Raw genomic sequence first — 72,089 nt, 5'->3', positions numbered from 1 at the left:
ATTTAATTTATAGGTCCCTTGGAGTATTTAGAAATCCACGTGTCATGTAAATGGTGCCAATTCCAAAGTTTTTACGGTAGAAATTCTGTGTAGTTGATGCTATTTAGCTGTGTGCTTGGAAGCATTGTTTACAATACTGTGTTTATTGTTTTCAGCGTGTTCTTAACCCTGCTGCCCTTCATACCATTAATGCAAACCCAAGAAACACAGGCCTTCTATAAGCATCCAATAAGTCATCCAGCAGGCCTTACCACACCTGCACCTATGTACAGCAACTAAGGAACAACAAGATGGTGGCCTGATGCATTCAAAAATGGAGTTATCCCAAGGTATATAATATTCCAAAGTACATTGTTACATTCCAATAGTAGAACATTGTGTCTGGGGTGGCTGTTGTACTGTGTTTTTCGCAGAATAAAATCTTGGCACCACCCTGATTGTACACTTGATAAAGGGTATTGACCCGAAATATGTTGTGTTACCACTACCCACAATAAATGTTTTGCAGTAAACCTGCTGAAGCTTTTTTCCTATTTTTTGGAGTTCAGAAGGGAGCTGTAATGTTTAAAAATTGCTACGGTATATGGGGCAGTGTATGGTCCCTCTCTATTGTGCATGCATTAAAAGCGATTTACCCATCTTAAAGCCTCTGAAATATTCCAGACATATTTTAGTTAACAATGTTTCCTTGGAGATATCGGATACTTTTTCAGTGTTCTCTTCAGATTTATTAAAGTGATGTCGCTAATATCAGAATCATTGCAGACTCAAAAATGTCTTAATGCCAAAATAGAGAGAGAATAAGAAACTAAACAGATAAAACAATATCTTTTTTGATGGAACCAATGTTTTCTACTGGTATTCTAGATATGGGAGTGCAAATCTAGATATGGGGTCTGAATGCAGGGTGCATTCTGTTTATTTAGTTAGATCAAACAAAATCTATAGATGGATCTGTGGTTTTAAACTGAAAATTATATACATGAGTATATACACAGCATAAGGGCTTAAACCTCACAAGTTCCGATGGGAGATTACACAGAAGGTTGTGGAAAATAACAGGGCTAAGATCCTGTGGGACTTCCAGATCAGGTATTGGCCAGTCAACCGGACTTCATAGTAGACAAGGACCATAAGACAGCTGTGGTGATAGATGTAGCAGAGCCAAAAAGAAGGAATATGAGAAGCTGGAGACATACCAAGACTTGAAAAATTAACTAGATAGGATGTGGAAAGTGTGGAAGTGTTCCCAGTGGTGATAGTAGCACTTGGGGCTGTGACTCCTAAGCTGAGAGAACTGCTCCAACAGATCCCAGAGACAACATCAAAGAACTCTGTCCAGAAGAGTATAGTGCTAGGAACAGCCAAGATACTGCAGAGAACCCTTAAAACTCCCAGGCCTCTGGTAGGGACCTAAGGACAGTTAGAAAGGTCCTCTAAAACTAACTGTAAAATGTATAGCTTAGAACTGTAAAAGTGACTAAGTTATTTATTAGAGCTCCAATATGGCTAACTATGTACAGACATTTGCAAGCAGGAAGTGTAACTAACCACAGAGAGCAAGCAGAAAATGTGTAGAAAAACACATTCTGTAACAGAGAAAATACATATTTGGTGAAACAACAATTAGGCATGCAGTTACCTCTAGTCTAGTGGTACACAACAGGTGGTCACACACACTCCTATTTATTACACAAAATGAGGTTTCCTGTATATCGATAAAACCTTTGGATGTTGGTTGTATTGGAAATCGGACAGGATGGAACATTTTTAACAGTTGCCTGAACATCAGCAAAACCTTAATGCTGAATTATCAGACAATTTTGTTTCTCTCTCAATATCTGATGATTTAGCTTTTAACATTATTAGAGAAATAAACAATCCTTAATTGTAATGTGTATGGCCATCTTAAAAATTGTTTAATACTGTTGAAAACTCCTGTCACCCCTTCCCACACCAACGCTTGTAGTGCAACAAAAAATTTTTGACTACATTCATTTTTGTGCCCACACCCCTAATTTCCACTCCCATTTTACAAAGTTTCGCAGGGTTTTGTAAACTTTGAACACATTTATGGGGGTTTTGGGGTTTTTATGTATTACAGTTTTGCAAATGAAGGTGAAATTGTCCATTTGCAAATGGTCTCAATTTCCCCATGAGACCGTTTATCTTATTATTTATAATTGTATCTAAGTGCAGGTGTTGAAAATTCTGGGTTCTCTGCCAAAAGCCTCCTCATCTAATTAAGTTTTAGAATTTTTCAGTTTTTCAGTAAGAATCTGCTAATGTGGGCTGAGCTGTTAAAATCGGGACTGTCCCTCGAAAATTGGCACAGTTGGGTGGTATGCCTTAGCATATACTATCCCAGTTATCCATAACTATATAGAGAGAAAGAAAAGAAGGAAAGAGAGTGTAATCCAATATTGCTAACCTTAACATAACCTTAACTGATACTTGAAGATCCACGGTTTATTTGATTCTTGATCCTTTTATCGATGTGCATAGACATACTGGGTTTTTCCCTTTCTTTTCAATCCATATTATTCCTTGCAAAAATATAGATATATTTTGAAGAACAAATGGATTAGCAGGAGTCAAGTGTGCTAAATGAATACCTGATGTTCTCCATGTTAAGGATTCATTGTGGAAGTAGGAGATATATTTTTCTTAGTGTCTAATTAACATATGTATATAATTCCAGGTCGGGCTCTGCAAATTGGTTCTGCTGATAACTAAGTCCTTTCTCTCAAAAATCGTTTGACTGTTGAATTAATTTCGCAGTTTTATTTGTTATAAATTAGAAAGAGGCAGACTAGGATGACTGATAACATGTTTTTTTTTTCTATTAATTTCCTGGAAAAAGCAGTTTGGTATCCTATGTATTCTGTCCTTTCATACAGGCCTACATATTTATGTTAACATCAGAAATGAAAGGCAAAATTAACAAATCTTTTTAACAAATCTTATTTTGATTTTTGGACCCAACATGATCATGAGGTAATCATTTCTTTATAAAGTTCTCTATGAGTATGCTTGACAACTGCCATGAGTTATATCTTTTATCACTTCTCTGTCAGTTGTGACTACTTACTTTTACACCTCTGATCTCTCTTGGGACCTTTATCAGGACAAGCAATGGTACTTTACAAGCACAACTTTTAAAAAAAGTGTAACCAAATATTATCAAGTCCCTCATCCCACTGGAACAGATACAAAAAGTAATCATAACAGTGGTACTACTACCACTAGGAATCATCTTTGGGAACCAGTTTGATCAGAGAAGGAAGATTTATTGCAATAACCTCCAAATACAAATGTATTCAGCAGCAAAGAATGCATGACTTTTTATAGGATAAAACAGCATTATTATCATACAAGATTGTCACCCACAAGAACCTCACACTAGTAGTGGAGAAAGACTGGAAGGCCAAATAACGCAGTACCGTTAGAATCGTCAAAGGGGTCTGGGTTGTGGCAGGCAGCAAGGTTCACGGGTGAGTGTCAGGCAAAAGGAGATTCAAGGAGAATCAGAACGCAAAGAACATCTAAATGAAAACTCTGAGATACAAAGATTTTATCCTTAAAAAAAAAGGCCATCTTTGGGAGTTAGATCCAAACCAAAACAATATAGTTGAAAATTTTGTAACTATATTGTTGTTGTTTAACTATATTGCTTTATGCAAAAAGCGGGGCCTATGGACAGTACATAAAAAAAGTATTTACTTATTTGGAAGTGACTTAGATATAATATAAATGATACAGATCCCTGTTAATATTGTTTTAGTGTAGCTTTAACCCCGTTAATGTGTTTGTAAAATGTTTTGAATGGAGGGGAGTGGTGTCTCTCCCAGACTAATTATGTTTTTAATGATGGGTGGGGTAATCATGTGTTTAAAAGCGTGTCTTGGAACTTACGGGGATACAACTGCCTATGACTAAGCACCGGAAGGGTACAAAACTCATAAAGCGGCATATTGTGGGGTCTGTATGTTTTTAATATGTCTAAATAAAATTCTTTAAACTAGAATTTTGTATGAAGTTTGGGATACTTTTTTGATATGGAAGTTTGAACTACCATTTAATCTGGGGGCTGTGTCCCATAAACGTTGGCCCTTTTTGACTGGCCATTTTGGATCCGTATTATTAATATAACTGTGAGCTGTTTTATAATTACAAAGAAAAGGGAAATATATTTAAACATTTTGAATTATTTGATTCAAATCGAGTCTATGGAAGATAATCTGAAATTTCTGGATAAGGAATTTACAGATAACAGTTCCCATACCTGTACTTTTTTGCTAAATTCTTGCTAAATTACTTACTACACATCAAGTTAAGATTCTGGAGGTGATTTTGTTTAAAATACAAACTGGTAACACAGGGGGGCTCAGAGACAGATCTGCAGCACTGGCTCTTTTATGAACCATACAATTACTCAGCAAAACTATATACAAGAACTTAAATATAATTCAAAACTGTTTTAATATAACTTGAAAACATGGTCTCAGTGAAAAGTGAAATTCTTATATATAATAAAACAGCCTTCCTCCAATGCACTAGCTGTGTTTTCACGACTAAAAATATGATTTTCTTAGTTGTAGGTCATTTGCAGAGCACACCATGAAAAAGGCTTTGTCTTTTAGTGATATGGGTATAGTGGAGCTTTAGAAAGCACATTTGTTGCTGGGTCCCTATTATGGTAACTTTTTTACCACCACCACCTTTTTAAGAAGTCCTCCACTATTACATATGAAAAAGACTCTAATTTCATAACATAGGGTTCTGTTTCTGCCTTACAAGGTCAATAAAGGGTGATCACAACTATTGGTCACTTGGCACATATTTTTTGATTGCACATTTAGAGCAAAGGGAGATTTAATCATGAGCAAATAGTAGTAAGAAATGGCATAATTTATTAACTGTGGAGTAGCATTGGATACAAAAAGTGTATGCTGGTTTGAATATATATCCATGGCATAACTACCATACAGCAGACCCTGCAACTGCATGGAAGTCCTGAGGGCAGTGGGGGTTGGGGTGTTTGCAGGGTTAGCTGTATGTGTCAGGTACTGGATGGTACTGAACTCTAGACTGTGTCTTGAACTGTACCTGCATTAACCTACTGAGTCACTTGGAGTTTTTTGATTTAGTGCTGGCCATTTTCCTTAATAGGTCTTAATATCTTTATCGTCTGCAAAATTTACTCCTCCTACCTTGTCTGCTACATGTGGCCTCAATTAATCAATTAAGGAACTATTTAAGCCTGCCTCACATCACATTGGGTTGCTTTATCATTGAGTTTCCTAGCCTGATCTTGCTAGTTTTACTGATTTTTATTTTGATCCCTTTTCCTGTTCCCTGCCTGCTTTTTGGATCTACTGGTATTGACCTCGGCCAATTCTTCGGATGTCTCCTTATCTTCAGCCTGCCCAGAACTTGGCCTGCTTATTGGACTTTCCTTGGTTACTGCCGGCCCAGATCCTTTGCCTGTATCATGTACCTAATCATTGTTTGCTGCCTGCCTCTGGCCTGGTATTTGGACTTGTGTTTTATTTTTTTACCTTGTTATGTATCAGCTAAGTTGTTCCTTATTATTCTTATTAAATCATTCTTGTTTTTATACATCATGTCTACTGCCTGCTATTAAGTCAACTTTATTTATTACCCAGGTTATATACCACATAGGCTTCTACCCATTAGCCACCCACCAGTGGTCCAACTTGACAGTACGGTTCCTGTTCCACAGGCCACTGCCTTTTGTCTGATCCTGCTCCACTCTGAGGGCAAATAAAAAAGAGGAGATGGGAAAAAGTTGCATAGGTTACTCAATGTATGGCCACCTTAAGACTGGATCTTTGTGGTTTTATACATTATATTCTTAATAATAATCTTGACTTCAAGAGTCCAAGAGATATTCCAGCTCTTCTGATTTGTTACATATGCACATTGTTGAATCTTTAGGATAATGGTCTATTTGCTGTTTAGATCTCACTGCAGTCGATCATGATGACATGTTAATTCCCAGTAGACTTAGTAGCATCAATAAAATGGCATGTGTGCCTCAGTCCTTAATGTTGAAGTACACTAGCCTGATATATAAAAAGTGAACCTCATTCTAGAGGCTATTCTCATTAACTATAATCTATAGAATTTTGCCAGCTTTTACTTGAATTTTTTTCTGACAACTTTTAGTTTTTTTTCTTTAATAAATCCTGACCAATCGAAGTTTCAGAAAATACTCTCGCTAGTATTCACATTATCTGCATTCCCTTTAGGGCTCTGGCACACGAGGAGATTTGTCGCCAGCGATTTTTAAAAGAGCGATTTGGCGACAAGACGAGTGACAAGACTCCAATGCTAAATCAATGGAAATCGCCAGCGTCAAAACATACGAGGCTACTTCAAATCGCCTGCTGTTTCAAATCGCACACAGACCCTTTTCTGAGCGACTTGAGTAAACGTGAGGGGGGGTTAACTGTTGAGTGTACCATGGGTAGCAGATCGCCTGGAGCTCAACTCGCATGAAATCTCTTCGTGGGTATTGTCGTGGGGGGAAAAAACGCAGGCTACAATCTCCTCGTGTGCCTGAGCCCTTATGCCTCCCGCTGTATGCTCTATGTGCTGAGAGTTCTGGACTTTCCAGTCTTGTCTGTGGTGTGCTAATATATTGTCTTTTATACTTCAAAACATAAAGTTTTAGATACATTATTGGGTGGGGGGACTGCAAAACTTTTATCAAAACTGCATTTTTCCTTTCAGTAAATGCCAAGGTAATATGCATAGAGGAGAGAACAAAAAAATGCTATCAGCAGGGAGTGACAAGGCTCCAAACAAGTAATGAGAAAACAGCTATTTTTTCTGAGCCTCCTGACACCAAAAAGTTACCTTGAAAAAAAAATCCACCTTGCAATTCTATTTAAGTCATCAGCAAGGCCCTTATGATGTTATAAAGGGAAAGAAGATAACATCTCAGAAATGGAAATCAGTTTAACTGCATATTTCAAATTGCTATTACAATATGACACAAACAGCATGCTTCACTGCTGCGGGTTTCTATCAAGACCACATTCTGAAGAGATGCCTGCACTTTAATTCTGCTACAGATATAATGGCACCACTCCAGTTTGAGCAGGTTGACCGGGATGATAACTTTGTCAGCTTTATATAGCTCCAGTGTCAAGGGATTTATGCATGGATGTAACTGGCGTCATATGTGGCCATTAAATGCAATTTGACATGGACTTTGCCCAACTACGAAGTGTAAAATGGTAAATAGATAAATAGCTGGTTAATGGAAAGTGAAATGCTGTGAATGGAACACAAATAAAAAAATAATGTTTAATGCAGGTGTTGGCACCTGAATTATAAATCTGTGTCAGGCAAATATCAACGATATTGTAATTTCTCATCTGTGCAAATTAATGTGGTGTCTGACATACAGCTAAAACATTAAACGTAATCCAAAGTGAAAGCCCTGATGGCCTGAAGCAGACAAATGTATTTGCTGAAGAGATTTAATGAAGGACAGGGAAGTAAACAGTTCAGGCCCCACAGCTGCCTGCAGATGAATTGACAAATCCCCAGTAAAGGCTATTATTTAACGCTTTGGAAGAGTGGATTAAGAGAAGCTGTTTGTTAACACTTCAGCAATCTGGCTCTGCATTTTCCACAATCTAAGCAATGATTATGAAAGATCACAAGGATAAGAGACAGAGCTGAACACTAAGATTTTGTATAAAAACAGCTCATGCATATGAATGGCCTAGACAAAGTCTGCGTTAGATATAATTTAGATATAATATGGTATGATTCATCTGAATGCTGACTGGTGTGTTCCCCTCTCTTTTGCAAGTTATAAACATAAACAGTTTAGCATAATGCTTTTTTTGTCTTTTTTATTTGCTTTTTTGTCTGTGGGGGATGAAATTAAATCCAGTAAGATGTTATAAAGGCCCCATGCATGCCAAAGGATGGCCTGCTTGATGAGATTCCATTTTTCAGTATAAAAAAACAGAAATACTGTAAGATTCACAACAAGCCTGGGGATCCTTAAGTATCCTTAAATATACATTGACACATTCATCTATACAGGCACACCCAACCTCACCCAAGTCACCACATCCGTACTGCTTTTTGCAGCTGCTTCAGTCATGACACCTGTTGTCAAGCTGTAGCACCAAATGAAATCCGACCTAATATGTATGAAACATAATAACTTTGATAGGTGTCTTATCACACACCAACTCTAAAGAGTTTTACAGGCAACTAAAACGGGTCGTTTACCTTTAGATTAACTTTTAACATGATGTAGTCAGTGATAGTGTGAGACAATTTGCAATTAGTATTAATTTTGTGTGTTTTATTTTAATTATTTTGATCAACAACTCTCCAGTTTGGAATTTCAACATCTATCTGTTGCTAGGAAGAAACATACCCTAGCAACCAGGCAGTGGGTTGAATGACAGACTAAAATACATTCTATAACATAATAAGATTTGACATAAAGGCGAACTACCCCTTTAACAAGCATTCCCATATTCCCTCCACACTATAAATGTCACCTGACAAAATGTAGGAATATGGTAAGCTTCAACAATAAGCTGGTCACTATAGATTTATAAATTAAAGAAGTATTAAACCCTCCCTAGTTTTTTTTCTAAATTTATCCCAGTTGGCTCCCAGGCTCTATTCAAAACCAAGGTGAAAATCCTTATTGTGACCCTATATAAAAAAAAAATAAGTTCCCTTGTTCATGGCTATCATTACGTTAGGTTGCTTGCCTTGATCATTGTGATCAATGACCCAAATTTGTAAATGGTAGCTGACTCAATGTGCAACTCTTAACTCCAGCAATTGCAACACAAATTAGGCATTTCACGCTTGGGCACTGCAATAATTCTGGCACTAAAAACACTTGCAGCATTAAAGTGATACTGACACATCCCTATAATTAGAAGAACTGTGTCAGTATTACTAATATTTCAGCATTGTCCTATTTGTTTTTATTCAAATGTGCCTCTAAGCCAGAGCCAGCTCAGCTGCACTTACCCCTTACTCCAACCAGGTTAATGTTCAACAGAGAGCTGTCTTTCAGTCATGCTGGGCTGGAGGCTTTGCAATGTTTCCCATTGGTTTAAGGACTGTTTATCTTTGTATTCCAGCCTACAGAAAGATCGTATCAGCCCCAGCCTAGTGTAACTGCAGGAAGCCTTGGTCCCTCCACTTAGTCTACTCACATCTGGGGTGGGTAAATATGGATGAGCTGAGGGCAGCTTTGGGGCACTTTTGAACTAAAAGAATGGCTCAGTGCCGCATCATTATTCATACTAAAATATTCCTTGTAGTTATAGGAACATCTCATTATCACTTTCATGGAAAATGATTTAATTGAATGTAGAGGTTATATAAAAGAAATAGTAGGTCCAAAAAGGAAATGGTTGACGTGGGCAAGGCCTCAAGTGACAAAATCCTACCTATTCCTAAGATCCAGATCCAATTCTTTTTCTTGTAGCAGTTAAGATGTGTACCATATTTACTTCTCAAAAGGCATCTTCTTTTGAGTGGATGAATGTTGTCTGTTCCTAGTAATATTTTCAGAAACTACTCATGCACACTTTGAAAGAGCTAGTTCTACAGAGTACTTGACTTAGGAATCTCATTCTATGTAAGCTTGAGCCATTCAAGCAGCTAAAGTATGCTCTCAAGACATTATTCATGGCCAAAATAACATGGTTTCTGTATTACATATTGTGGTTTAAGTATTAATAGTGGCAAAGCTGGTCACCATACAGCAATCAATTACGTTAAACTCATCATTCAAGTTTCCCCAGTTAATACATGACCCTGTGGTCTCCACTTCCAGATGACCAGAATCATATTCTATCGCTATCTCAAGGTAAAAGGCTTTCAAAAAATGAAAAACACAAGTAAAAGAGTATAATAAAGATACAAACATTTTCATTGAAAGAAGGAAAAACAAACCTTTTGAGAAAATTAACTACCTACAAGTATAGCCTTTTAGACCTTCTTCCTTTTAGAACACAATTCTGAAAATATACATTATGTCCTTGGAGGGGCTTGTTTACTAAGAACAACTAACTATTTTTTTTCTGGTTTTTTTACTTTTTTACTTTTTTTTAAGTGCAAAGGCTTATTCTGGCTAGAAATTCTAATGCTAGTAGCTGTGTAGGACGGTTGGTATAAATACAAGTAGCGCAATTAAACTCTCACGGTCCTGAGACACCCAAAATGGGTTTGACAGGGGGGGTATAATCTATTTAACTGATAATTGTATACTAATCACAATCAAAAAAAGATTTCAACAAAATGTGCAGCACTGGATCATTGCTTTTTTCCTTGTCCTTAATAAATAAGAATAAATCTGTAGCGAGGTGATGCTCACATTCATGTTTTCATATCACCTTCTTTCAGAATGGAGGGGTAATAAAGAAGTAGGAGAGACAGCATCTATACATTTCATATACTTAATATAAATATTCATATTATTCTACATATACCATTAGATACTTTATCATTGTCTATTTTTGACACCCTAAGGGGCACATTTACTAATCCACCAACTTCCGAAAAGCGCCAGAATGTGTTTTTTCGTAAATTGTCGCAACTTTTTTGTAACCGTTACGATTTGCTCGTATATTGTCGCAACTTTTTCGTAGCCGTTACGATGAGTACGAAAGTTTCGGATTCATTCAAGCTTCAGTATTGTGACTTTCCTTGGGCCAGGTTGGAGCTGCAGGGTGCCATTGAGTCCTATGGGAGGCTTCCAAAATCATGCAAAGTGTGAAAGGTTTGCCCGCCGTTTACGAGTGCTCAATACGAAAAAGTCGCGACAATATAAGAGCAAATCGTAACGGGTACGAAAAAGTCGCGACAATTCGCGCAAGTCGTAACGGCTACGAAAGAGTCGCGACAATTTACAAAAGAGTTGTAACGGCGACGAAAAAATCGCAAACAATACGAAAAAGTCACAAAATGTTCGTTTCCAATCCGAATTTTTCCCATTTGGATTCGGATTCGTGGATTAGTAAATGTGCCCCTAAATGTAAGCAGTTAATGACAGAAAAGTTCATTTAGATTTGCTCAATACATTTTATAATTTATTAATGTCTTTAAGTGCTGTGTTAGGAGCCAAAAATCATCATAAAACAGGCAATTAAGAAAAACCATTGTGGGCTTTACAAAAGTGGCACTAGGCAGAAAATCAAATTCAAGTGTAAAATATTTGTTTACACCAGGAAATAGTCTAACACCAAATGTATTCGTTATAATTTTAACCTTGCACTAAATGTTTGCCTCTTTTCAGGCTACAAATCAATGCCTGGTGAATTTTTTTGCCCATCACTACAAAACACTCATCATGTGCCAGGAGCCTAATTTGTCCTATTTATTTATTTTTATTGCTTATCTTTCCACAGGCTTTCATCTCATGTTCTGATTTGCAACCTTAAATCACCAGACAGAACCAAAGAGTAGTTTAAATTACCTGCCTGTGCAGCACAAATCATAATTTACGAACTACAACTTAAAAAATTGGGGGGGGGGGGGTATTTGCCAAATTCCTTATTTTTTTCAAGTTTTTTGTGCTAACAACCATGAATTTAAATTTTGATTTAAGAAACATGAAACTGTAATATAAAAAATGGCCATGTGATTCTTTATTAAATAAGCAATCTTCCAGTATTTCAAAGATTTTAAGGTTATGCAAAGCACAAAAAAATACACAAATAAGAGTTTTAAAAAATAGGCCTTTCATTTTCTAACTACTATTCTGCACAAAGTTATTTTTAATGCACCCTTTTAAATAGTCACAATCTAAGCGTAGACATTGAGGCACAGAAAGGACAATGTACAGAAAGCATTATATATGCACAGTTCATCGAGATGCAAATCATAAAAATTAAGCCATAGAAAATAAAGATGAGAGTGCAAATTGCTTTAAAGCTATAAAAACATTAGTTATATAATAAAACCCTCTTACCTTTATTCAGGGGAGATAATGGAGAGTCGTGACATAAAGTAATGACTTCTAGTAGGCTACTAGGCTTACATTGTCTCTTGACAAAAAAAAAAAACAATGTCCATTATTGCACTATTAAGTGATTACCAGATGAAATTACATATTGTACATCCCCCTAAGCAGATTCAGAAGTGCAACAAAGTAACAATAATTGGCATTTGCTTCTATCATTACAAATTAGATTATGTTTCCATAGGTTTCCTGCAATAAAAGTAAAATATGATTTTGTGAAAGTTCTTGTTCATGCAGTGTATAGTTGAATATTACAACCATTTTAAAAAAAATGACCTTGTTTTTTTGCTACATTAGGGTAGAAATTACATTTCAAATGATAGATATATATATGAATCTCTAGCTATATCAAATCCACATGCAATTTTCGCCTCTTTTCAGCTTTCAAGTGCGGGTCACTGACCCAGCAGCCAAAAAACCATTGCCCTGTGGGGCTGTAGTTTTATTGTTATTGTTAACTTATTTATATTTATTTTCAAGACCTCTCCTATTCATCTTCCACTGTCTCATTAAAACCTCTGCTTGGTTTCTAGGGTTCATTGGGCTCTAGCAATGAGATAGCTGCTGAAATTCCAAACTGGAGAGCTGCTGAACAATAGATAAATTAAAATAAATAAACAAGATGACCAATTGCAAATTGTCTCAGAATATCACTGTTTGTATAGTGACTGAAGATGCTGGTTCCTGTCTAAAGTATCATAGCAAATGTGATCATACCTTATAGTCTCACTATAGATGATAGAGTTTCTTTTTATGTTTGGGATGAAAGCTCCCAAGGATTGATGAAATATCTGTTTGCATCTGCTTTATATGATGTCTGCATTACTTCATCCATACAAAAACTTGATCTCTGCCATTAAATAACATAAATGCAGCTCAGAGGCAGTTCTGATCACCTGATCTGATACTAATTTCTTCATTTAGGATTTATCTTTGAAATGTAATTTCTACCCCAATGATTCAGAAATACAAGTGCAGTAATTGCAGTAATATTGACAGATATTTATATCCTTTATATCTGCAAAACTATACTACTCTGATCCTGCTTTGGCCTTGAACATGCCACTTAAATAGATGCATTATACCTACTTATACAGATACAAGTACAGATAGAGATAGTTAAGGAAGACTAGTTAAATAAAGAAGCTCTGATGGGACCTGAATCTGTAAGGATTTAAAACTAAAATGACTATTAACCCTATTGGCCCCTACACTAAACTTTCATGTTTTAAATTACTAGACGTGCCAAAAGTGCTCAATTTATTTGCAGATAAATGTGTCAGTGGTTAAAGTGTAGGGACTCCGTTGGAGTCTGAGCGTTTTTTTGTGGCGAACCCCGTGAAAAATGTTGGTCATCACTATGCTTTTACCAGTCTAGTAACCTTAAATCAGAATCTTCTCCTAAGCAGTTCAACATACTCTGAACTGAATATGTCTAAGCTAGTGAAAGGACACAAATATTCTTAAAGGAGAAGAATACAGGCTAATACAGAGTTAATCTCAAGCTGCAAGCATACCTTCAGTTGTCTCTATAGTGCCCTTAAGTCTCCCCATATTTTACCTGTTCAGAAGATCTGAAGCCAAACAGGAAGAAAAAACGCTGAGCTGTGTAAAGAAAGTTCCCATAATGCCTCACTCCTGCACAGACACCGAGACCAAGTGAACATGCTCAGTTAGTTAGACTATGGGGCTGATTTACTAATCCACGAATCCGAATCCCGAAAGGGAAAAAATCGGATTGGAAACAAACATTTTGCGATTTTTTTCGTAAATTGTCGCGACTTTTTCGTAGCCATTACGACTTGCTTGTAAATTGTTGTGACTTTTCCTAGCCATTACGACTTGCTCGTAAATTGTTGCGACTTTTTCGTAGCCATTACGACTTGCTCGTAAATTGTCACGACTTTTTCATAGCCATTATGACTTGCTCGTATATTGTCACGACTTTTTTGTATTGAGCGCTCGTAAACGGCGGGCAAACCTTTGCGACTTTGCATGATTTTGGAAGCCTCCCATAGGACTCAATGGCACTCTGCAGCTCCAACCTGGCCCAAGGAAAGTCACGATACTGAAGCTTGAATGAATCTGAAACTTTCGTACTTGGCATGACGGCTACGAAAAAGTCGCGACAATTTACGAGCAAGTCGTAATGGCTACGAAAAAGTCACGACAATTTACGAGCAAGTCGTAATGGCTACGAAAAAGTCGCGACAATTTACGAAAAAATCGCAAAATACCGATCATTACGAAAAAAACGCATTCGGATGCTTTTCGGACGTTCGTGTATTAGTAAATGTGCCCCTATGAGTCAGCTTCCTGCTGATTGGCTCAGATCCACATTCCTAAGGGGGGGGAGTGAGTTCTTAGCATTCTTGAGGGAGGGGGGAGCAGGAGAGAGCAGGAAGCAGAAAGCTGTGTGTTTCTGGCACAGGAATTACAGACACAACTAATCTTTTTTCAGAGAAGTCAGTGCAGCGTTTCTGTGAGTGCTTATGGCTGTATTTACATAGACCTTTCTGATAAAGCTTACTTAGTTTTTACCTTTCTTTCTCCTTTAAATGTGTTTCAAGAGCTAACACACATTTGGTCTATGGGGTGCTGAGCAGTTACTGGCAATAAAGGGCATGGAAAGATTAAATACTCTCTGGGGGGGGGGGGGGGGGGGGAGGTTAAACAATTCAAGAAAAATCACCATCAACTATTTCTTTAGTTTCCTTTTAAAATAAATGAAGGTCCTTCAATAAAACTAAGTGAGACCACAAGAGAAGTCAAGCATTTTTTTATTTACATCATGGTCTTGTTTCTCTTTCCCATTAATTCAAACAAATGCACTGTATCAATAAATGTTCCATTTTATTTCTGGTAGACACCATGCTTTTAATGTTTACCCAAGCAAAACTTGTCATGCTACAGTGAACCCAATTTAACATGAGAATTGCAGCTCTGAAGCCATCAGTCTGAGCCTAGTAAAAAAATCCTTCAATCATTGGCAATTCAAATAGATACTGCCTTAGGGAACTAGCCACAAATGACATGCTGACCCATGAGTATCATCTTTATATATGTAAAAAAAAGAACATCTAAACTTTCTTCCATGCTGTAATGTAATACATAAATATATATATATAACACATATATATATATATATATATATATATATATATATATATATTTATATTTTTCCCCATAATTTGTATAAGTCTGCTTAAAAACATTCAATGATTAAATAAACCCAAAGTACAAGGTACTTATTGTTATTATAAGTGAGGAAGGAGGTTTCCAGATAGGGGATAGGATAATATACCTATAGAGATGATAGATAGATAGATAGATAGATAGATAGATAGATAGATAGATAGATAGATAGATAGATAGATAGATAGATAGATAGATAGATAGATAGATAGATAGAGATAGATGAAATTATAGATAGATCCAAATTATGGGAAGGGCATCTCCCAAAGAGTCTATTATAAGCAAATATTTCTAATAAAAAAATGATTTCCTTTATCTCTGTAACAATAAAACAGTACTTTACTTGGTAACTAAACTGCATGAATCCATATTAAAGGAAAATCAATCCTATGTGGGTTATTTAATGTTTAAATATAATTATTTATGTATTTATTTATTTAGATAGAGATTGAAAGAAAAAAGCACATCAAGAAAAACACTGTAAAATCCTTTAAAGCAATAGCTTTTGGACTGTATAACATAGTGACATAGAAATGTAGGTTGAAAATATACACACCTTCATTGAGTTCAAAATTTTGCTCTAAATGAAACATGCCTAACAATTATTTAATTCAGATGAATGTATGATATTTGTTTATACTGATGTCATCTGTCATTTCTTTAGTCTATAAAGCAGAACTCCAATGGTTAATCCCGTGTGTAAAAGGACAGGCAGAGGGATGCAGTTGTGGGAATTGTGGGATTAAAAAGATTAAATTATGTTGCGTGGGCTCATAGAGAGGGGCAGCTGTGAAGCTGAATAGATAACAGTGCTGCAGAGGCTCATAACGTGTTACAGCTTTGGTAATGAATAGTGCAATCTTACTTTCTAGATGTGGTTGATAATAGTGCAGGCCAAGTATTGGGATAGCGAATGGTAATTCTACAGTAGGGGGCTAGCAGGCCAGCTGCAGGATTGACAGATTAATGTGCTGTAATGGGCTGATGGGAACATCTGCTGGAAGCCTGTATAGAAGAGAATTGTCAATGCTGATGGTTAATCCTGTTACACAGACCAGATTGTATCAAATGTGTTACTGGATATAATGCTAATCATACATAAAAATAGAGAAGTTTCATTTAGCAATAAATAGAGTCAATGTAGGGCTGACAGGGCAGATGAAAAAACTGGGGGTGTCACACTGTTGCTGCAGTGGGAATTACAGCAAAACGTGCATAAATAGCAGCCATTGGTTTAAAGGGGTCAATCCTGCTATATTTGACTGAAAGTGAATTATCCAGGGGGGACAACTTAGTCAGTATTGGGGCTACAGGTCACAAAGAATGCTGCTGATGCAATTTAAGGCTTTAAAGGGTGATAGAAAGGGAAGGTTGTATTTCTGTGGCAAATTTGTTTGCATGTCAGTTACAGTCTACTGCAGTGATCCCCAACCGGTGGCTTAGGAGTTACAAGTTGATCACCAACCCCTTGGATGTTGCTCTCAGTGCCTCCAAACCAGGTATTTATTTTTGAATATTTTTGACTTGGTGGCAAGTTTTGGTTGAATAAAAACAAGATTTACTCCCAAATAAAGCCCCTGTAAGCTGATAGTGTGCATAGAGGCTGCCTAATAGCCAATCTTAGCCCTTATTTGGCACCTCCATGAACTTTTATGATGCTTGTGTTGCTCTCCAAGTCTTTTTTTCATTTGACTGTGGCTAATGAGTAAGAAAGGTTGGGGACCCCTGGTCTACTGTCTTGCAACTTTCTATAACCACATTTTCCAAGATCATTCAACAAGCAAGATCATTCAATTCATAAGACAGTAAGAGATCAGATTCAGTTTGGCCTAAACAAAAGATTCAGAGGTATGATGATCCAACTTAAGGAAAAACTTCTTATCCGGAAAACCCCAGGTCCCAAGCATTCTGGATAACAGGTCCCATACTTGTACTGTTCACTTTGTTGTATGTTGAGAGCATACATTTTCTCCTGTTTAGAATTTGATTTGTCTTTAAAAAGGTTTGAAGGGGCTAAAATGTCAACATCTAAACTGACAATTGCTTAATTAACCCAAAATATATACAAACACATACAATATTCCATAGGGTGCACACCATTTGCAGCAACAAAACCTGGGAACACTGTCAACATCTAAACTGACAATTGCTTAATTAACCCAAAATATATACAAACACATACAATATTCCATAGGGTGCACAACATTTGCAGCAACAAAACCTGGGAACACCGGATACACACTCATATATAGAATTATTTTTTCAAGTAATAAGCAATCTTATTTATATACACTAATAATCAGGAAGACGTTAGCAAATTCAGCTGGAATTTTCCTCCAGTAATATCTATACAGCTGCAAATCAAACTGCAATGTTCATACTAACAATAGATGCCTTATGTTTTTTCATATGACAAACACATTCCTGATGGCTCAGACTATGAACAGCAGTACCTTCATTTACTTCGTATTTGAATGCTTGCATTTCCTGCTGAGTTTATATCTGTAGAAAGCACACTGATTTCAAGCATCTGTAAATGTTTTTTCATGAATGTGTTTTTCTGATTATTGTTAATACTTCCTACAGAAAAATATGATTATTGGATTGCTAGACAGAAAGTAATTGCAAAATCATTAATATAACTGTAACCCTATCTCGGCCAGGAAAATGCCTGTCCTGCTAGATCTTAGATAGAGCATTTGACTCTAACATACAAGGATAGGCCTTCACTATGTGGAAGGAGCAAAGGGGAGGTGTAGTGGAACTACAACTCACTTATGTTGTTGTGTAAAATAAAGGACACCAGAAGGTTCTTGCAGCAAAAAAAGAACTGATATTATTTGTCCAAGACAAATCCACAAGCTTAACAATACTCATAGGTCCAGGCTGTATATAAGTGCAGTACTCATACACAGACAGCACAATATGACACCAGTTAGGGAAGTTTAAGTTTCACCTTTTTGGGTTTCAATGCCTAACATGGTTTGAATTTCATGCAGCAGATATGGATCAAGGAGAGGACTATGCAGCCCCTTCACTTAGCCAAGCAGAGCCTAGGGGAGAGCTCCGCCCTGCTATCAATCCTTGTTGGAGCACAGGCTGCTGTTACAAGCTAGATCTCTCTATCTTACTTTCTTGCTATAACAATTAACCTGTCATGGACTAAAGCTTCATTCACAGGGGTCCAGCTCCCTGAGAGGTAGGGTACCTCTAGGGCAGCACAGCTTTACTGGGGTCTTGTGGATCCCATCTGTTTCAATAGATGCAGGCCAAAGAGAAAGCTCAACATCTTACTAAACACTATAGTAAAGTGTGGCAGGAAGTGATCATAAGCATGAAGTGCAGGGATTTCAAGCCTTAGGGACTATTAATCCTATGGGTCCCTACATAATATATTTGAAAGAGCCTACGTGCCTGCCACACCTGCCACTCTTGGATACTGCTTACTAATGCAGTTAGCACTGGATCCAAAGGCCATGCAGCAGGGACACATTAGGGACTTGCGGAATAAATAATTATTTGGAAAAACATGTGGAGAAATAATATGTGCAAAGTCTAATAATAGGATGAGCTTTTGTTTTTAGCGCTCCCAATGAAAAGTGTAAGACTTCCAAATCAAGGGCAACACGGATCTAAATTTTTTTATAAGGACATTTTTTGGGCAACCAAATTAAGCACCAGATTCTGGCAAAAAAAAAAAACATAAGGTTTAATACAATTCTTTCAAATATGCGGTAGTATTGTAGTCTAATTGGCTACAAACGGACACAACACACAGCCTATAACCTTATCTTGTTTATTTTAACCTAAATATAACACGGCATTGCTTAAAAACTGGGAGTAGCTCAACAAACATATTAAAAAAATGCACAGTGCAGTTTCTTGTTTTATGCAGTTAATATATTTTCCATGTGTTTTTACAGCCGGAAAGTGCAAGTTGTCTGTGCATTAAACTGTGCTTTCTTGCATGTTTTATTATGTGTCTAGAAAACTGCTCTTTTCTCCTATCAATCAACTTTATTCTATTGCGACGACTGATGTGGCTGCACATTACCTGAACTGATCCTCTCATTAGAGACCATTATTTCATCCAAACATCCCATTATGTGAAGTGTACATCGGTCTGTACCCCCTATGTTAGCTTAACTGACTGTAATAATTTGAGTGTGTTGACACAGTCAGAATTACAGGTGAAAAGCCAAAATGACTAGTAGCTTGGAAACAATATAGGGTACTTAATTCTAATCACCAATTCATTTTCTTCCATCATGAAGACAAGCAGATAAGCTAGATGCCGAAAAGAGTTTGATGTGTGCATCCAGATTGTCAGTTTTGAACTAATTATTGAGTCTTGGCCTTGAAGGCTTTGAATGTCATTTCTGCATGCATGGGCTTGACACTAGAAGAGATTTTTACAGGATGGAGCTAACAGATACCAGAGAGAAAAAGAAGGGAGGGGATCCTTCCTCCAGGTTATGAAAAGGCACTTTTCTTTGATTTAACTCAGTTGCTTTGAGAAGTGCTAAATAAACAGTGAGTACCTAAGATTGGTTCAAACCAATTTTACAAACACCTTCGTTCACCTTCATTCACAGCAGTTATACACAATACATTGCATTACAACATAATAATTATTCCAGTAGAAAGCATTCCTTTTAAGGGACCATATTATTACTTTCCTGCAAGTCCTGACAGAAAAACATATCAACCTTACTCTTACCTGAGTTTCTCCTGCAGTCACCTCTATAAGCAACCCTATCTGCTCTCCACTGAGTGGCGGTAGCCTTATATGAGTATTCCATTAGTGCTTGCCAGAATATAATCATGGAAAATGCTGTCTTATTATAATTTGAAATGACAAAAGAGACAATAGGGTTAAATGGTTCCAGGCCTTAGGTGACTTTGTTTTTAAAAATGATTTAATGACTTCCCATGCTGTACTTTTAAACAATTTATAAACTGTTGTAGGTATATGCTAGTTTAAAAGGGTGGTTCACCCTAAAGTTAACTTTTAGTATGCTATAGAAAGGCCAGTTTTTTCACAACTTTTCAATTAGCCTTCATTATTTGTTTTTCATATTTTTTGCAGTTTTTTGCCTTCTTCTTTGCAGCTTTCACTGACCCCTTATCCAAAAAACTATTGCTCTGTGAGGCTACAATGTTATTGTTACTTTATATTACTATATATTAGTATATATTATATTTCTATTCATGTCCTATCCATATATCAGTCTCTCATTCAAACCACACCCTGGTTGCAAAGGTAATTTGGATCCTAGCAACCACATAGCTGCTGAAACTCCAAGCTGGAGAGGCACTGAACAAAACTGGAAATAATGAAAAAACTACAAATAACACAAAATGACGACAAATTGCAAATTGTCTCAGAATATTACTCTCTACACCACACTAAAAGTTAACTCAAAAGATGGACAACCCATTTAAAGGGAACCTGTCACCTACACATAAAAAGCCATATAATAAAAGTCCAAATTAAACATGATACCCAAATTATTTTTTTTTTAATTGAAATATCCATAACTGTACTTTATGCCTCAGACATACAGGTGGGGCAGGCAATTTCACTTTACAGTCAGCATTTCTCTAGATGCCACTGCACTCCTCTTCTTCCCCTTCTCTCTTTGTGGTCTATAATTGTGTAACTTGTACATGGTCTTGGGCATTAATTCCCCCATTGTGGTGCCAAATGGTCCTGTCTGCTCGCTGTGATTGTGACTTTCAAGGCTGAAGGAAACAAAATGTGAATAATTAAGATAGTGTAAATTATGTTTATTTTTCTCAACTAAACTCACAGAGGATTTGGAATTGTTTCTTAGGGTAACAGATACCATTTTGGAACTTTATATGTTGAATAGTGAGATCACTGACATCACATAGAGCAGTGCTGTCCAACTTCTGTGGTACCGAGGGCCAGAATTTTTCCGGCCTACATGGTGGAGGGCCGATAATGAAAGCCAGTTTTGACCACTCTTTTTAAACCACTCTTTTTAAACCACACCCACTTGAAAGCACACCCATGTTATCGCAAGACCATATCAATAATAATGGTGGTAGTGTAAGAAAATCCTGCCATACCTTGCCTGTGTGTGCCATACTATGCCTGCCCTATGCTGCCTGTGTGTACCCTACCCTGCCTGTGTGTGCCATACAGTGACACAATGCTGCCACTGATCCTACAGTCTGCACAATAACAATATATTAAAAAACTGCAGTACCACCTCAGTATATTTTCCTTTTATAGTGTGCAGGGTTTATTTGTGGGTTTCTACTGCTCCTACACTCTAAGGTGTGAACAGGTGAACAATGTGGGTGCTTACAGCCTGAGCCTGGCATATTTATCAAGGCGTACACACAAACGCCATCATTATTTTAAGTCACTTCAGACATTGCGAAATATGTTAAAGTTAATGGGAGACATTCAAGTGTCCTGTAAGTTCTGGTAGAAGTCCCTCTGGGAAAAAAAACATTATAAATGAATGCCTTATTGTCCCATAGCATTTTCAGATGGTTGCTTATATTTACCCCAGATACTTACACGGAGGCAAGCCGTCCTTGAAAATCAATGCACAACTTGAAAATACACTTTTTTTACTTAACGATGCGTGGTAATGTGTGATTTTCTTTACACTGTGTGAGAAATACACTACACTACAGTAGAGTGTACAGTATTCATTTAAAAAGGGGAAAAGTTATGGCTAGTTGCTTAAAAAAGACTAGCTTATCTTTTACTGTATATCGTTATATGTAAGGAGCAAATTATATACTCATAATATAGTAGTTTATGTATGTGTTTTGTAAGGAACCCTTATCCTCTGCCATTAGTTCCACACTAATGGCAGATGATAAGGTTTGATGATAAGTTTGAAATTACGAGTCCAAAAATTTCCAAATAGTTTACCTTAATCACTCTTAATTCCCCCTTTGTATGGTGTGCACTGAAATCTGACCTGGACATCCTCAGTTGGATGGCGCTTTGTTTTATCATGCCTCTGACAATGACCTTGGATTCAAGGGAAAAGTAAATATGCCTTTACAGTTTGCAGCTTTTTTAGTGAACTGCAAAAGCAACCATCTGAAAATCATTTTTACACTTCTAATATCCATTTGAAAACACTTTTATGTAGGAATCAGCGAGCCAGAAAAGTCGAGGGATTTGTAAGAGGTGTAAAAAACAAAAATCCAAGTTCAGTGTTTATATACAACACTTCTTTCCTTTTAAAAACCATACAAACCAAACAGCAGCTCAACTGCACACAGCACTTTGGTCAAATGTCAACCAAAGTTTGTGTGCATACTGTAAATGAAAAGCTCAAAAATACTCTTCTCACAAAAGATCACATGCTGAATAACTGACATACCGTATATACTCGAGTATAAGCCGAGTTTTCCAGCACTCAAAATGTGCTAAAAAAGGAACCCTCGGCTTATACTCGAGGCAAGTAAAAAAAGCAGGGCCATATTACCTCTCCAGCCATTGGGCGCGCACCGGACTGTTGTGGGCATATACATACAGGACCCTCGAATCCATCACTGTCTGCCATCTGATCCTTGCTATTAAACTAATGTGCGCTGCCCGACCTCTTAACTGCCGGATCAGCAAGGATCAGATGGCAGACAGTGATGGATTCGAGGGTCCTGTATGTATATGTTGTATTTCTATAAATCGCTCAAGAGTTCATTTATTACCAAACACCCGGTATTAATACCTCAAAAATCGTATATACAAAAGGAAAAAGATTTCATTTGGTGCTTATTTGGTTTTAAAATATAACTTTTAATTTCATATTATTAAAATATATCTAAAATAGGATCCACCAAAAAACAAGAGAATCAATGATTCATTAAAAACAATTCATTTGTAGTGAGTGCGGATAGTTACAGTATTCTTAATTACACTATTTAACCCAGTCACTGGACTAATATCCACAGTTCAACCAAAAGATTGAGCAACGTTAAATTAATAACCTCGCTTTTAATGTTACCGCTACTCAGGAACGTTAAAAATTAGTAAGGGTATCAAAGTTCATCTATTTACAACTGATCAACAGTGTATGTATATGCCCACAACAGTCTCCAGTGCAACTATAACTCACGCACGTCAATTCTGGAACACACTTAAGCAGGAACTGAGTGTGTTTTCCTACTAGTAGCATCATTCAGTCGCAATTGCAGGGTATTATTGGTGGATAATAAAGACCCACATGTTGAACCCAAGTAAGTGTTCATGTGTAGCATAAGTGTACTGAACCAGCTATAGTGATAATAATGGCATCATAGGCTCCCACTCCTATCAGACCCCTGTATTAGCAGATTCTCGCCCATACGTACACGCTCACAACTTTCATGTGCAGGTGTGTTAAAAGAAATGGATGCCTAGGCTTATACACGAGTCAATAAGTTTTTCCAGTTTTCTTAGGTAAAATTAAGTACCTCGGCTTATATTCGGAACGGCTTAAACTCGAGTATATACGGTACATTGTATAGTCATGTTTACTTTTCTCTAGTTCACTAGTCTGGAATGATACTTTGATACCACACAGATTGTGCCACTTACCAGCTAATGTTGGTTGTTGTCTGTAGCAGACCTGAACAGTGGAGACCACATGCAGCCCTCCATTTTTACTACCCAAGACTGCCAAAAAGGGCTTCACAGTCTTGTTTGAAGCCCTTGTATGACTTCATCAATGTAAGATAGCTGGTTTAGTCAATGTGTAATATAGCAGTTAATTACCCCATCACATTGAAGACGTTGGACTAGGACTGCCTGATGCCTATGATTAAGTGCGCCCAGGCACGAAACACGTTAGGCCTTGTTCTTTTGAATGAACAAATAAAATTGGATTTTTAACTGACTCTGGATGGTCCTGGTGTACGATTATAGCTGTTTCTTTCTGCATTCATGTGGAGCACTACCTAGTTTCAATGCAATGTTGTTGCTCTGACAAGGATCTTTGATTTGTGCAAAGAAAATCAAAGAAAATCAAAGAAAATCCTTGCAAGCTAGTGTACATTTTTCTTGGTGTTTTCATTTACACTTTCGACCTACATGAATTCCTCCTGTGTATCTTTTTTTCTAAAATAAAGTAATCCATTTTTATTCTTCTCAGCTGTCTTTAAACCGCTATTCTATCTGTTTGTCTGTATCTGTATGTAAAAGCTCATGCAATTAACTACTTTTAATCATGTGGACTCATTGAAAGCACAATCTTCAAAACTTTCTGTATACTGTTAAAGAAAAAGTTCTGCATTATTGCAGGATTAAGATAATTCATTATGTAAGAGTTTTGTATAAAAAAGGGGTTTGGAACAAAAATCAAATGAATTAATAAACAACTTGACAAATGGGCTGGTCATTCTGAAACAGTGCTGGTGTTGCAGTCAGTAAGGAGCTGACCTATTTAAATACTTCAGTGCTATGTTGCTGATAGCGTGCTGCGGCTTTGTGGAGGACTCATCTCTTTAGAGGATAAATGGCTTCTGTACAGTCCAATTTTCAATTGCTCTATAAAAATCATTACTATGGTTAATACTGGTCATTGGAAAAGATATTTCTCTTTCTGCATGAGTGTCCTATCAGCTCTTAATTCGTTAGCTCATTACTACATAATGAGCAAATCCAAGACAATGTGATTTATGCTTCACTGAACTATGACATTAAAGATTTGTCTTGGGTTAAGGAAGAATGCAGTTTAACATTATTTTAATATATATTGTAGAAAATCTAAAAGAGAAAGGTTTAGTTTATCAAATATTAATGGACAATGAAAGTGAAAGGAGAGGGAGACATGGATAAACAGAGGGAAAGAAGATAAGGGACAGTTTTTTGGAGGCTGCATTTTTGGCTAAGTACCTGTTGTACAATACTGTATAGCTTCCTATATAGGCCTAGGTGGCAGTTTGTTAGATTTTATCAGTTGCTGAGAGCTGAGAAGGACTCATTTACAAATGTAGGTCAGGGTGCAAAGCTTTTTTGACATGGGCATATCTCATGGGCATCTATGCAAGATGTATCCACTTTCTGCACCTTGCACTGGAACGACAACCGGTGCATGTATGGCATGTATGCCAATATCGGTAATAGTCTTGGATATAGGTCGCCATGTTGTTCAGTCAGGAATAAAAATTTGGATCGGGCACCTCTGAAAATGCCAGAGACACTTCAACTCTTAACGTTAGTAAAGTGGACAAACAATCTTTAGTATGACCAATAGTTGTGGCAAAGATTGTAATTGTAGTGTGTATGGCCACCTTAAGGGGGCCCGGTCACATTGCGAAAGTTACACATAAAGTTACACCAAACCTTATGCAATTTACATAACTTAACAAAAACTGCTTAGAAAACTATGTAACTTACCTAGAAACTTAAGTAACTGCATCAAACAAAGGACAATGCAGAGAAGTTTTGCAGGGACAAACTTCACTTACCCCTAATACATTCAAAAACTTAAGGTAAATTCCACTGCCCCAATGAACTGATGGACTTCTTAGGACATTAATTCATCATTGTAACTATTTATTCATCATTGTAACTATTTATATGAACTGCTTATTATTTAGAGGACTTCCTAAACTGTAGAGAACCTTAACTACTTCACATTCCTACATTTTATAGAAAGTTAAACAGGAAAACTGATGGGTTTGTTCTAGTTTAAATGAAAAATGATCTAATGGCATAGGCTACTAGAGTCGCACCAAATCCAAGATTCTGTTTGGGATTTGGCCTTTTTCAGCAGGATTCTGCTGAATATATGTGCCTGGCTGAACCAGATCAGACTTTTTATCACATACACATTCAACAGTTGAAAAATGTCAGCCACACACTGAGCATGTGGTTCTCTTTAGTACTCCTGTAGCCTAATTTGCATATGCAAATTAGGATTCAGGTCAGTATTTGTCTGGATTCGTGCATCCCTATAAGGTTACAAATAATATTTTAGAGAAAATTTCTCTAAGGGCCACAATGTCTAGGCCAGACATAAGTGACTTTCAAAAGACATACCAATGTTTATAAAATTGTATGTAATTATGACACTGTTTAACTATGCTAGGTCATTGTTAGGAAGCTTCCAAACACAAAGGGCCCGATTCACTAAAGTCCGAAATATGGAGTGCTATTTATAGCATGCGTTAAAAATCTTATCACTTCTTATTTTTCACTCGATTCACTAAAAGGACACTTGTCATAATTAAGAAGCGATGTTCTTGGCGTTATTTATCTTACGATGACATATTTTCAAGCAATATATTACGCAGCGCACAAGATATTACGCACGTAACCATTACTTTCTGAAAACCACCATTTCCCTGAAAGCTGGAGGATGCTTCACTCTAGGGCCAACATATACTTGAAAAAATACGACTGCAAACTCCATGTTGTGTTGCCAATAGCTCACGAACCGCAATTTTCTTTAGTACCGCCTGCCCCAAGTAGGGTTAATATTCACACAGATTAACACGATATTTTGCACGTTTAACGCTTCATATGTGTTTGTGAATCATGCGTTAGTGCTTTTTCTATTCGCTAAATAACGCAATGCGTTTTTTTGTGCATGCGATATGCGGATTAACACATGCAAAATGACTTTGATGAATCGGTACTTAATTATCGCATGCTTTTTAATGAAAAAAACTATGCGATAAGCGTTATTGACCTTTAGTGAATCGGCCCCTATAACGCTTATCGCATAGTTTTTTTCATTAAAATATGTCATCGTAAGATAAATAACGCAAAGAATATCGCTTCTTAATTATGACAAGTCTCCTTTTAGTGAATCGAGCAAAAAATAAGAAGTGATAAGATTTTTAACGCATGCTATAAATAGCACTCCTTATTTCGGACTTTAGTGAATCGGGCCCAAAGAGTCAGTAAACAAACACAAGACAAGACTGAAAGAGTACAGGTGTGTAGAGAAAGAGTTGGCAAAGCTATGGCTAAAGGGTTAAGCTTTCTGCTTGGTTGGCTTAGTAATTGAAGCTTATTTTACTTATTATAACTGCTGTGTTTTATTTCCCCATCTATTGTGCAGGTTGTCCTGTCTGACAGTGTGTTAATCTCTCTATGCAATCTTTATGCAACTAAATAATCTCCATGTGTTCCTTTACAAGAGAGCTGGAAATCAATCAAACTACACGTTAGTATTGATCAAACTGTCCAGTGTGGCATAGTGCCTCTATGATATAACCTTGTTTGCTGAACGCACTTTTGCTACAATACAGCAACAGCATAAACAATTAAAATTGACATCCCACTAACACACAATGAAACAAGTGAAAAGAAACAAGATTTAATTATAGCTCTGTTTTGCCTTGCCGGGCTATTTCTCCGGAGATATACGGATGTCTGAAAAATGTGAAGAATAAATATCGATACAATGTCTGATTGTTAGACTAATGGTGATTCCCCAGCACCAATGGAACTCAGAGTAAACGCGCAAAGTTTGGCTATGAGTCAAGGCACAAGAACAAGTGTCAGAAAAAACATATAGCGAATTGCACTGGATAAATCTTTTCTGTGCTACCTGTGCTGTAAGCATTAATATATCTCTGACAGCAAGCCTTTGTGCACACTGAAGAATTGCACACACTGGCCACCAGCTGCTTATTAAGCAACAAGTCAGTACAAGTCTGCTGGCAAGAGGGGTTTATCCTTTTGGTGCCCATAGGCCACTGTGCTCTGATTCCCCTCCCTTCCCCTACCGGATGAAAATACCACTGCTTCCAAAGGAGATTCCATGATTGGTGATACATGTCCTCTTACTCTCTCTTTATGGAGCAGCAGGCCTGCTATGTCTAATATCTTGCCACCCTAATCCCTGCATTATCTAATATCTTGCCACCCTAAGACCAGGAGGTGACTTACCAACAAATCTGGGGCATTTTGTCCCCATAGCAATTTACAGGGGACAATATGTTCAAACCAATTCTAATTTATTTGTACACCATACAGTTACATAGTTACATAGGGTTCAAAAAGACCAGAGTCCATCAAGTTCAACCCTTCCAAGTAAATCCAGCACACACAACCTACCAATCTATACACTTACATACATAAACTATATATACAAACATTAATACCAACGGTAGATATTAGTATCACAATACCAATAAGCACAAGAGCACTTGCTTGTCAGGTGATTGTTTTTTGGATATGAGTCAGCATGTTCTAGCTACTACAATCAAGTATGATTATCATGTAAATGAGTGGTGGATTTAAAGCCATGGTTGGTTGTAACTGGTCAACACATTACTCTATTACACACTCTATATTACACATTTTAATGAAAGATCCACAGCATATTTCCCTTGAGAGCATATCTTCCCTATCAGGGAAAGTACTTCAACATGCTCCCCCAAGCTCTCCCCCCCCCCCAAAATATTTTTAGGCTAAGATTATTTTAAATTATGCTCTTATACTAATTAAAGGAACACTAACACCAGAAATTAAATTATAATTAAGTAATATATTACATACTATTGCCCTGCACTAGTTAAAGTTGTGTTTTTACTTCACAAACCCTACTATAATTTATATAAACAAAGCTGCTATGTCTCATGCAGGCAACTTCACATGACTTTGGAAAGCCAAACTGATGCATCGCCCTTTTCCTTGGTGACTCCGGTGGAAAGGCATTTCCAAGTAGTTAGTTGCCCGCTCCGTGGGTCCTTAGCCTTAGCCTGTTTTTCCAAAATGCCTTCCATCTTGCATCTAGCATAAAGCAGTTTTTGATACAGTGCTGTTAAACCTGAAATTGCTATTTGCCGGTCTTAATCATGTGATAGAGTACCTGTAGAGAGATAGAGAGCCCTAGATCAGCCTATGTACAGTCACATTACAATAGTGAATGAACTGGGAATGCTGTTTGGCTGTTTAGAGAAAGCGTTGGAACAGAGGTGCCAGTAAGCACAGAGACAAAACTGTCATAGAACAGCAAGAAAAAGAAACAATTAATGACAAAAGGTCTTTACATTTTACTTACTGGACAAAAACTGTATGTATGCAGGCAGCAGCAATCCAGGACATATATAAAGGCTGCCTCTTCTCACTCTATAACTGTGCTGAAACTTCCATCCATTCAAAATGGGAAAGGTAAGGAAAGTGTGTACATTATCCCCATCCCTAAGGATGTGAAAGAATTTTGATTTAAACTTTTGCTTTCTACTTACATCACACCACAGGCGGAGTAATCATGGGTGTACAACTAGGGTTAAAGATTTGATTTTTGTGAAAGGTTTAAGATGAAAGGGTGTAAATCATACTTTAAATGAAAGTCAAAATGCATACGCAAGTAATCAGATTTAAATAGTGATAAATAGTGTCAATTTTACTTACATATACTGTATATTTCATAGATTTCAAAGGGAAAGCAGTTTAATTCCCAGATATAATATATCTTGCTTATATTTTATATTTAGATTCTTACTTACAGTAGCTTCTTTTCTTTTGTCTCTGGTCTGCCTTTTCCATTTTACCTCACACTAGAAGTACAAAACAGAATCTCACTGAAATATAATTTAAATTAAGCTGAGTCAAATAAAAAATCAGGACACTTCAGTTTTATCTTGTAAACTTTTTCAACTAAGAACCTTAATCTACAGAAAGTTTGTATTTTTCCCTATAAGTAAGTATTTCTGTCATTCACTCAATTATCCCAGCCTCATTGGTATTATTTTACATCAACAATTCTATTAGTTATTAAATACTTTACCCTTAATGAGTTGAATTGTATTGTGTTACCACATTGCGCTGTGGTTGTTCTATGTGTAGTTCTATATACTATATAGTTGTATCATTATCTTATCTGTAATGTAGATTTTAATAAGCAATATTGTCCTTCAGATCTTCTTCTACGAGGACCGGAACTTCCAAGGCCGCTGCTATGAGTGCAGCTCAGAGTGTTCTGACCTGTCCTCTTACTTCAGTCGCTGCAACTCTATCAGGGTGGACAGTGGGAACTGGATCCTGTATGAGCACCCCAGTTACAGGGGACACCAGTATTATCTCTGGAAAGGAGAATACCCAGACTTTCAGAGATGGATGGGCTTCAATGACTACATCAGGTCCTGCCGCTTTATTCCCCATGTAAGTGTTTCAAATTTTTTCTCAAATCACCCTTCATTGCAATAGGTAGAATACATATTGCCTTTGTACTGTCTCTGTTGCAATGTTAATATCAGAAGTAATAATTAAAAACAATCATATTAATACATGTATTAATATCATAGTAAATAACTATTAACAACATGGTATCTTGGAATGTTTCATACCAAACCATGCAAAAGCACAGTGTAATAAAAACCATACAGATGTTAAAAATATACAATAAATATTGTTCTGGCTCAGTGGGTACTTATCCCACAACAAATATATTTGTCATTACACTTATTTTAACTTTTTAATTTTTTTTAAAGTACCAGGGTCAATATAAAATGAGAATCTATGAAAGAGGAGACTTCCAAGGACAGATGATGGAGTTCTTTGATGACTGCCCCAATACTTATGATCGATTCCGTTTCCGTGACATTCACTCCTGCAATGTGTTTGATGGCCACTGGATGTTCTACGAGGAACCCAACTACAGGGGGCGTCAGTACTACCTGAGACCTGGAGAATACAGGAAATTCAGTGACTGGGGAGCCTCAAGCGCCAGAATTGGATCTTTTAGAAGAGTTCATCATATGTTTTAACTAATTTGAGACATATAACACTGAAACTACAAAGTTTGATTTTCAATAAATATACCTTTTAAATTAAAACCTTTCTGCTTTTTTTCTTTAACTGCTATTTTATGGAGTTCTTATAGAGTCTTTCTTCAGCATTCTTCCAAACTGCTACAAAATACATTTTCCTGTCTCCCATAATGATAATTCTTTTAGTGCATATATAGCCAGTTATGCTCAAGGGAAAGACTCACAACTATATAGGGAAATCAATAAGGGGTGGCTATAAGCCCAAGTTAGAAATCTCATGGGGGCAAGATGCAAAATACACTTTGTGCCTGTATTTTGCACTTTACACCTTGCTACAGTATGTAATAATACATTCTCACTGGAATATAACTTGGAATAATATAGTTAGAATAAGCTGTTTAACATCAGAGAGAGATTTTTAGAAAATAAAAGTAATAATAAAGCCCAAACATAATAATAAATAATATAAGCTTGGCATATGTGTGAATCACTACACTTTATAACAAGTTATTTTGCTTTGCCTAGTTTTCATTGTACAGGTATGGGGCCTGTGATCCAAAATGCTCAGAACCAGGGGTTTTCCAGATAATGGGTCTTTCCATAATTTGGCTTCACATACTGTAAGGGGCCCATTTACTAAGGTGATCCCAGTAAAACACATTATTGTTTTCCAAGAATGAGCACCAATGCTCCTAAAATGGCTGCTGGAGCAATTCCTGTTTTTGAAAAATAAAGAGGATTCATGAAAATAAGCGTGCATTTAAATTTCACAAATTTCTCTAATTTTTCAGCTCAAAAAAAAAATGTCATTTTTGGACAAACTCAATATTTTTGTTTGACCCTGCCAACATTATTGTGACATTTAAAAAATGCAAGAATGATCTTGTTTTATTCGAAAAAATACCAAGTTGAGTTTATACAAGTTTCAAGGACAGAAAAATTCTAGTTTTGTTAAATCTGTCCGTAAGTCTACAAAAAAATCACTTAAACATTGAATAAATCCAATTTGGTTGTTTTGCCTCCAATAAGGATTATGGGATCAGGTACAAGGTAGTGTTTTATTATTAATGAGGAAATTAAAATAATTTTAAAAAATTTAAATCATTTGATTGAAATGGAGTCTAAGGGGCACATTTACTAAGATACGAATCTGAACCGAATTGGAAAAATTCCGATTTGAAAAGGAACATTTTGCGACTTTTTCGTTACCAATACGGTTTGCGTGAAAAAACGCGAGTTTTTCGTAGCCATTCCGAAAGTTGCGCAAAATCTGGTGATTTTTTCGTAGCGTTAAAACTTAAAAGGTGCGACGTTTCGCGCAAGTTTTAACGCTACGAAAAATTCGCAACTTTTTGCGCAAGTTTTAACGCTATGAAAAATCGCCAGATTTTGCGCAACTTTCGGAATGGCTATGAAAAACTCGCGTTTTTTCGCACACATCGTATTAGTAACGAAAAAGTCGCGACAATTTTCCGAAAAAATCGCAAAATACCGATCATTATGAAAAAAACGCAATCGGACGCATTCGGCCCGTTCGTGGGTTAGTAAATGTGCCCCTAAGGGAAATGTCCTTCCCATAATTCAGACCTTTCTGGATAACAGGTTTCCGGATAACAGTTCCCATGAGTGGAACAGGTGGAAACTGTTGGGCGATGGTGTTTGCCGACCAAAAGGGAGAGGTACATTATGTTGATTACAGCTTTAAGTCTGCAATATAGTCAGATTACAGGTACTATTCATAAATATTTGACAAATATTTGACAGTTTTATTTGGTGCTGGAAAATTAAAAGAAATGTTGTGCTATGGATGTTGATATGCTGCCTGGCGAGTGCCTACTTTGGCAAGTACTCTCCCGCCTAGTGTTGTGGCAGGGCCATTAGGGGTGTAAAATGTGTCCATTTGCGGGCGAGCACAGGAAGGACATAGGAAGGACATATAAGATGCATTACTATTAACTGTAATACAAGTTATGTATTGTACCTACTTGCCTGTTTGAGTTGTGTTATTCCTGTTTGAGTTGTAATGTACAATATGTTGTTTCCACTTCAAGACCTTTGAAGAATTGAATAAGGGAACATTTGAATCACATCACATCAGGTTTTGAGCTAGCTATGGTCTTCAAACACTACAGGGAATGTAATGGGGGTGACACTGCATGCCTTCATTTACAGGGAATTGAGAGAATCTGACCATCATATAGAGGGAGTGATTTTGTTTCAGGTTGTTATGCAGGGAGGTGTACTGGGTCTTTAACTTTGAGATGTGTTATCCAAAGGGGCTACATAAGACCTTTGCTGTTTTATTTAATCTCAGTATGGGTATAATGGGACCCTGTAGGGCCTTTTGATATTCAGGCTTAGTTAATAGCATCCTTTTATATTTTGTAGCTAGTTTATGTTATTAACATGCTGCGGTGCAAATAGGAGAATAATGTTTTTCATATTATTATAAATGGGTGTCTAACATTTTATTACGTAAATTAGGCAGTGAGGGTGTCATCTGCCAGCTGACCTCACTTCCTATATAATGGGATTTTTAATTTGAGTATGTTAGCCTATGATTATGTATTCAGTGATATGAAATGCATCAGGTCATTCTTGGTTTTATTAATGGGAAATAAACATCAGTTTTTATCGTCAATCGTATCCTGTTTAGGAGTATTCAATTTTCTACGTTTTTTGAGCATTATCTCACCCCAAACTATGGATTCTGGGCAATGAACCCAGGCCACAGACTACATCCGGCGAATGATTTCTCCTTCAGCATTTTCATTATACTGTAAGTTGAATTGATGGTCATATGACTCAAGCGGCAACTCAGGGTTTATACTGACTACATCCGGCGAATGATTTCTCCTTCAGCATTTTCATTATACTGTAAGTTGAATTGATGGTCATATGACTCAAGCGGCAACTCAGGGTTTATACTGTACATCAGGGCTTGGAGTGTTACATGGTCAGTTTTTCTTTAGGTTTTGGTGGAGCAGCATTCTCTCTTTTTAGCTTCTATATTGCAAATAGTAATGTTAGTTTTGTTTGACTGCTGATTACTAATAAAATAACATGCTCCCTACAAAATAGTTCTTGTGCTGGAAATACTTCCAGAGACTGTTTGGATTAGTGTTCCAACTGAGAACATGTAGGAGTGTCTGGATACTTTTTTGCTAAAAATGTGTCCAGATTCTTTTAGCCATATAGAGCATCTAGTAGTACTCAAAAGTATTACTACATGATACAAAAACCATATAGTGTACTGATATCCATGTTATAAGTATCTTTTCATATACTTAGATTGTAAGTTCTACAGGACAGGGACCTCCTTCCTACTGTGTCTCATACCACATGGCACTTATTCCCAATGCATTTATATATATTTATTGTATTTTTTTATTATAACACTTGTCCTCCCTGTGTGTAATTTTGTATATTGTAAGATTGTACAGCGCTGCATAACCTTGTGGCGCTTTATAAATAAAGTTATGCATACATACATACATACATACATACATATATATTGTTGCTGTCCCTAAGCATAGCTATATAATCCCAAAAATAAAAATTGTCGGTTGTATAAAATACTTGTGAAAAAAAGCTTTAGCTCCTAGTTGTTGCTCTGTGCTGCAACACTACCCACAATAAATGTTTTGCAGAAAACCTGCTGAAGCTTTTTTACTATTTTTTCAATTTCTATAATTCCAAAAATATAGCAATAAAACACAATTTGGATAGCACTATTCTTTAATCATTACCTCAAGTCATAATATTTAGAAATTTATTTGTATAATAGTGTGTACATGAGTGTTATAAATTTGATACAATAAACCCTTCTTGTAAACAACAAACATACAGAAAATATTTAATTTAGCATTAAAATATAGGGGAATAAAAGGGCAAATTACATTTAAATTAATTCTATTCATACATTATTATTATGTATAGCATTACAGCAAGTTGGTTCTAGGTCAGAAAATGTGTTCAATCTAAAGGCAGCCACACACTGGCTATAGAAACAGATAGTGTACAACAGGCCATACACTTTACAATGGAATTTTTTATTGATTCGATTGCTCTAAGAGACAGCCCAAAACTAACAAAACAGAAGGAGCGGCGATTTGTTTTTACTTCCTTATGTGCTGATGCTCCATACACTGAAAGATATTGTGAATCGGCAGATGAAATTTTCCTCCAACTTTCAAAGCATTTCAAGACATTTCCCTATTATCTTCATTTTTTTCTTCATAAAGTGTTCAAAAGCTTTTATCAGTCAAAAATACACATTATTTAATGGCCTAAAATCTTTAAAGTGTGCTTAAAATGGACAAGTTGAAAACTAGGTAAGTAAATGTAACACCTATTTGGCTATGATATGGCCAAACCCAGACTAGTAACGTGCTGTAGAGCATGTGTTACATGCGACCTTAATGCACAGGAGTGGACCTCCGCTATATGGGAGCTATGTCAGGGCTAGATGATGTAGTTGAACTACAACTCACACCGGTGTTGTGCAATAGATTAAAGTAATAGGACGCCAGGAGCTCTTGCAGAATAACTGGATAGTACTTTTTTTGTCCAAGACAATGGTAACCAGGGTATTTCAATACTCACTTAATAGATGTTATGCAGTATGCAGTTATACAGTTGATGTAAAATGGATTAATAGCAGAAATATGATGCTCCCCTGTGTATCCCTTCTCATCAAGAGGATTGGGCAGGTAGAACAACAACAGCGTGATAGGTAGGAAAGCTCACCGGCATAGTCCCATGCTCTTTTGGAGGTTAGGGCAAGGCATATTTGCTAACCTATTTCCCTAGCACTTCTGTGTCCCTAATCTAAGGCCAGTAATGCCTGTTAGGGAGACTACTCCTTTGCTATTATCCTGGATGGAGCAAATGGCTGCTCTTTCTGTATAATTCTGTCTGAACTCACCACTTCTAGAGGGTGCTATGAAATATGCTGCTATACTGTCTTCTCCTCATTCACGGGGCCCTGTCCCCGACTTAATTTGGATGGATAGTGGCTTACTGGGCCGGATCTGTACCCAGGCTCGATGGAGCTCTGCGTCAGGTAGCAGATCAGCAGCCAAAGAGGAAAACACTTCCTTGTGCAAGACACAATATAGTCTGCCAAGGGGAGTGGTTAAATGGGCTAAACCTGTAAGGGATAGCTTTAGAAACTGTAACCTGAGTATAGAGGGCTCTGCCCTATAACAGTACAGATAAGGAAAAGTAGGGAAGTAAAGCCATAGGGAGCTTAACCCTATGGATCCCTACATAAAGATAGTGAGAACACATTCAGCTCTCAACTATAGTACCCTAATGATTATTTTAGTACAAAAACCACAAGCAATTATCATACAAGGGTTATCTATGGGGAGGATAACCCAAATGGTACAAATCTTTTTTTCCACATTACTATTTAGTAAGGCAAAAAATAACTGCTAAATCTGATCCAATTGTTATATTTTATATGCATATTTATGTTGTCAGTATTTCCATATCAATGATTTCAGATGTGTGTTCTCTATAAAATCAATGCCTTCTGCCTTGGCACCTAGGGGGGAAGCAGTTATGAAAAACTGTCCTTTCCAGTGCAAAAATGCCTTTTAACAATTGGCAGCATGTGCTAGGGCAGCAGCAGATATTTTGCACTGTTTGGAAAGCTGTGTACAGTCATGTTACAATGGTGAATAAACTGGGAGAGAGAAAGAGGTGGAACAGAGGTGCCAGTAAGCACAAAGACAAAACTGTCATAGAACAGCAAGAAAAAGAAACAATTAATGACAAAAGGTCTTTACATTTTACTTACTAGACAAAAACTGTATGTATGCAGGCAGCAGCAATCCAGGACATATATAAAGGCTGCCTCTTCACACTCTATAACTGTGCTGCAACTTCCATCCATTCAAAATGGGAAAGGTAAGTAAAAAGTGTAAAATATCATATCAAGTTCCCTAACAATGGCAAATACATTTTATTTAAACCTTTTCCTGCTACATACAGAATAGAACAAGTAAAGTGTGTTATACAGGTGTGTTATACAACACAGGTGAAAGATTTCTGTTTAAGTTTTACAACTTTTTCTGAAACTTGCTCACTTTTCCTAGTCCCATAGGGAAATAAAAATATTTTGCATCAACCCTTCTATCAGTTACTGAATATTTGGCCATGAATAGGTTCTCTACAACATTATGTGCTCTGAATATTGTTTTATACATGAGATGGAGTAAAGTTAACTGCTAGCAAAAATAGTCCTCACTTAAGTTTGATCTGTATCTGTAATGTCGATTTTAATAAGCAATATATTCCTGCAGATCTTCTTCTACGAGGACAGGAACTTCCAAGGCCGCTGCTATGAGTGCAGCTCAGAGTGTTCTGACCTGTCCTCTTACTTCAGTCGCTGCAACTCTATCAGGGTGGACAGTGGGAACTGGATCCTGTATGAGAACCCCAGTTACAGGGGACACCAGTATTATCTCTGGAAAGGAGAATACCCAGACTTTCAGAGATGGATGGGCTTCAATGACTACATCAGGTCCTGCCGCTTTATTCCCCATGTAAGTGTTTTTAAATCTTTTGTCTAACCACCCTTGGGTTGGATTAGTTAGAATACATATTGTTTTTGTACTGCTTCTGTTACAATTTTTAAATTAAAAGTAATAAATAAATACTAGCATATTCAAATGTAATATTATTTTAACAATAGTGTAGGAAAGCCATCATGAACATGATATCTTCAAATATTTAATACTACATTTTGATTGCAAACACTTTTGGATCTAATTATTTTGACACTAATATTAAGGACAGATCATGTAAAAAGCACAGTGTAATGAAAATGTTTAGTTTACGTGTCCCACAACAAAAAAAAAAACTGTAATTACACTTATTTTAATTTATAAAGTACCAGGGTCAATATAAAATGAGAATCTATGAAAGAGGAGACTTCCAAGGACAGATGATGGAGTTCTTTGATGACTGCCCCAATACTTATGATCGATTCCATTTCCGTGACATTCACTCCTGCAATGTGTTTGATGGCCACTGGATGTTCTATGAGGAACCCAACTACAGGGGGCGTCAGTACTACCTGAGACCTGGAGAATACAGGAGATTCAGTGACTGGGGAGCCTCAAGCGCTAGAATTGGATCTTTTAGAAGAGTTCATCATATGTTTTAACTAATTTGAGACATATAACACTGAAACTACAAAAAGTTTGATTTTCAATAAAAATACCTTTTAACTTAAAACCTTTCTGCTTTTTTTCTTTAACTGCTATTTTATGGAGTTCTTATAGAGTTTTTCTTTAGCATTCTCCCAAACTGTTACAAAATACATTTTCCTGTCTCCCATAATGATAATTCTTTTAGTGCATATATAGCCAGTTATGCTCAAGGGAAAGACTCACAACTATATAGTGAAATCAATAAGGGGTGGCTATAAGCCCAAGTTAGAAATCTCATGGGGGCAAGATGCAAAACACACTTTGTGCCTGTATTTTGCACTTTACACCTTGCTACAGTATGTAATAATACATTCTCACTGGAATATAACTTTAAATATTTAAACATATAAGTATAATAATAAATAATTGTACTTTGTGTGAATAATATAGTTAGAATAAGCTGTTTAAAATCAGAGAGAGATTTTTAGAAAATAAAAGTAATAATAAAGCCCAAACACAATAATAAATAATATAAGCTTGGCATATGTGTGAATCACTACACTTTATAACAAGTTATTTTGCTTTGCCTAGTTTTCATTGTACAGGTATGGGGCCTGTGATCCAAAATTCTCAGAACCAGGGGTTTTCCAGATAATGGGTCTTTCCATAATTTGGCTTCCCATACTTTAAGGGGTCCATTTACTAAGGTGATCCCAGTAAAACACATTATTGTTTTCCAAGAATGAGCACCAATGCTCCTAAAATGGCTGCTGGAGCAATTCCTGTTTTTGAAAAATAAAGAGGATTCATGAAAATGAACGTGCATTTAAATTTCACAAATTTCTCAAATTTTTCAGCTAAAAAAAACGTTATTTTCGGACAAACTCAATCTTTTTGTTCGGCCCTGCCAACATTATTGTGACATTTAAAAATGCAAGAATGATCTTGTTTTATACGAAAAAATACCAAGTTGAGTTTATACAAGTTTCAAGGACAGAAAAATTCTAGTTTTGGTAAATCTGTCCCTAAGTCTACAAAAAAAATCATTTAAACATTGAATAAATCCAATTGGGTTGTTTTGCCTCCAATAAGGATTATGGGATCAGGTACAAGGTAGTGTTTTATTATTAATGAGGAAATTAAAATAATTGTAAAAAATTTAAATCATTTGATTGAAATGGGATCTAAGGGAAATGTCCTTCCCATAATTCAGACCTTTCTGGATAACAGGTTTCCGGATAACAGTTCCCATGAGTGAACCAGGCAGAAACTGTTGGGCGATGTTGTTTGCCGAGCGGACATTTTAAGGGAGAGGTACATTATAAGTCACAGTTGTAATAAGAAAGCTGATGTCCCTATGTTGATTAAACCTTTAGTGTGCAATATAGTCAGATTACGGGTAATATTCATAAGTATTTGACAGTTATATTTGGTGCTGAAAATGAAAAGAAATTTTGCGCTATGGATGTCGATTTGCTGCCTGGCAAAGGTAGTTATAAGTGCAGGGCCATTAGGGGTGTAAAATGTGCCTATTTGCGGGCGAGCACAGGAAGGACATAGGAAGGACATATAAGATGCATTACTAACTGTAACACAAGTTATGTAGTGTACCTACTTACCTGTTTGAGTTGTATTATTCCTGTTTGAGTTGTAATGTACAATATGTTGTGATATGATATGATTCTTTGTTATCAAATGTATTATATGATTATATGGTTATTTACTTTTAATGTTTTGAGGCTACATGGTTTGGCTATAAGTTTTCTTCTCGACCCAGCTGACCTCACTTCCTATATAATGGGATTTTGAACTTGAGTATGTTAGCCTATGATTATGTATTCAGTGATATGAAATGCATCAGGTCATTCTTGGTTTTATTAATGGGAAATAAACATCAGTTTTTATCTTCAATCGTATCCTGTTTAGGAGTGCTCGATTCTCTACGTTTTTTGAGCATTATCTCACCCCAAACTATGGATTCTGGGCAATGAACCCAGGCCACAGACTACATCCGGCGAATGATTTCTCCTTCAGCATTTTCATTATAAGTTGAATTGATGGTCATATGACTCAAGCGGCAACTCAGGGTTTATACATCAGGGCTTGGAGTGTCAGTTTTTCTTTAGGTTTTGGTGGAGCAGCATTCTCTCTTTTTAGCTTCTATATTGCAAATAGTAATGTTAGTTTTGTTTGACTGCTGATTACTAATAAAAAACCATGCTCCCTACAAATTGTTCTTGTGATGGAAACGCTTCCAAAGACTGTTTGGATTAGTGTTCCAACTGAGAACATGTAGGAGTGTCTGGATACTTTTTTGCTAAAAATGTGTCCAGATTTTTTTAGCCATATAGAGCATCTAGTAGTACACAAAATAATTACTACATGATACAAAAACCATATAGTTTACTGATATCCATGTTATAAGTATCTTTTCATATATTTATTGTTGCTGTCCCTAAGCATAGCTATATAATCCCAAAAATAAAAATTGTCGGTTGTATAAAATACTTTCGAAAAAAAGCTTTAGCTCCTAGTTGTTGCTCTGTGCTGCAACACTACTCACAATAAATGTTTTGCAGAAAACCTGCTGAAGCTTTTTTCCTTTTTTTTGGATTTCAATTATCCCAAAAATATATCAATAAAACACAATGTGCATTGCACTATTTTTTAATCATTACCTCAACTCATAATATTTAAAAACTTATTTGTATAATAGTATGTACATGAGTGTTATAAATTTAACACAATAAACCCCTCTTGCAAACAACAAACATACAGAAAATATTTAATTCAGCATTAAAGTATAGGGATTGGGGGAAAAAAGGGCAAATCACATTTAAATTAATTCTATTCATACATTATTATTACGTAAAGCATTACAGGAAGTTGGTTCTAGGTCAGAAAATGTGTTTAATCTAAAGGCAGCCACATACTGGCTGTAGAAACAGATAGTGTACAACAGGCCATACACTTTACAGCAGAATTTTTTATTGTTTCGATTGCTCTAACAGACAGCCCAAAACTAACGAAACAGAAGGAGGGGCAATTTCTTTTCACTTCCTTATGTGCTCCATACACTGAAAGATATTGTAAATCGGCAGATGAAATCTTCCTCCAACTTCCAAAGCATTTCAAGACATTCTAAAAACTGTTCTTAAAAGTTTGAACAAATATTATGCATTTTCTTAAGAAACTAAAACAAAAACTTGACTGCTTATTCATTATCTTTTTAGTATTTATTTATTTATTACATTTATTCATTTACCTATTATCTTCATTCCCTTTTCTTCATAAAGTGTTCACAAGCTTTTATCAGTCAAAAATACACATTATTTCATGGCCTAAAATGGGCAAGTTGAAAACTAGGCAAGTAAAGCTAGTGAGAACACATTCAGCTCTCAACTATAGTACCCTAATGATTATTTTAGTATTTGAAAAAAAAAACTACAAGCAATTATCATACAAGGGTTATCTATGGGGAGGATAACCCAAATGGTACAAATCTTTTTTTCCACATTACTATTTAGTAAGGCAATAATTAACTGTTAAATCTGATCCAATTGTTATATTTTATATGCATATTTATGTTGTCAGTATTTCCATATCAATGATTTCAGATGTGTGTTCTCTATAAAATCAATGCCTTCTGCCTTGGCACCTAGGGGGGAAGCAGTTATGAAAAACTGTCCTTTCCAGTGTAAAAATGCCTTTTAACAATTGGCAGCATGTGCTAGGGCAGCAGCAGATATAGAAGTGAAAAAAATATGTTTTCTTTATTAACATTCAGATCTGCTTGGTTGAACATTATCCTGCTTGATGGCCAAATTACACAATTTTGCACAGTTTGGAAAGCTGTGTACAGTCATGTTACAATGGTGAATAAACTGGGAGAGAGAAAGAGGTGGAACAGAGGTGCCAGTAAGCACAAAGACACAACTGTCACAGAACAGCAAGAAAAAGAAACAATTAATGACAAAAGGTCTTTACATTTTACTTACTGGACAAAAACTGTATGTATGCAGGCAGCAGCAATCCAGGACATATATAAAGGCTTCATCTTCACACTCTATAACTGTGCTGCAACTTCCATCCATTCAAAATGGGAAAGGTAAGTAAAAAGTGTAAAATATCATATCAAGTTCCCTAACAATGGCAAATACATTTTATTTAAACCTTTTCCTGCTACATACAGAATAGAACAAGTAAAGTGTGTTATACAGGTGTGTTATACAACGCAGGTGAAAGATTTCTGTGTAAGTTTTACAACTTTTTCTGAAACTTGCTCACTTTTCCTAGTCCCATAGGGAAATAAAAATATTTTACATCAACACTTCTATCAGTTACTGAATATTTGGCCATGAATAGGTTCTCTACAACATTATGTGCCCTGAATATTGTTTTATACCTAAGATGGTGTAAAGATAACTGCTAGCAAAAATAGTCCTCACTTAAGTTCTATTTGTATCTGTAATGTCGATTTTAATAAGCAATATATTCCTGCAGATCTTCTTCTACGAGGACAGGAACTTCCAAGGCCGCTGCTATGAGTGCAGCTCAGAGTGTTCTGACCTGTCCTCTTACTTCAATCGCTGCAACTCTATCAGGGTGGATAGTGGGAACTGGATCCTGTATGAGCACCCCAGTTACAGGGGACACCAGTATTATCTCTGGAAAGGAGAATACCCAGACTTTCAGAGATGGATGGGCTTCAATGACTACATCAGGTCTTGTCGTTTTATTCCTCACGTAAGTGTTTTCAAATATTTCCTCAAACCACCTTAGGGTTTAAGTAGTTAGAATACATATTGCCTTTGTACTGCCACTTTTGCTATATTAATATTATTAGTAATAATTAAATACTAGCATATTAAAATGTAACATTGTCATAATAATAGGGTAGGAAAACCATCATGAACATGATATCTTCAAATATTTAATACTATATTTTGATTGCAAACACTGTTGGATCTAGTTATTTTGACACTAATATTAAGGACATATCATGTAAAAGCACAGTGTAATGAAAATGTTTGATTTACTTGTCCCACAACAAATATATCTGTAATTACACTTATGTTCATTTTTAAAGTACCAGGGTCAATATAAAATGAGAATCTATGAAAGAGGAGACTTCCAAGGACAGATGATGGAGTTCTTTGATGACTGCCCCAATACTTATGATCGATTCCGTTTCCGTGACATTCACTCTTGCAATGTGTTTGATGGCCACTGGATGTTCTACGAGGAACCCAACTACAGGGGGCGTCAGTACTACCTGAGACCTGGAGAATACAGGAGATTCAGTGACTGGGGAGCCTCAAGCGCCAGAATTGGATCTTTTAGAAGAGTTCATCATATGTTTTAACTAATTTGAGACATATAATACTGAAACGACAAAAAGTTTAATTTTCAATAAAAACATCTTTTCACGTTAAAACATTTCTGCTTTTTTGCTTTAACTGCTATTTTACGTTAGCAGTTAGCAGCACAATGATAATTCTGTTATGCTCAAAAGAAAGAGCAATAACTCTATAGTGAGAGTAATAAGGGTTGGCTATAAGCTCAAGCTAGAAGTCTCATGGAGGCAAGATGCAAAGTGCTCTTTGTGCCTGTGTTTTGCACTTTACACCAAGCTATGTAATTATAAATAAATCCTTTGTTAAAGTTTGGTGCCTTTATTCAGTGGTCCACACTGGAATATAATTTAAAATAAAAAATAAATGTATAAGTATCATAATAAATAATTGTACTTTATAATGAGTTAGTTTGTGTGAATAATATAGTTATAATTAGCTGTTTGACATCAGAGAGACATAGAAAATAACAGTAATAATGAAGCCCAAACATAATTGTAAATAGTATAAGCATGGCATTCATGTGAATTACTTGACTTTATAACAAGTTATTTTCCCTTCACCTAGTTTTCATTGTACAGGTATGGGGCCTGTTATCCAAAATGCTCAGGACCTGGGGTTTTTCGAATAATGGGTCTATCCATAATTTGGATCACCATACTTTAATGGGCTTATTTACTAAAATGTATATTTTCTGGCCTTCAAAGTCATATAAACTCGACATGATATAAATTTAAATTTAACTCAATCATTGTAGTATTTATAAAATGTCACGATAAAGCTGTTATCGGGACAGGAATTGCTCAAGAAGCCATTTTAGTAGCATTGGCTGAAACTGAGTGAAATAGAAAACAATGATTAGATTAATTTCCCCTTTGAAACATGTGAAATAGAAAACAATGATGGGATTAACTCCCTCTTGAAAGTGTGTGAAATAGAAAACAATGATGGGATTAACTTCCCCTTGAAACTGTGTGAAAAAGAAAACAATGATGGGATTAATTTCCCCTTGAAAATGTGCAAGGACAGGCTGTCCCTGACTATTCCATTCCTCTACTATTCTAAGCCTCCATAGAACTTCAATACTCAACAGATCAAACCTGTTGAATTCTTTTTGCCAAAAAAAAGTTAAGTAAACATTTTTAAATCATTAAATTATTGGAGTTATTTTAGAAAAACTCGAATTTTTTGAGAAACAATATCAGAAAAATCGAGTACTGGCAAAAACCCATTTGTAAATCTCGAAAATATCTAGAAGTAAAAAAATTGACTTTTTGTCAAAATTGCTTAGTAAATGTGCCCCTAAGTCTACAAAAAAATCATTGAAACATGAAATAAACCCAGCAGGATGATTTTGTCTCCAATAAGGATTAATTATATCTTAGTTGGGATCAAGTACAAGGTTCTGTTTTATTATTAAAGAGAAAATGAATATAATTGAATCAAATATAACTTATTTCATTAAAATGGAGTCTATGGGAAATGTCCATTCCCATAATTCAGAGCTTTCTGGATAACAGATTTCCAGATAACAGTTCCCATGAATGGAACAGGCAGAAACTTTTGAGAGATGGTGTTTGCTTACCAAAGGGAAAGGGAGAGGTTCATTATAAGTCACAGTAGTAAGGAGAAATCTGATGTCCCTATGTTCCCTATGTTGCCTACATCTTTAAGTAGGTGATATAATCAGATTAATGGTATTATTCATAAATATTTGCTAGTTTTATTTGGTGCTTGAAAATTAAAATAAATTGTGCACTATGGATGTAGATTTGTGGCCTGGCAAGTTCTCTCTCGCCAAGTGTTGTGACCGTAAAACCTTTAATTAGGACATGGTTGAACACAAAAGGTAGTTATAAGTCCCCGGGCTCCAGCAGTTTCATGGACGTGTTCCAGTGTGCAGGCGCGCGAGCGTCAGTAGTGGCACCAAATTCGAATTTAAAATGTGCTACTCTGTTTGTTTCAAGTTGTGCAAGCTGGTTCTGTGGTCCTAGATCCTCGCTAAGCTTTGGGGCCGATTCATGAGTTCGAATCCCAAATGGGAAAAATTCGGATTGGATTTCTGAAGATCGCAAATATTGCGAAAATGCTTATGAAAAAATTGTATTAGTCACGATAATATCGTATTGGCGCTCCAAAAGTCACAAAATTTTTGTACCGAACGTTTGTAAACAGCGACAGAACCTTTCAGAATGTTTGGCGCAAGCGTACGAAAAAGTCGCTCAAGCGCGAAAAAATCAGCAAAAATACACTCGGAGCATTCGAATGAACGCTCCGAGCGTCCGTGTCTTAATAAATCTCCCCCTTTGTATTTGATTGATTCCCTGGTTTTGACTCCTTGCCTAACTTTTTGACTACGATTCTTCACTGCCTGACACTGACCTTGTCTGACTTGACCTTGTCTCTGCCTGATCCCCTCTGTACCGTTTTTCCAGAAATAACCTTGCCCGTGAGTAGGATCCCTGTCAGTCCTGCCGCAGAAAGTCAGGGGTTGTCAGGGCTCTTCTGTCTCGCTTAATACTACAGTCCGTAACAGCATTCCTTCAGTTACAGGGAATTGAGAGAATCTGACCATCAGATAGAGGTGGTGATTTCGTTTCAGGTTGTTACGCAGGGAGGTGTATTGGATCTTTAATCATGAGATGTGTTATCCAAAGGGGCCACATAAGACCTTTGCTGCTATCTGTTTTGTTCAATTTCAGTATGGGTATACTGGGACCCTGTAGGGAATTTTTATATTCAGGCTTAACATGGTTTGGCTATGAGATTTTCTCTTAACCTGAAATGGAGGTGTTATAATGTAACATTGCATTGTATTAACTAAGCTATGAGGTAAGTGTTATAGTGTAGGATTTGATTAAGATTAAATGTTTGTGTGTAATGTAACATTGCCTTATAACATCCATACTTTGTTGGGATAATATGCTCACCTACTGTTTAAAAAAAGCCATATGGGATGCAGAAGAATGATGTTATTATAAATAAGTGTCTAACATTTTAATATGTTAATTAGGCAGTGAGAGTGTCACCTCTCAGCTGACCTCACCTCCTATATACTACATTTTGACTTTGAGTATGTTAGTCTGTAATTACGTATTTGTTGATACAAAAGTGTCAGGTGATTCCTGGTTTTATTAATGTGAAATAAACATTAGTTTTTATCTTCAGGCATATCCTGTTTAGGAGCGTTCCATACTCTACGTTATTTGAGCCATGGACTTTATCCAGCGAGTGATTTCTGAAGGAGTGATTTCTCCTTCAGAATTTTTATTACAAGTTGGAATGATGGTCATATGACTCAAGCGGCAACTCAGGGTTTAGACACCAGGGCTTGGAGTGTTACATGGTCAGTGTTTCTTTACTTTTTGGCAGAGCAGCATTCTCTCTTTTTATCTTCTACATTGCAAATTGTAATGTTAATTTTGTTGGCCTGCTGAAAAAAAAACATGCTCCCTACAAATAGTTCTTGTGCTGGAAATACTTTTAGAGACTAGTATTAGAACTGAGACTGAGAACATGTAGTTTTAAAGGCGTGTCTGGATACTTTTGTGCTAAAATGGTGTCCAGACTCTTTTAGCCATATAGAGAATCTAGAAGTACACAAAAGAATTACTTCATGAAACAAAAACCATATAGTGTACCGATATCCATCGATATAACACACAATCTCAACTCACTATCTTTCAGGCAGTTTATTTTTACTAAACAAATATAACAAAATAAACTGTTCCAAACAAAAATCCTTGCCATTTAATGGGCTTTAACTAACACAGGTCAGTTGTCCCCACAGAGAAAAGAAAGGAAAAAAGTTCCAACTTTGTGGTGATTCCAAGGCTCTCAGTGAGCTCACACAGGCAGCTTCCCCTGTGTCTTTTTCCCCAGACTGGAGCTATCTACTTTGGCCTAAACTGCCTTTTAATTAGTGACCTGAGATGCCTCAGGTAGTCACAAAGCACCTGGGCTGGACTAGCAGTCTCAGAACCACTCTATTAGGAACCTGGGAGATATATTACCTCCGTCCTGGACTTTCCCAGGTATCCTAATAGTGACCTTACCACAGATCACAAAAATATAGCAACAAAACACAATTTGGTTAGCACACGTTATACCTATTATTAATACTATGAATTATAGTGTGTACAAGAGTGTAATAAATTTAACACAATAAACCCCTCTTGTAAACAACAAACATACGGAAAATATTTAATTCAGCATTAAAATAAAGGGATTGGGGAAAAGTCCAATCATATTTAAATTAATTATATTCATAAATTATTGTTATTATAAAGTTTTCTTGGCATTTTATGTATGGACAAAATAAAATGAATATGTTTTTACTTTAAATCAAGCTGCTTTTGACATTTCTTGAATCCCTAACCCCAATGATACAAAAAAAAATGATATTTTGGTGAGGCAGAGTGAGTAAGGCAAAAAAATAACTGGCAAATCTAAACTAATTGTTATCTTATCTATACATATTTATCATTATTTCCATATCAGTGATTTCAGATGTTTGTTTCCTATAGTATCAATGCCTTCTGTCTTGGCACCTAGGAGAGAAGCAGATTTTAAAAAATGTCCTTTCCAATCTGAAAATTTCTTTTAATAATTGGCAGCATGTTCTAGGGCACCAGCAGATATAGAAGTAATAAAAATGTGTTTTGTCTTTATTAACGCTGCTTGGTTGATCTGCTTGGTTGAACCGTATCATGCTTGATGGCCACATTAGACAATCTTGCACTGTTTGGAAAGCCCTAAGGTCAGCCTGTGTACAGTAATGTTACAATAGTGAATAAACTGGGAGTTCTGGTTGGCTGTTTAGAGAAAGAGGTGGAACAGAGGTGCCAGTAAGCATAGAGACACAACTGTCACAGAACAGCAAGAAAAAAAAGACAACAAATGACAAAAGGTCTTTACATTTCCCTTACTAGACAAAAACTGTATGTATGCAGGCAGCAGCAGCAATCCAGGGTAAATATATAAAGGCCGTCTCTTTACATCCCATAACTGTACTGAAACTTCCATCCATTCAAAATGGGAAAGGTAAGTAAAATGTGTAAAATATCATAAAATGATGGCAAATACATTTGATTTAAACCTTTTCCTGCTACATACAGTATAGCGCAAGAAGAGTGTGTTATACAGGTGTGTTATACAACATACAGTAGGTGAAAGATTTCATTTCTGTATAAAGTTTAAGATCAAAAGTTGTAAACCATATTTTCAAAACAAATGAATATGTATATTTATTTAATCAGATATCATTATTAGTGTTAAAGAGTTTCTTTTCAGCTAACTATCCTTGCATTTATCAATAATTTCAACAATGTTTAAGAAAGAGACCCACCAGTTATCACACCAGGTTACCATGATGTTATTACTGTTTGGAAAATGCCCAGATTAATGTATTGATATTTATTTCTATGCAGCTCTTGGACGTGTTGCATTAAGGGCTCTTTTTGCTCTTGAATAACAACTTGAATATCAGATTATATTTTGCTGATATTTGATATATTGTTTCATACATATTTTCATTCTTATCGTGTCTCTGTGTTCTGTCTTTTCCATTTTACTCTACTCTGATATTCAAAACAATGTCTTTGACAAATAATTTCAACTCGGTTAATTGAAATACTACATGGACTATAATGGGGTTTTTTTGAGGAAAGTGAGGTTCCTTCTTCAGTTTTATTCTTATAAACTATTTTAAACTAATGAAGAACCTCAGTGTACAGAAATGTTGTATTTGTCCCCTAAAAGTAAGAAGTGTACAACTATTTCTGACACTTGCTCACTTTTCCTAATCATATTGGTAAAAAAAAAATGTTACATCAACACATCTATCAGTTATTGAATATTTAGCCATTTATAAGTTGATGCTACAAAATGTGTTCTGTTATTACTGCACTGTAGTAGAGTTGTTCTATATGAGTATGTTGGAAACACTTCATACTTACAAATTCTCTGCAACATAATGTGCCCTCTATATTGTTTTATGCCTAGGATAGAGTAAAGTTAACTGTTAGCAAAAATATTCCTCACTTAAGTTATATCTGTAATGTTGATTTTAATTAGCAATATATCATTTCAGATCTTCTTCTACGAGGAGAGAAACTTCCAAGGCCGCTGCTATGAGTGCAGCTCAGAGTGTTCTGATCTGTCCTCTTACTTCAGTCGATGCAACTCCATCAGGGTGGACAGTGGGAACTGGATCCTGTATGAGCACCCCAGTTACAGGGGACACCAATATTATCTCTGGAAAGGAGAATACCCAGACTTTCAGAGATGGATGGGCTTCAATGACTACGTCAGATCCTGCCGCTTTATTCCCCAAGTAAGTGGTTTCAAATATTTACTCAAACCACCTTAGAGTTGCAATAGTTAGTATACATAATGCATTTGTACTGCTACTGTTGCTATATTAGTATCATTAGTAATAACTAAATACTAGCATATTTAACATTGTCATAATAAATAGGGCAGGGAAACCATCATTAACATGATATCTTCAAATATTTTATACTAAATTTTGATTGCAAACACTGTTGGATCTAATTATTGTGAGACTAATATTAAGGACAGATCATGTAAAAAGCACAGTGTAATGAAAATGTTTAGTTCACTTGTCCCACAACAAATATATCTGTAATTACACTTATGTTCATTTTTAAAGTACCAGGGTCAATATAAAATGAGAATCTATGAAAGAGGAGACTTCCAAGGGCAGATGATGGAGTTCTTTGATGACTGCCCCAATACTTATGATCGATTCCGTTTCCGTGACATTCACTCCTGCAATGTGTTTGATGGCCACTGGATGTTCTACGAGGAGCCCAACTACAGGGGGCGTCAGTACTACCTGAGACCTGGAGAATACAGGAAATTCAGTGACTGGGGAGCCTCAAGCGCCAGAATTGGATCTTTTAGAAGAGTTCATCATATGTTTTAATTAATTTGAGACATATAACACTGACACTACAGAAAGTTTAACTTTCAATAAAAATATCTTTTCAAGTTAAAACATTTCTGCTTTTTTGCTTTAACTGCTATTTTATGGAGTTCTTATGGAGTCTTTCTTTACATTCTCGCAAACTGCTACAGAGTACCTTTTCCTGTCTCCCACAATGACATTTCTGTTAGCACACATAGCCTGTTATGCTCAAGGGAAAGACCCATAACTCTATAGTGAGAGTAATAAGGGGTTGCTATAAGCCCAAGCACCTTGCTACAGTATGTAATTATAAATAAATCCTATATTTAAGTTTGGTGGCTCTATTTAGTGGTGCTCTCTAGAATATAATTTAAAATAATATATTAATGTATAGGTATCATAATAAATACTTTAAATGAGTTTATAAAGAGTTAATTTGTGTGAATAATATAGTTAATAGATAATAATAATTAGCTGTTTGACATCAGAGAGAGATTGTTAGAAAATAAAAGTAATAATGAATCCTAAACATAACTTTAAATAACATAAGCATGGCATTCATGTGAATCATTATAACAAGTTATTTTCCCTTCACCTAGTTTTTATTGTCCAAAAGTTCATGTTAGAAAATCCCAAATTTTTCAGTTGTTAAGATTTAAAAAACTCAAATTTTTTGATAAACGATATTTTTTTCAAAATTGCTTAGTAAATGTGCCACTAAGTCTGCAAAAAAATCATTGAAACATTAAATAAACCCAAGAGTATTGTTTTGTCTTGTTCTGTTGATTAATTATATCTTATTTGGGATCAGGTACAAAGTACTGTTTTATTATTAAAGAGAAAATGAAAATAACTAAAAAAAAATGTAAATGATTTGATTAAAATGGAGTCAAAGGGAAATGTCCTTCCTGTTATTCAGAGCTTTCTGGATAACAGATTTCCAGATAACAATTCCCATGAATGATACAGGCAGAAATTGTTGGGCGATGGTGAAATCTGATGTCCCTATGTTTATTACATCTTTAAGTGTGCAATATAGTCATATTCATAAATATTTACCAGTTTTATTTGGTGCTGGAAAATTTTAAAAAATTGTGCGCAATGCATGTAGATTTGTGGCCCAGCAAGTTCTCTCTTACCAAGTGTTGGGACCTTTAATGAGGACACAAAAGGTAGATATAAATGCAAGGCCACTAGGGGTGTAAAATGCACCCATTTGCGGATATCTAAGGATTTTTAAGCAACATCACAAAAAGGACATATAAGATGCATGAATATATTAACTGTAATACAAGTTATGTAGTGTACCTACTTACCTGTTTGAGTTGTAATATTCCTGTTTGAGTTGTAATGTACAATACATTGGTTGCACTTTGAGACCCTTGAAGAATAGGGTAAGGGAACATTTGAATCAAATGACATCAGGCTCTAAGACAGTGATCCCCAACCAGTGGTTCGTGAGCAACATGTTGCTCCCCAACCCCTTGGATGTTACTCCAAGGGGCCTCAAAGTAGCTGCTCATTTTTTAATTTCTGGCTTGGGGGCAAGTTTTGGTTGCATAAAACCCAGTGTAAAGCCAAACAGAGCTTTCTGTAGGCTACCAGTCCACATAGGGGCTACCAAATAGCCAATTATAGCTCTTATTTGCACCCCCAGGAACTTTTTCCATGCTTGTGTTGCTCCCCAACACTTTTTCCATTTGAATGTGGCTCACGGGTATAAAAGGTTGGGGATCTCTGCTCTAAGATATCTATGGTCTCCAAACACTACAGGGACTGGTCTGTACCACCATATAAAACACAAAAGAACTTTTTGCCGAAAAGCCTTTGTCAAGTGGAATTCCCCTTGATTTTTGGCCAGGGTATTCACGCTCTAACTCTTTTTTCTTGTTTTGCTTATCTGGTGGTATGTATTATATGTGATTAACTACATTGTAATATAATAGCAATATTGTGCTGTATTGTGATTTTTTTTTTTTTAAAAACATGCTTTATAAAGATATTTTTCTTTTAATAAAACCACCTGTGTGAATTGTTTTATTTGAGTGCAAGCCCTTTTTCACTATTTAGTTTTTTAAGTTTCCATTTTTTGTTTATTAGTGTGCCCTCCATGTAGGCCATACACTTCATAACATAATTTTTTGTGTTTTGTAATAGTATTACAATTGCTCAGACAGACAGCCCAAAACTAACAAGAGAGAAGAAGTGGCAACTTCGCTTCACTTCCTCATCTGCTGATGCTTCATTCACTTAAACATATTGTGAGTTGGCAGATGAAATTTTCCTCAAATTCCAAAACATGAACCAATTTTATGCCTTGTATACGAAACTAAAAAAAAAATGAATGCTCTGATTCATTTACATTTTATTTTTATTCATTATTTCATTTATCATTTCCCCATTTCCTTCATTTTTTTTCTTCATAATGTGTTTACCAGCTGTTAGCTGTATGAAAAAACACATTATTTAATAGCCTAAAATCTTTAAAGTTTGCTTCAAATGGACAAGTTGATAAGTTAGGAAAGTAAAAGACAGTGAGAAATTAGTGGAACTTGGAAATATATTTTTTTCATATCTTTCTGTAAGTGCAATTTGTCACAATTGATTTAACTGATGGAGAAGTCATATTTGATTCCTTCCTTTGGGGGTCATTAAAGAACAAAAGCAATTCTGAGCAATAGTACCCTAATGATTATCTTAGTCTCTGAAAACACAACAAGCAATTATCATGCAAGGGTTATCTATGGGGGGGCTGACCCAAATGGCATACACCTTTTTCACATTTTACATTTTGGTGAGCTAGAGTGAGTAAGGCACAAAAATAACTGGCAAATCTGAACTAATTGTTATCTTTTCTATACATATTTATGTTGTCATTATTTCCATATCAATGATTTCAGATGTTTGTTCTCTATAGAATCAATGCCTTCTGCCTTGGCACCTAGGGAGAAGCAGTTTTGAAAAACTGTTCTTTCCAACCTACAAAGTTCTTTTAACTATTGGCAGCATGTGCTAGGGCACCAGCAGATATAGAAGTGAGAAAAAAATGCTATTTTCCTCATTAACTTTCAGATCTGCTTGGTTGAACGTTATCCTGCTTGATGGCCAAATTACACAATCTTGCACTGTTTGGAAAGCCCTAAGGTCAGCCTGTATACAGTAATGTTACAATGGTGAATAAACTGGGAGTTCAGGTTGGCTGTTTAAAGAAAGAGGTGGAACAGAGGTGCCAGTAAGCACAGAGACACAACTGGAACAGAACAGCAAAAAAAAAAAACAACAAATAACAAAAGGTTTTTACATTTCCCTTACTAAACAAAAACTGTATGTATGCAGGCAGCAGCAATCCAGGACATATATAAAGGCTGCCTCTTCTCTATAACTGTGCTGAAACTTCCATCCATTCAAAATGGGAAAGGTAAGTAAAAAGTGTAAAATATCATAAAGTTCCCGAATGATGGCAAATACATTTAATTTAAACCTTTTCCTGCTACATACAGTATAGCGCAAGTAGAGTGTGTTATACAGGTGTGTTACATTGCAGGTGAAATATTTCATTTCTGTGTAAGGTTTACTATTTCTGACACTTACTCACTTTTCCTAGTCCCATTGGTAATAAAAATATTTTACATCAACACCTCTATCAGTTATTGAATATTTGGCCATTAATAAGTTAATGCCTCAAAATGTATTCTGTTAGCAATATATATGTAAGCAATATATTTCTGCAGATCTTCTTCTACGAGGACAGGAACTTCCAAGGCCGCTGCTATGAGTGCAGCTCAGAGTGTTCTGACCTGTCCTCTTACTTCAGTCGCTGCAACTCTATCAGGGTGGACAGTGGGAACTGGATCCTGTATGAGCACCCCAGTTACAGGGGACACCAGTATTATCTCTGGAAAGGAGAATACCCAGACTTTCAGAGATGGATGGGCTTCAATGACTACATCAGGTCCTGCCGTTTTATTCCCCATGTAAGTGTTTTCAAATATTTCTTCAAACTACCTTAGGGTTGCAGTAGTTAAAATACATATTGCCTTTGTACTGCTACTTTTGCTATATTAATATAATTAGTAATAATTAAATACTAGCATATTAAATCAAACACTGTCATAATAATAGGGTAGGAAAACCATTATGAACATGGTACGCTCACATATTTTATACTAAATTTTGATTGAACACTGTTGGATCAAATTATTTTGAGACTAATATTAAGGACAGATCATGTAAAAAGCACAGTGTAATGAAAATGTTTCGTTTCAGGGGTACTTGTCCCAAAACAAATATATCTGTAATTACACTTATGTTCATTTTTAAAGTACCAAGGCCAATATAAAATGAGTGTAATGAAACTCTGCAAATGTATAATCATACAGTAAATATTGTTAAGCTTCAGTGGGAGCTTATTGCACAATAAATCTATATGTAATTACACTTCTTTTTATTTTAAAGTACCAGGGTCAATATAAAATGAGGATTTTCGAAAAAGGAGACTTCCAAGGGCAGATGATGGAGTTCTTTGATGACTGCCCCAATACTTATGATCGATTCCGTTTCCGTGACATTCACTCCTGCAATGTGTTTGATGGCCACTGGATGTTCTATGAGGAACCCAACTACAGGGGGCGTCAGTACTACCTGAGACCTGGAGAATACAGGAGATTCAGTGACTGGGGAGCCTCAAGCGCCAGAATTGGATCTTTTAGAAGAGTTCATCATATGTTTTAACTGAGAAATGACATATAACACAAAACTTCTGCAACTTTGTCAATAAAAACACCTTTTACATAGGAACATTTCTGATGTATGTGCTTTTTTTAATTTGTTCGTTTTCTAACAAACAATTCCAAAAACAGTTTCTCTGCCTCTTACACTGCACATATATGGTCTCAGTTGTGTGCAGGAAAGCCCCACAACTCTTTGGTAACAGCAAAGTGTTGTAGTTAGGAGCGCTTAGCTCTGACTTCTGAATCAAGTGCTGCTGCATCTATTGTCACAGGGGTACCCTGGAGCTACAGTCACCTTTTCAACAGGCATTAGCTCCAGGGTTCCCTTTGTGCCTGGCATTAATAGGCGCTGTGCACGTGTGCTTAAAAAATCGGATGCAGATATCAATCCTACAGCAAACACCAGAAATGAACGCCAGCCAGACTTTTTTTCTGATTTGCAACAAAATGCGCACACAGTTGCTTTCACTTTGCCAAATTGGATGCAGTTACATCAGACATAATGCCCTATTGTATGTATGTATATCTTTATTTATAAAGCGCTACCTATGTACGCAGCACTGTACAGTAGTGTGACTGCAATGATGCTGGAATTCTGGGAAGAAACCCTGCATTTTGACAAAAAACCTGGTGACTTACTCTCACAATTGCACTTTGCTCACTGCACTTGCAGGAGTAAATTTGCCCTCATTTATCATTTAGAATTAAATTATGAATAAGCCCTATGGTGTTATGCAGCCTATTCCTCAAAAGATACATGCAACATGCAGTGCTCACATACTAGAAACAACCATGCTGCAGAAGTATGAGGATAGACTGATACCTAATTCTCAAAAGGTGCTGTCAGATGTAGTCATGAGCGAATCTGTCCCATTTTTACGAAACTTAATTTATTAATTGTTCTACAATTACAAGTAAATTACAATAGTCTATAAACATATAAGTATCCATGTAATTCAGTATACTTTATAGTTAGTTAATTTATTGTTTCACTGTAGAATAGTATAGTTATAAAAGATTATATATCTTGTTTCTATTCATAATGAAAAAGCAATAATAAAGCCCAAACATAAATCAAAAATAAAAGTTCAAATGTGCTATACACATCATTTACTGTACTTTAAAACAAGTTATTTTATCTTAAGTAAGTTTTCATTGAAGAACTGTTATAATGAGTTCATTGACATTAGTAACACTATTTTACAGTGGACACATTATATGTGGTTTCTTTAAAAAAGTTGGTCTTCCATTTGCTTTAGACTAATGCTGGAAGAAGATTAGTGAGGTTGGGCACTGATTTTGAGGATTATGTTTGGCTCACAATTAGTGTTACAATTCATCCACCAGGTGGAGATCTTTTGCAGGCCAGTCAAGTTCTTCCACCTCCATCTCTACAAACCAGTTCTGTTTTGTGCATGAGGGGCCTTATTGTTCTAACACAGTAGGAAGCATGGTACAATTGCCAAGAGTGTCATTAAGGGGCATATTTATTATGCTGTGTAAAAAACGGCGAGAAAATTCGCCACACAACGGCAGGCTTCGTTGCGTAAAATCGGCGAAATGGTTTTACGCGTTTTTTCTTCCACCGGAACTTATGGGAAATAACGGCGTAATATCTGGCGTAATATCCGGCGTAATATCCGGCATTCAGATGGCGATCTTTTCCATTTATTTTACACAGCTTTTTACTCCGTTTTTTCAGCAAATTAGTTTTACACAGCATAATAAATACACCCCTAAGGGTAATCTGCAACCATAACTGCAGTTTGCAAAGTGTAATTTTGGATGCAATTCACCTTATTTTTAACAAGAATGCAGACTTTTTCCCATAATTCTATTATAATTGTGGCCATGAAGGGGAATTGCATTTGGTGCAATTCTGCCTGATGCATCAAAATGCACAATAGCTGCTTTGCATTTTGTCAGAAAAGGCACAATTGTGATAAGATGCAAAAATTCATTGGTGATGTCCTAACAGCTGGAAGTTTGTGACCCACAAACAGCAGTGTGATGGCCATTGTAATGCAGCTAAGCGATTTGTAATGTACGCATGTATAAGAGTTCTGTTTATACAAATACTTTGTGGGCATTGATTAACTTTTTGTGACTTTTGCTGGCAACACAAAATGGGCACAGATACATCAAAGTCTATAAGTGTGGAGCTGCAATTTGAAAAACACCACATGTCTAACATGGGAACTCTGCAATAACCATTAAAGTTTAATTAGAATACATTGTATAATGGATAGAGTCATTATTTGTCAGGTGCAGCCACAGGTGGGTGGCTGGCAGGTAGGATCCTATATGCTGTGTAATACGGATAAAGTGGATACTTTACTTGTTGATAGGCCGGAAACATGTTGTTATGGTGAAACATGATTTATTATGGAGTGAAAAATGTAGTGAGCTATAAACAAATACGAAAGTCCTTATAACAGGCCAGTGGTCAGAGGCAGGCAGCAAACAACACAAGTCCTTATAGCAGGCAGAGGGTCTGCACTGGCAGTGAGCAAAAGAGAGTCTGATAAACAGGCTGTGGTCGGGGGCATGCTGAAGACAGGGAGAAGTCGAATAAACAGGCCAAGGTCAATACCGAGGTCAGGAGCAGGAGCAGAGGAACAGGGTATAGCACACAGAACCAGGCAGGAACATGGGCAGAAATCAGGCAGGAACACGGGCAGAAATCAGGCAGGAACACAGGCAGGAACAAGGCAGGAACAGGGGCAGAAATCAGGCAGGAACACGGGCAGGAACCAGGCAGGAATTAGGCAAGAACACAGGCAGGTACTGGCACTGGATCAAGCTATAAGGTTTTAATGATCAAGCAACCAGGATTTGCTTGTAACAGGCTTATAAAGCATATTAATTACCAGATTGCAAACACCTGGGCTTACTGAGGGAGGAGGTGAGCATGACCAAAGAACAAGTGAAGAGTGATTAACAATATGTGCAGGACTGGATCCGCAAGGTCTCCAGTGGCTCAACACTGACTGTCATATGTAGACATGATCAGATGTTAGATTACAGCAGCAAGCTGATTTTGTAGGATCTCACAATATCTTATGCTGTTGCCATAATGATTTTTTTGGAAAAAAAAAAAATCTGATCAAAAAATCTTATCACTTTTCTCCATATGGTTTAGCATTGAAACAATACTTAGGAATCACAGCAGTCACCACAGAGCGTTGAATTAGGAACTCAATAGTCTTGATTTTCTATCAAAAGGGATTTATGGTGGGATATAATGCATATATACAAACTATAATACAAATCAAATGTACTTTAAATATTAATAATCCAATAATAACACTAACCCAAAGGTTACAAAGATCAAATAGTAACATTTGCCCTGGTTAAACTTTTTCTTAATCACAAAACCTCCTCAAATTCTGAAACTCTTGTAGACATTTTGAAAACAATTGTATGCTTTTTCTACAGAACTAAATAAAGTGCTGTAAGCTTTAAGCATGGACTCCATGGATTCCTGCAACATATATTTATACAGTTTTTCTGAAAGTGCCAATTTGGCATAAATGATTTGGGCGTTATGGATCACTAACACTATATTTGAACTATAAACCCCAAACAGTTCTATAAGTCCTTGAAAACACAAGTCATTTATAATACAATGTTCATCTATGCGTGACTGACCTGGCAAATCATTTTCCATATAACTAAAGATTGGTAAGTAACAAAAAATATTTGGTAAATTGGAACCAACTGATATTTTATTCTACAAGCCTGTGTACAGCTATGTTAAAATAGTGGATAATCTGGAAATGCTAGGTGGCTGTTTAGGGAAAGCAGTGGAAGCAGGAAAGCAAAAAAAAAAATGACAAAAGGTCTTTACATATCCCTTACTAGACAAAAACTGTATGTATGCAGGCAGCAGCAATACAGGACATATATAAAGGCTGCCTCTTCACACTCTATAGCTGTGCTGAAACTTCCATCCATTCAAAATGGGAAAGGTAAGGAGAGGTTGTAAATATCATTGTTTCCTAATGATGTAAAGGAAATTTACTACTACCATATTTACTATCTCCATCATAGCACAAGTAGAGTAATCACAGTTGTGTAAAACATTTGAGGTAAAAGGTTTCGTTATTATTAATGTAGACAAATCATATTTTAAGCTTAAAGGAAAATTACAAAGAATCTGATTTTTTGTAAGTGTTTAATATTGTCTCCTCACCTCATTTTCCTTGCATTTCTCATAGTTTCAAGGGGTATAAGTGTTTAACATCAGTCTACTATGTTTTTAATACTGTCCCACATCAATAATAATTTTATGTTTCTCTTGAACCTGGTGCACTGGCTACACAATTAGATGTGTAGGAGCGCAGTGACATCTAGGAAGTGCTGAGTGGAAAGTAAAAGTAATTTGCTAAGGCATAGAGGTGGACAGGCAATATATGATTGACAGCTGGGATTTTTAAATAATGGGTATGACTGTGTTAATAAAAAAGGAATTTGGGTTTTATGTTTTATTTAAAAAATACTTTTATTATACAGCTTTCATGTTTGGGGTACAGGTCCCCTTTAACCTTTTAAACTAAGGACCTTGGTTCTCCTCAGTTCTGCAGGAAAGTGGGCATATTTTTCCTTAAAAATAAGGTTTACAAGTATTACTGGCACTCACTATTTATTGCACCACTAACAAAAAAAATATTTTACCTATCAACGCATCTATTAGTTAATATTTGACCTTTAATGAGGTGATGCCACAAAATGTATAGTGTTATCTCATTACACTGTAGTATGCTGTAGCTGTGTTATCATCATAGAAAAACTTCATACTTTCAAATTCTCAGCAAAATAATGCATACTGTATATTGTTTTATCCCTAGGGCAGATAAAAAGTAACTGTCACAATATGTATTCTTCACTTCCATAATGTAGCTTTTAATAAGAAATATTTTTAAACAGATCTTCTTCTACGAGGAGAGAAACTTCCAAGGCCGCTGCTATGAGTGCAGCTCAGAGTGTTCTGACCTGTCCTCTTACTTCAGTCGCTGCAACTCTATCAGGGTGGACAGTGGGAACTGGATCCTGTATGAGAACCCCAGTTACAGGGGACACCAGTATTATCTCTGGAAAGGAGAATACCCAGACTTTCAGAGATGGATGGGCTTCAATGACTACATCAGGTCCTGCCGCTTTATTCCCCATGTAAGTGTTTTTAAATCTTTTGTCTAACCACCCTTGGGTTGGATTAGTTAGAATACATATTGTTTTTGTACTGCTTCTGTTACAATTTTTAAATTAAAAGTAATAAATAAATACTAGCATATTCAAATGTAATATTATTTTAACAATAGTGTAGGAAAGCCATCAACATCAAGGAAAATATTGATTGCAGGTACTGCTGGATTATATTGTCTTGACACTAACATTACGAACAGTACCATTACAAACAGTAAGCACAGTGTAATGACAAATGTACATACACATACAGTTAATATTGTTAAGCTTCAGTGGGAGTTTATTGCACAATAAATCTATATGTAATTACACTTATTTTTATTTTAAAGCACCATGGTCAATATAAAATGAGAATTTTCGAAAAAGGAGACTTCCAAGGGCAGATGATGGAGTTCTTTGATGACTGCCCCAATACTTATGATCGATTCCGTTTCCGTGACATTCACTCCTGCAATGTGTTTGATGGCCACTGGATGTTCTACGAGGAACCCAACTACAGGGGGCGTCAGTACTACCTGAGACCTGGAGAATACAGGAGATTCAGTGACTGGGGAGCCTCAGGCGCCAGAATAGGCTCTTTTAGAAGAGTTCATCATATGTTTTAACAAATTTGTGGCATATAACACTGCTACTGGTTAATCAATTTTAAAATAAAATAACTTTTAAAATGAAACATTTCTGCTTTTATTACTTTTTTTGAGTTTTTAATACCTTTGTTTAGGTTTCTCCCAGACAATTCCACAACAAGTTTTTCTGTATTCCACACTAATAATTCTATTTGTGCATATATAACTTGTGATGCGTACAGGAAAGACCTGCAACTATTTAGTAAATGCAAAAGGATACGATTATAAGCACAAGATAGAAATCTTTTGAGGGCAAGGGGTCATTTATAACTATATTGTAAAGTTTTCTCTGGAAAAGAGGCGCTTGCGAGGGGACATGATTAATCTGTACAAGTACATTAGAGGGGATTATAGGCAGATGGGGGGTGTTCTTTTTTCCCATAAAAACAATCAACGCACCAGAGGCCACCCCTTTAGATTAGAGGAAAGGAGCTTCCATTTGAAGCAGCGTAGGTGGTTTTTCACAGTGAGGGCAGTGAGGTTATGGAATGCCCTTCCTAGTGATGTGGTAATGGCAGATTCTGTTAATGCCTTTAAGAGGGGCCTGGATGAGTTCTTGATCAATCAGAATATCCAAGGCTATTGTGATACTAATATATACAGTTAGTACTAGTGGTTGTATTTATAGTTTATGTATGTGAGTGTATAGATTGGTAGGTGTGGGTTAGGTGTGCTGGGTTTACTTGGATGGGTTGAACTTGATGGACACTGGTCTTTTTTCAACCCTATGTAACTATGTAACTACTATGTAAAGTGTTGCATGTGCAATTTCTGCCTCAAAAGATGCATGCAACAGGCAGTGCTCACCTCCCAACATCAACCTTGTTTCAGAAGTATGAGATTGGGCTATTACCTAATTCACAAAAGGTGTGTGTCTCACTCCAATACAAGTCTTGTGTTACTTTTCTGTTGTCCATTGAAAATAATTCACAACAAATATCAACCAAACATGTTGCAGATGTTTTGGAGTGGATTAATAGCTATTTCAGAAGAATATGCAATGTATTCCCCCAATACAAGTCTGGTGTCTCTATTGAGTGGTCCACAATGAAAAAAACAAATATATATATATATATACATACATACATACATAGCAGTATCACTGTATTTTATTATACTTTATAATGAGTTTGTTTATTTGTTTCACTATAGAATAATATAGTTAAAAAGACTGTTTGACATCAGAGACAGAGACTATAAAAAAATATTTTATTACAGTTTCCACACTAAAAGTAATAATGAATTTCCAAACATAAATGAAAATAAGTATTCAAGCGTGGTATACAAATAATTTACTATACTTTGTAACAAGTTATTGTTCCTTCAATTACTTTTCATTGTAGAATTGTAATATGAGCTCATTAACATCAGTGAGAGACTATTACAACATTATGTTACAGTACACTCGTTGCACACAAAAAAGAATTTTTTTATGCACACAAGTCTATAAAATAATTAGAGGAAACATTAAATCAAATGTTGGCAGTCTTTTCTTCTAAAACACAAAGTAGCATATAAATGTCCAAAAGCATGTGGACACCTGACTTCTTAACCACTCATTCCCAAACCTAAGATGTTAATATAAAGTTGATGCTCCCTTTGCTGCTATAAAAGACTCTACTCTTCTGGGATGGCTTTCTGCTACATGTTGGAAGATTGTTATTAGCATTAAGGTCAAGATTCTGTCCAGGCCTGTCAGTTTTTATGACTCTCATCTTTGCAGACCAGTTCTGTTTTGCACACTGGGGGATTACTGAGCTGAAAGAGAAAAAAGTTTTCCCCAAACTGTTGCCACAAAGTAGAAAGCACAATACAAGTCTCATGAACACCATTGTATGCTGTAGTTTTAAGATTTGCTTTCAATGGAACCCTAGCTTGAACACCCCCACAAAAACCCAACATCATTATTCCTTCTTCACCAAAATTTTCAGTTGCCATTATGCATTCAGAAATGTAGTTCTTCTAGCATCTGCCAAATCCAGACGTTTCTGTCAGAATGTTAGATGTTAAAGTGAAATATATTATGCTACAGGCTGCATTGCCACAGCCGGAGGGTCCAATGGCAGTGACCTTTACATCACTTAAGCCGAAGCTTGGCATTAACATGGTGACTTTAGGTTTGTTTGCCTTTGATTACTCATTAAACAAAACCCAGAAGTTAGCATTCCTAGGCTATCATTTTAAAAGGGTGTCTGAATACCTTTGTCTAAAAATGTGTCCACATACTTTTTGCCAAAATACATGTACATTTTTAACCATTAATGGTACAGCAAAGAATTACACTATGATACAGGAACATAATATACATTTAGGGACATATAATTTCTTTTTTTATTTTAAAAATATATATAATTAAGCCCCTAGCCTCCGCCTCGGACTTCCATAGGAAATCTGGCGATGGAGCTGGAGGGTGAGTGGGTCACGGGTTCTATGAAAGTGACACATGCTGCGCCTGAAGTCACTTCTGCAAAGCCAGAGAGTAAAGCAGCACCAGACCTAAATACACCCCCTATATAAATTCAACTAAATAACACACTTCTATTACAGTGTGTGCATGTGAAAAACAATGCTTTTAAATGTCTAATAGTATGTTACTAATGTATGATTTCAATTTTGTTTCAGATCTTCTTCCACAAATTTGTTTAATCTAACACATATTAAACACAGTACAACTAAGGCAATTCAAAAGTCTGTTCCTCATCAAAAGTATTTTTTATTGTGTTATACTGTATATTGGTTATGTACACACTGTAATAAAAATAACTATATTTTCAAATATTGTCATTTGTCAAAATTATTTGCAAATAATTCTACCCCAGTAGTGTCTTTTATAAGAATACCGAGGGCAGATTTTTTAAAGTTCAATCTGTGTTTTATTATAGGTTTTGCAATTTTCCAGCTGGTTGACTTTTTAAATTTATAAAAGCTTTTCCTTAGATCCTGAAACTTAAAGACATTCTGAAAACTAAACTAACTGTAGATCTTAAAATATTGGATATTATGCTTGTTCAGGAAATCATCCAAGCATTAAAGAGGTGGTTCACCTCTTTAAGCTAACTTTTAGTGCATTTTAGAAATTTGAATTCCTGGCAAATGTGCAATTGATCTAAATTATTTATTTATTTATTATAGCTTTTTAATAATTTGCCTCCTTCTTCTAACTTTTTTTTTACCTTTCAAAAGGGGGTCACTGACCCCAATAGCCAGAAAACTATTCTTTGTGAAGAATGTTATTGTTATTGTTGTGTTATATTACTTATACATCTCCTATTCATATTCCAGTCTCTTATTCAAACCACTGCCTGGTTTCATGAGGTCAAGAACACCGTACCAATTGCTGAAATACTAACTGAAAGCTGCTGAACAGAAAGCTAAATAAATAAAAAACTACAATAAATAAAAAAAGAAGATAAATTACTAGTGATGAGCGAATCTGTCCCGTTTCGCTTCGGCAAAAAACTCACAAATCTTTTAAAAGATTTGCAAAATGGCGGAAATTTCGCAAAACAGCAAAATTGTTGCACGAAATGCGGAAAGTGTTGTCGAAACGCGGAAATTCGCCACGAATCTATGCCTGCCGATTTTTTGGCGCCCATCACTACCAATTAAACATTGTTTTACAATATCTAAGACACGATTTCGAATCCGAATTGGAAAAACTCCGATTGGAAACGAACATTTTGCGACTTTTTCGTATTTTTTGCGATTTTTTTCGGCGTCTTTACGATTTTTGCGTAAAACCGCGAGTTTTTCGTAGCCATTACGAAAGTTGCGCAAAGTCGCGATTTTTTCGTAGCGTTAACACTTGCACGAAATGTCGCGCCTTTTAAGTTTTAACACTACGAAAAAGGCGCGACTTTGCGCGCAAGTTTTAACGCTACGAAAAAATCGCGACTTTGCGCAACTTTCGTAATGGCTACGAAAAACTCGCGTTTTTACGCAAAAATCGTTCCATCACACCATCAACTAGCAGGGCATGCCACACCTTCACTGCCCTCTCCAAGAAGAAACACCTACACTGCTTTAAATAAAAGTTTGTTTTCTTAAGTCTAACAGGTGGCCCCTTGTTCACTGATCTTTTCTATGGGAAAAAGATCCCCTGATATCTTTCTATAATGTCCCCAAATCCTTCTTAGTTAAGGTGGCCACCATCACACTACCATTTAGTGTATAACTCTAATTTATGTTATTCCTACCAAAGTGCATAACCTTTTCTCTAACCAGTTCTCTATCCAAGTAAAAATATTATGGACAATAATACTTAATCAGTAATCTTCTGTGTGGATTGTATCATGCTTAAGCAAAATCTAAGCTGATCACATCCACTGCCACTTTTGAGTTTAGGCTTTTGATCAACTCCTCATAGAAGACAATTAGATTAGTCTGGTAAAATATATTGCGCATAAAACCATGGTGCCACAAACACTTCTGGAAGTGACATTGTGCACATGTGCCGATACCCTGTTCAAGCCAAAAATTTCTGTTTGCACAGATGACGTCATTGAATGCTGACTGGAATTTAACGTAGAATTTCAAAAATGAAGCAAAAATCTGAAGAATGTTATCAACTGACGGAAGACAGGGGGAGAGAAGCAGAAATAGGGGGGGAGTTGACAGCTCTGCTGTGAGGAGCTTCACTGAGCAGATTTCCATGGGAAAATGAAAATTGCAAACTGTAGCATCACACGGGCCAATACTGTGCCTGTCAGTGGGGCTAAATGAAGAAGTGGTTGACAGCGGATCTGCTTTACTGCTTACAAAACACTCCAGTTTATTTTACCTGACAAACTCTGTGCATTGCTGAAAAGACAGTGGAGGATATCACTTTTCCCTCAGATATGTTTACTTATTTTCCATTGTGCTTAAAGGTTTGTACAAAATATTGTACCTACTACTGCAAATATTTGTCTGATATACCCTTGCAGACAAGGCAAATAAACTTGGCTTGTACTTGAGATACAGTATGCTTGTTTGGAACATCAGCCAACAATATTGGGCTGTTTGGAAAAAGCTGAGGTCAGCCTGTGTACAGCCATGTTTCACTAGTCAATGAACTCCTGAGAATACAGGTACTGTTAAGCACAGTGTGACAGAAAAGCAAGAAAAAAACAACCAATTTACATTTTACTTTACTGGACAAAAACTCTCTATCTAGACAATTGCTCACTTTCATATTTCTTTCTTATCTCTTATCTTTCTCGTCTCTCTCTCTCATATTTCTTTCGTATCTCGCTCTTACCTCTTTCTTGTCGCTCTCTTATCTCTTTCTTATCTCTCTCTATTATCTATCTTTTTCTTGTATCTCTTATCAAATCAAATGAGCTTTATTGGCAGGACCAAATACATTTAGCATTGCCAAAGCAGGTAGAGGGTGCAATGGGTGTGGTTAGAAGGTAAGTGTATGGAAATTGGGGGCGTTTAAAGGGTGGGGTTATGGGGTCAGTCTATTATGTATTGTGCTGCCATTGTTACTGTCGGTGCCTCTTCTCCCAGTAGTATGCAGTATGAGTTTTTTCTCTTCTTCTATAGAGGTTAAGTCTGGGATGTGATGGGAGAGTCTCTGGCAGTAGGTGTCTCTCAGTGCTGAGTATCTGGGGCAATGTAGCAGGAAATGGGCCTCATCCTCTACTGCCTCCTGGTCACATCATTGGCACTGCCTGCTCCCCCTGGGCCTGTAGGTCTGTCAGTGCCATTCAGTGCCCAGTTCAATCTCCAGGTTGTGTGCACTCAGCCTCCTACTGGCTCAGGATCTGTCTGTCTTTGGGGTTCTGTAGTCTTTCCAGGTATGTATTCCCTCCCTAGTGATTGGTAGATAGTAAGCTTCTGGGAGTTTGCTATCTCATCCCTCCAATCGCATAAATATTGTTCTTTAGATTGGTTTATTGTTTGTATTACTTGGCCTTTTGTCAGTGGGTGGGAGGCTTGGGTGGGCAGGGTACTGATGAGTTGTTTCAGGGTACAAGGCGTTCCCTGGGTATTATTGTGCAACAAGGCTTTATGATGGTAGGTCATGGGGTTGCTGTTGTGTAGGTGTGCCCAGTATGAGAGCGCCCTCTGTATGGCAAACAGTAGGGGGAATCTGCCCAGCTCAGCCCAACAGGCACTGTTTGAGGTGCTGCGGTGGACCTGGAGGAGTAGCTTGCAGAATTCCAGATTAAATATTTTTGTTGGGCTAGAGTCCCATTTGGGTTAGTCTGGGTAGGGGTTCGGACCCCACACTTCACTGCCGTAGAGAAGGATTGGGGTGATGACACTGTCGAAGATTTTAAGCCAGACTCTTCTCTCTCATCTTGCTCCCTTATCTCTCTCTCTTATGTCTCTCTTTCTTTTATATCTCTCTTTCTTTCTCTTTTTTATCTCATCTGTCTGTCTCTCTCTTTTTCTTTTATCTCTCTCTTATCTTTCTCTAATCTATTTTCCTCTATCTCTATCTCTTATCTTTCTCTTTCTCGTATCTCTCTTTCCCTCTCATCTCTCTTTTTCTCTTATATCTCTCACATCTCTCTCTCTCTCTCTCTCTCTCTCTCTCTGTCTCTTATCTCTCCCTCTCTCTATTATCTCTTATTTTCTTTAATCTCTTATCTCTCATTTCTTTTATCTCTTATCTTTGGCTCTCTTTCTTATCTTTCTTATCTGTCTCTTATTTCTCTCTCATCTCTCTCTTATCTCAAATCAAATCAAATTAGGTTTATTGGCAGGACCAAATACATTTGGCGGAACTATTTCAAGAATCTGTACAAAGAATCCCCCCATGTGAGCAAACTCCATAAAAAAAGAATATGCAAACAAAGCTTCATGCTCTGGAGGAGAAAATCAAGGACTTCCAGACCCCTTTGAAGGCACCAATGACACCCCAGGAAATACAGAAAGAAATCGCCAGCGCTCGGTCTAACCCACGCTGTAGTGTTGACCAGCTGCTAGAAACACACAATTGTGCCAGCGCTCAGTCTAACCTACAATCTGGAGTTGACCAGCTGCTATAAACGATAAAGAACCATTACCTATACACAAAGAAGAAGAAAGTTTGCCAGCGCTTAGTTTGCCTTTAAAAATAATTTTTACAAAAAATGAGGTGTTAGTACCACACTTTGGCCAAAATATGTAAGCTCACGTGCCCCGTCAAGGCCCCTCATTATACGTGAGTCCTACACTGTCTAATGACTTTGAGTCTGTGATGCAATTAAAATAAAGTCCCCCAGAAAGCAACGTGACTGAGTATTAAGACCCACTGCACCTACCTTCAGCTCAAAAAGGCTCTAGTGAAAAAGCAGGGAGCTTTTAAGCCCCAGCTCATTAGTACACACATGAAAGTGATTCATTGATTCAAGGCCACATAGCAGCTAGAAGCAAAATTTGGCTACAATTTGTACACAAAACACAGAAAGAAATCGCCAGCGCTCGGTCTAACCCACGCTGTAGTGTTGACCAGCTGCTAGAAACACACAATTGTGCCAGCGCTCAGTCTAACCTACAATCTGGAGTTGACCAGCTGCTATAAACGATAAAGAACCATTACCTATACACAAAGGTGTATAGGTAATGGTTCTTTATCGTTTATAGCAGCTGGTCAACTCCAGATTGTAGGTTAGACTGAGAAAATAAAAGACTTACCTTCCAAGTAAACCCAGCACACACAACCTATACTGATCTATCTATACACTCACATTCATAAACTATATATACCAACATCAATACTAACTGTAGGTATTAGTATCACAATAGCCTTGGATACTATGATTGTTCAAGAACTTATCCAAACTTATCAAAACCTTTTTTATGGGAAAAAAGTTTTTCTAACCCCCCAAGTGCAAAACTTAGCAAACTCTGGTTCTTTTCTCCATCCAAAGGTCTACTCAAATGGATGTGAATAACCTCCACACCTCTGTCATGTGAGATGGAGGTGTAGAGTCTCTTCACATCCAAATGTAAGTTTAACATAAAGGGATAGAGCTACAGCACACTGTTAAGTATAATACTCTCAAATGTTAAAATATATCTTTTCAGCATGTTATTACAATGGAAGAGCTTATTGGTATCCGCATTTGCACCAGGGACTGCTGCACCAGAATCCTCACAATTAAAGAGGAGGGGATACTGACCCCAGCATCCAAAAACTATTTGAGGCTACAATTTTATCATTATTGTTACTTTTTACAGCTTGTTTCTATTCAGGTCCTCTCATACATCAGTTTCTCATTCAAACCACTTCCTGATTGGTAAAGTAATTTGGACCCTAGCAATCATATAGCTGCTGAAACTCCAAACTGCAGAGCTGATGAACAAAACGTGAAATAATTAAAAAACTACGAATAATGAAATAAGACCAGTTGCAAATTGTCTAAGAATACCCCTTTAAATATGACCTTTTCCTTATGACATAATTATGTAAGATTCTTTCCAAAAACCATGCTAACAGTACAAACACTGAATTAATCTCAGTCACAATTAGCCTCCCCAGGGGATAGGATAAATCTATGTCATTTTTTGTGTTTAGAGGACAGATGTGTACTATAAATCTCACTAGTTGATTGTGAATAATCTGTAAAGGTAGAGTTTCTGTCACATGTTCACATCAGCCTTTGTATATTTTACCGCTTTATATTTAAATTCTAATTTGGAAATTAGAAATACAAAGTAGCATATACACTACATGACTACACTACCAAGTATGTGCACATCTGACTATCTCATTCCCATACAAAGGGAACTAATATAAAGTTGGCCCTCTCTTTGCTGCAATAACAGCCCCTACTCTTTTGGGAAGACTTACAGTTAGATGTTGAAAGATTGTTAATGTAATTGGCTACCATGAAACCACAAGAGCATTTGTGGGCACTGATGTTTGGGATTAGGCCTGGTTCACAGTCAACATCATGTCATGTGTCTGACAAAAGTCCACCTGAGCTATGATCATGGCTCTGCCAGGGTTCCTTGCTTCTTGCAAAGACTGACAGTGTTCTTCTGGCATATGCCAAACCCAAACTTTTCCATTAATCTGTCAGTTGATTACATTTTATGAGAACAACAGCAGAGACATTTACAACACTCTAGCAATGCAAGGCATTACACATAATAGGGCTGATTCACTAAAGTGCGTTAAAACATGCGTTATTTATAGCATGCGGTAAAATTTTTATCACATCTAATTTTAAAGCATGATTCACTAAAAGCATACTTGCGTTAATTTACGCGTGATACTGCTTGCGTTATTTTAGTCGCAAAGACTATTTTCATGTGGTATTTGATGGAACAAGCGCTAATCAACGCACCGTGTATAAATAGTTGCCGGGTGTAAAAAGACGCACGCCATGTTAGCCATACAAGCCAATACTTTCGGAAAATGACTGTACTGAAAATGCCCATTTCCCTGCAAATTGGAGGCTGCATCACTCTAGGGCCAACACATACTTTGGTAAATCAAACTGCAAAGTCCAAATTTTATTGCCAAAAGCTCTTTAACTGTACTTTTCTGTAATTACCGCCTGCCTCAAGTAGGTGTTAATTTTCGCATAGCCTAATGCGATATTTAGCGCGTCTAAGTGTTTGTGAAGCATGCGTTAGTATTCATTTCTGCGCGCGAATTAACGCATGCATTAAATTTAATGCATGCGATATGCGACTTAACGCATGCGGTAATACTATAGTGAATCGTGCGTTAATTTTCGCGTCTATTTTAACGCAAAAAAGCATGCAATAAAAATTAACGCACTTTAGTGAATCAACCCTAATGTATACTGTATGTTTGATTACCCATAAAAAACCCACACAATCCATGAATGTTTCTCGTGTTGAGTTTGGAACTGAACAGTTGTCATTTTTTGCTAGCAAATATACAAAAACCTGGTATTTGAAAAACTTGCACTAAACTCCATAACAAAACTCACATTGTTACATCCATTAAAAACCTAAAAAATGAAAATAGCTTGAATGTTGAACTTAACCTTCCTTTGACTTCTATATACAGTATGTTTTTCAGGTTTAAGGCATTCATAAGCTATCATTTTCTGTACACTCCTTGCCAAGAGGCATTTATCGTGATACACGATGCATATGTACAAAATGTAATAAAAAAAATTAATTTTTAAACATTGTCATTTGTGTAAATGATTTCATAATACTAACCCAATATTGTCTTTTATACAAATACAGAGAGAGAGGTTTTTCAAAGATTGAATTTATTTTTTATTTTATTTTATTTTTTTAAACTTTTCCACAATTATTTCCTTGAATTCTAAAACTTATTGTGAAAGCATTCATAAAATTCTGAATCTTCTATCCACCTTTTCCACATAACTAAAAAATTCTAATGATCTAATTAATTTACCAAACCATTAACCTCGTAGATTTTATAAGCACTAGACTCCAAACTGGACCAGGGTGTAAGTGAGTCCTGCCACTGAGATGTGGCAAAATTGATTGGACGACTTTGAGTAGTCATACTTCATTCTTTTCTTTGGCGTATTAGAGATCTTTGGCAGCTCAAAACTATAAAACCCTACCATTTTGTAAGTCCCACAAAGTCACAAAAAACTACTATCCATCTATGGGTAATTGATGTAAATCGTACAATTTTTTCCATGTTACAAAGACAGAAAATAATTGGTAAATCTTACCGATTATATTATTTTTATGAGCAGAAACTGATGTGTTTATAATATACTTTTTTATTTTGAGTATAGATATACTGTATAAAGTTACTGGATTCATATTTGTTTTCTATGGAATGGACGGTCGCTATTGAATCCCGAGAGTGGCTACATATAGTATGCCCAGATTTGGTCAGGGACTTCAGACAATTTTTTTTACCATACTTACTTTTTTCTTGGTACCTAGAGGGAAGCAGTTTTGAGAAACTGCCCATTACAACTACATTTCTTCTACCAGTTGACAGAATGTGGTAGGGCACTGACAGATGCAGAAGTGAGAATAGCTGCAATTATTTTTCAGCTTAGATATGCTTAATTGGGGCATTAACCAAAATATTGGACTGTTTGGAGATCCCTAAGGTCTAAGATCTATATGTTAAGCCATGATACAATAGTTCATGAATTGGGAGTGCTGGGTGGCTGTTTAGAGAGGGTGAAATACAGGTAACAGTAAACACAGAGAAACAACTGTCACAGAACAG

General features: G+C 36.4%; 5 protein-coding genes and 1 long non-coding RNA gene across 8 annotated transcripts; 5 read left to right on the top strand and 1 right to left on the bottom strand.

Moving 5' to 3' along the window:
* Positions 1-28,784: 28,784 nt before the first annotated feature.
* LOC116406523 lies at positions 28,785-30,080 on the bottom strand. Its single transcript, XR_004219471.1, has 3 exons — positions 29,690-30,080; positions 29,242-29,381; positions 28,785-29,049 (listed from the first exon to the last, which is right to left on the bottom strand). It is a non-coding gene; the product is annotated as an uncharacterized LOC116406523 (long non-coding RNA).
* On the top strand, positions 29,290-50,490 carry LOC108644466 (gamma-crystallin-4). Of its 3 annotated transcripts, none has more exons than XM_031890489.1 (3): positions 29,290-29,351; positions 49,561-49,803; positions 50,143-50,490. In XM_031890489.1, exons 1-3 carry the CDS (start codon positions 29,343-29,345, stop codon positions 50,416-50,418), a joined length of 528 nt encoding a protein of 175 aa, XP_031746349.1. In that variant the 5' UTR covers positions 29,290-29,342; the 3' UTR covers positions 50,419-50,490. The 3 variants fall into 3 exon arrangements, with proteins under 3 accessions (XP_031746349.1, XP_002934018.1, XP_004910883.1); XM_002933972.5 differs by lacking the exons at positions 49,561-49,803; positions 50,143-50,490 and adding exons at positions 30,102-30,344; positions 30,674-31,018 and having other exon boundaries at positions 29,304-29,351; XM_004910826.3 differs by lacking the exon at positions 29,290-29,351 and adding an exon at positions 48,450-48,512.
* On the top strand, positions 36,837-38,200 carry crygdl2.2 (crystallin gamma D like 2 gene 2). Its single transcript, XM_002945151.3, has 3 exons — positions 36,837-36,868; positions 37,264-37,506; positions 37,854-38,200. Exons 1-3 carry the CDS (start codon positions 36,860-36,862, stop codon positions 38,127-38,129), a joined length of 528 nt encoding a protein of 175 aa, XP_002945197.2. The 5' UTR covers positions 36,837-36,859; the 3' UTR covers positions 38,130-38,200.
* Positions 42,192-43,552, top strand: LOC100490478 (gamma-crystallin-4). The gene is made up of 3 exons (XM_002933973.4): positions 42,192-42,223; positions 42,619-42,861; positions 43,205-43,552. Exons 1-3 carry the CDS (start codon positions 42,215-42,217, stop codon positions 43,478-43,480), a joined length of 528 nt encoding a protein of 175 aa, XP_002934019.1. The 5' UTR covers positions 42,192-42,214; the 3' UTR covers positions 43,481-43,552.
* A 3,279-nt stretch (positions 50,491-53,769) lies between the features above and the next one.
* LOC101731848 (gamma-crystallin-4) lies at positions 53,770-55,190 on the top strand. The gene is made up of 3 exons (XM_004910842.2): positions 53,770-53,818; positions 54,132-54,374; positions 54,856-55,190. The coding sequence occupies exons 1-3, from the start codon at positions 53,810-53,812 to the stop codon at positions 55,129-55,131; spliced, it is 528 nt and encodes a 175-aa protein (XP_004910899.1). The 5' UTR covers positions 53,770-53,809; the 3' UTR covers positions 55,132-55,190.
* A 3,862-nt stretch (positions 55,191-59,052) lies between these two features.
* On the top strand, positions 59,053-61,008 carry LOC100492272 (gamma-crystallin-4-like). Its single transcript, XM_004910840.4, has 3 exons — positions 59,053-59,101; positions 60,060-60,302; positions 60,665-61,008. The coding sequence occupies exons 1-3, from the start codon at positions 59,093-59,095 to the stop codon at positions 60,938-60,940; spliced, it is 528 nt and encodes a 175-aa protein (XP_004910897.1). The 5' UTR covers positions 59,053-59,092; the 3' UTR covers positions 60,941-61,008.
* The last annotated feature ends 11,081 nt before the right edge of the window (positions 61,009-72,089 follow it).

This window comes from Xenopus tropicalis, chromosome 1 (genome assembly GCF_000004195.4).
Source record: "Xenopus tropicalis strain Nigerian chromosome 1, UCB_Xtro_10.0, whole genome shotgun sequence".
In the NCBI taxonomy this organism is placed as follows: domain Eukaryota; kingdom Metazoa; phylum Chordata; class Amphibia; order Anura; family Pipidae; genus Xenopus; species Xenopus tropicalis.
Note: the sequence above shows the minus strand (reverse complement) of the source record. Positions and strands in the feature narration are given on the sequence as shown.

What these genes read in the sequence shown, in the direction of transcription:
- LOC108644466 (XM_031890489.1), top strand. An exon ending in CCTGCCGCTTTATTCCCCAA is followed by an intron (nt 49,804 to 50,142) that starts GTAAGTGGTTTC and finishes TCATTTTTAAAG; the next exon opens with TACCAGGGTCAATATAAAAT.
- crygdl2.2 (XM_002945151.3), top strand. An exon ending in CCTGCCGCTTTATTCCCCAT is followed by an intron (nt 37,507 to 37,853) that starts GTAAGTGTTTTT and finishes TAATTTATAAAG; the next exon opens with TACCAGGGTCAATATAAAAT.
- LOC100490478 (XM_002933973.4), top strand. An exon ending in CTTGTCGTTTTATTCCTCAC is followed by an intron (nt 42,862 to 43,204) that starts GTAAGTGTTTTC and finishes TCATTTTTAAAG; the next exon opens with TACCAGGGTCAATATAAAAT.
- LOC101731848 (XM_004910842.2), top strand. An exon ending in CCTGCCGTTTTATTCCCCAT is followed by an intron (nt 54,375 to 54,855) that starts GTAAGTGTTTTC and finishes TTTATTTTAAAG; the next exon opens with TACCAGGGTCAATATAAAAT.
- LOC100492272 (XM_004910840.4), top strand. An exon ending in CCTGCCGCTTTATTCCCCAT is followed by an intron (nt 60,303 to 60,664) that starts GTAAGTGTTTTT and finishes TTTATTTTAAAG; the next exon opens with CACCATGGTCAATATAAAAT.